This window comes from Aristolochia californica, unplaced genomic scaffold (genome assembly GCF_029961685.1).
Source record: "Aristolochia californica isolate CCGP_79_NKW_82.1479 unplaced genomic scaffold, dmAriCali1.0.hap1 SCAF_14, whole genome shotgun sequence".
NCBI classification, from domain to species: domain Eukaryota; kingdom Viridiplantae; phylum Streptophyta; class Magnoliopsida; order Piperales; family Aristolochiaceae; genus Aristolochia; species Aristolochia californica.
Window position 1 is genome coordinate 12,027,033 of NW_027181815.1, and position 72,089 is coordinate 12,099,121.

Consider the following 72,089-nt stretch of genomic DNA (forward strand, 5'->3'; position numbering starts at 1 on the left):
GAAATGACTATCTCAACCGTCCGATCATGATCAGTAGCTATCTCAGCCGTCCAATCAACGACTATCACAACCGTCTGATCAATAGCTATCTCAGGCGTCCAATCATGATCAGACAACTGAGATACCCATTTCGCACCAAATGACTTTTTGTATTGGATAAGCCGTGAAGGCTTGGTTGTTCTTTTTTATAGTTCTTAACAAACATAAAAATATTTTTGAATGAATCTTATTTTTAAGTCGTTCTATTTCAAAAATAATATTAGCACAAAAATATATTTAAGTACGAGTATAAATAAATAAATATATTTATTATATTTATTTAACCATAATATATTTTAATTATTGTTAATGTGTCAATTATGTTAAAATAATGAGATTATTTTAATGTATATTTTACATAAGACCGAATTTAAACATTTCCCTGGCACGGATGCATGGGATCTTACAGCCTAACAAGGGGTTAGTCCACAATGAACTTGAATTGAAGTGAAAAATTGAATTGAAGTAAAATGAATTGATTCAACTTCAACTCATCTTTGGGAGTTAGTATAGACAAGTTCAAGTGGCTGGAAAATAAATTCCAATGTTAGTGCCTCCAAATGAAAAGTATGATATAAAGAAGAGAATTAGTAATCTTTTATAATATACTAAATAGAACATATACCTAAACATATAATTAACCAAAATAAACGTGGTTACTACACTTATAAGTGATTTAACGTGTAGTCCACAATATATTAATATCCTAATTAATGAAAAATTATATTATATTACTTAATGATTATAGTTTATTATAAATTAAAACAATAATTATGTGTGACTAGAATAAATTATATAAAATTAATAAAAAATTAAAAATAACATAAGAGAATATAATAAATAAACCTAATGGTGTAATTAATTATAGCAATTGGATAATTAAACCAATTAATGATTATAGTTTATTATAAATTAATATACTAATTACATGTGACTAGAATAAATTATTTAAAATAAATAAATTATTTTTTAATCACATAAGATATTTTTTTAACATTAAAACTCACTATTTTAACACAAAATGTAAATCCAGTGGTTTAAAGTTTATTATAATTAAACTAATTCGTGATTAAAGTTTATTATAAATTAATATACTAATTACGTGTTATTAGAATAAAATTTTAAAAAGTGAAAAATAATAATAATAATAATAAGTCGTCGTCGAAGAGCCCTGCCGCGAAAGAGACTTTCGATTTTGGATTTCCCAGGCGGCTCCGAGACCTTCGAAACCGCCACGAAATGTTGTTACGGCGTGAAGATCGACCTCACGGCAACAAATGTCCCTCCGTTGCTTTGCGCCGACGAGGTTCCTGTCCCAATCCGTTCTCCGAAGCATTACAGACTCGGTAAGAACCCTAAAATCCCACGAATCGCTGATGCCGTTGGTAGAAACCCTAGGCATTGCATAGCGAGAGAGACAAGATGAATGAAGTTGGGGCGAATGGAGAAAGCAGAGAACGAAAACGAGAGATGACGAGAGAAAGCAGAGAGAGCGAAGACGAGAGGAAGAAATGGGGCGAAAAAAATCGTTGGGAGACGAAGGCCGAGGGAGAGGGAGAGGAGAATAGCGAATGAGGATAATTTTTTCCTTTTAAGTAGGGAGAAGAAGCAATGCGCAAGGAAAGTGGATGATTCAAAAAAAGGTAGGAATCAACTTTCCTCCATTTTTACCAGGGCAAATGAAATGGTGTAATCTCACTTCAATTTAAGTCTTTTTACACTAACGCCTTATTTGTGATGACCTATGTAATGCGGGGGAATTCATTCCACTTCGTTGCAGCTAACCCCCCTAAGTTTCCCGCTTCCTCGTGACTTTTGACATTGGTTAACAGTTAGCAGTGCTGCCGCTTCGACTCTGGAAGTTGAAACTTCGGAGCCCTCCGTGAGCAGGGGCAAAGAGAAGCCTTAATATTACCCTTCGAGGTGCGTCTTCGTTTCCCCCTTACAAGAAAAACGTTGCTTCTGTCTTTCTAGTTGGTCGCAAATTGCCTTCGATTGCTCATCTCTATTCGGTCTATTTGTCAACATAAAGTAGGGCCATCATACGAATAGCCGTTTTAGTATTGGTTTCCTTGCGCAATGAAAAAAAGTTATTAAAAGTCCTTTTATTGTTTTTTTGAGGTTTCGTTTCTCTTGATCTCTAGACAGGCCAAGTATCGTTTGGTTTTCTACCTTCTCTGCCGCTGAAGTGTTTGATACAGAAGCATTTTCTGTATTTGTAGGAGCGAACCAAACACTTCACTTCCCTTATGTTGTTTTTCTTTTATTTCTATATAGTCTTCACATCAGAGGGAGGAAGATGGGACATAAGTAATTATTGCGAACTCTTTTGTGGTCTGCTAGAAGCTTGTCAAGGATGGCTAAAGTTTCAACTGAGAGGACGCTTTCTGTATATCTTTATATTCCAAATATAATTGGTATGTTTGGTTTATTGCTTGATACTCTTATACTTCTTTGAACTTTGCTAACTGGTATTTATTGATACAGAGGGCCTATTGGTATAGTAGGTTGAGACGGTTTTAGTTTATTTTCATGTATATCGACTTGTTTCACAGGCTGCTATTCCAGTCCTAAATTCTTGGTAACGAATTGATTGCCATGCTGTATTGAATTTAGGTGAAGAATCCATTCCATTTGATATTGATTAAGAACTTTGAATCAAGGAAAGGGATTAACTCTTTGTTGGCCAGTATTTTGTTCTCCTTGATTAATTTGATTTATGTTATCTAAAGAAGATCAATGTGGTCAATATTAGAATGTTGAGATGGATGCAGTAGAAGTAAGAAGGAAACACAAGACTAGAAGACTGTAAATAACACATAATAGACAAAAATAAGAGAGATCTATCTGAAGGTGGTATATACATGCTCAACATCTAACACTGGTGGGGAGCGTTCTATCAGTGTTTCTTGTTAGAGCAGCTAAACATAGAGGAAGCTGAAGCATGGATGCCAGTTGTGCTTAATGGTCTGAAGAAGGCTAACCTAGCAGTGGAGTTAGCATATGATTGTTCAGAATAGAGAAGGATGCATTTAATTTGTAAAATATAGTTCTGACAACTATATTTGGTTTCTAACGAGTTCTCTTTTTTGTTTTTTATTTAATTGTAATAAGGCTTCGATGATGATGGCGAAGTGAATTGATTATTTCCATTTTCTGTGATCTGGTAATCTTGAGTTGAATCATAATTTGTTGTGGTTAATTATCAAAACCTTAATCCTTTAAGTAGTTATTCTTTGTTCACACTAAAGTCTTCATGATTCGTGAAACACTCACTTGTACTTGTTTTTGAAACAAGCCAAGCCCTTTTGTGATACACTGATTGAAATATACTTTCTGCTTTCCTCTAGTTGTGGTTAATTATAAAACCTGCATCCTTTAAGTAGTTATTCTTTGTTCACACATAAAGTCTTCATGATTTGTGAAACACTCACTTGTACTTATTTTTAAAACAAGCCATGCCCTTTTGTGATACACTGATTGAAATATACTTTCTGCTTTCCTCTAAATTTCTCAAGGCAAAAGTTATTCAATCTCGATGTAAATCATTATATAAATCTGCCCCTGAATTTTGTTTAATTAAGTAGAACTGTTATTGATTTGATGGCTCAGGAATTTTTTTTTTCTGCTTTATGTCCTGCTGTGGATGTAATCATGCATTTGCTCATTATTATTCTTTAGAGTCTCTATTTTGATAAATGTGGCCTATGTGTGTACTTTTCAATTGCTCTTTTGTCGTTTCTTTCGATGATCTTGTGTCTAAGTTACTGTTTACCATGATGTTTTATAATTTTATTTTATTTTATTTTCCAACTAAGGGCTTTAAGTTCCAATTGTTTCTGAACGGAAGGTTTGGCTCTCTAAAAGAGCTTTAGGGCAAATACTGGTTTCCTTGGATAAAAGAAAAAAAATGTTTTCTCAGTATTGCAGAAAGAGAGCTGCAAAAGTTTTTAGAGGGCACAAAAGATGATGACGCTGTTCCTACTCAAGTGTCTAAAATTTGAATATACTGTAACTTACAGTGTTTTTATTTCAAATATTTTTTTGGTTTATTAAAACAATTTCTTTGCTGTTCAATGTATATTTCTATGCATAAAACTATCGGCTTTCATAAGATTATGAATTTATGCCTACTTGACTGCTAAGGTAATAGAACCTTGCCACCCATTTGGGTTGTTACTGTAGAAACCCTAATCTGTCTTTTTTTGCAAAGGTCCTAATGTGGGTCCTTTATTGAGTGCCTTCAAACTTAGAGCATTTATTCGGAAAATACCTTACTCTTTAAATGAATGGACAGTTTCATATATATGAATAAGTCTACAAATGTACGCATGCTCTGTTTTATTTTGTTTTGTTTCTTGTGTCTATCGCATAAGCTCATGACTTATAAAGACGGATCCGTGTTACGTATTTTTCTTCTACGGCCATGCAGGATATGTGAGAGTTATCTTGAACTGTATTGCATTTACTGTGTGTTTTTATGATAAAAGGGTATTTGCCATTCTTTACTTCATTAGGTATCAGAATCTGTCTCTCTGTCTCTCTCTCCCCCCTTTGCATTTGAAACATGGTATAAATTCATAGTACTTGTGCTTTCAGTTTTGTGGGTGATGGAGTAGATGGTTGGTTTGCACGCAAGTTCAATCAAGGTAGGTTGGATCTCTTGTAGGGAAAGCTATTGTTTGTAATTTCTTCTCCGTTTTGCATTGGTAGCTCAATTTGCTTTCTAGAGGCATGCATGTGGCTAGTGATGGTAGTGGGTTGGGGACACTGTTTGCTGCATGTTTTTTTCTTTTGGCCTCTAAAAATGGTAGTGGGTAGGCTTAAATAGGGAGCATGCTCTATACATGTGTGCCACCTATGTGCATAATGGGACGGGGAAGACAGGGAAAGTTGGATTTTGCAAAACCCATTGTCAGTAGATTTGTTTTTTTGAAATATTGATTACACATGCACACTACAGCCCGTGCTCACTATGAGACTTTGTACCCAAGAGATCACCCTAGAAACCACCCATGTGACTATTTAGCTGAAAGGTCCAGTCCACTCATTCATTGTTGAATTAGTTGTATATATTTAAATTATCAAAAAGTATATTGTTTTCTTACTTCACAGTACATAGTTTTTATTTTTATTTTTTAGAAAGGAGTGATTCATTCAAAACCTAAAGGCAGCAATTTACATCAAGGAGGGGGATCCCTTGCAGTGAGGGATTGGATGGAAACCCCTTCTTAGCTATAATGAGCTAGCTAACCCATTAGCTGATCTAGGTACATGAGAACCACTGGGTTACAGCATGAGAAGACAGGTCCTGAATTTCATAAAAAAAATGACTAATGGCACCAGGGAGTCTTTTTGGCCTAGCACCAGCTGATAATGCAACTTGAGTTTCCTTCAACATGCAATCACTCTTGGAAGAGACAGTGGAAAATTCACCGCCCATGAACAAGCCCATGTTGGTCGACAGAAGTCGAGTCAGAAATACCTAAGGGGTCAGCATAAGAGTTCAGCACCTTCTCTTTGAAATTCCTAAAAACTCCCTGATATCCCGAGGGTCTTGGATTCCCAATAGAGGAGCGGTCAAAATTCAGTTTCAAAGTGCCCATGGCAGGTGGTTGCTAAGCAGTAGGAGAAACCAAGTGATTGCCCCCCCGGAAAACTAGCAACCAGCTTCCAGCAATGACGAGAGAGACTCTTTTCACTTCCTCAAACTTGTCCAAGGTGCACAACCAAGAAATGACATGGCGAAAGGTGATCTCAGCAATGGTTGGCCAGTTAGATGATGTTTGATTGAAGACCCTCTGGTTCCACTCCTAAATTCCCCATGGAATGAAGGCTAAAGAGGCTTTCATCATGCTGTTGCCAAGCAGAGGCATATGAAAATAAAAACAAGCCCATAGGCATGGAGAGAGGAGCTAAAAGTGGTCGAAGAAGAAATTTCATGTGCCAAGAGAAGGGGCCATGCAAAATCAAATGGTCAATACTCTCATCGACCCTTCCACGTAAGGGACAAGTGGTTCTAGCCAAAATAGATCTCCTTTGAATAAGATTATCTCTGGGTAGAATTTTCTGGTGGAGGGCACTCCAGATGAAGAACTTGACTTAGGAGGGCTAGAGAGGGTCCAGGCAGAGGCAGTCGGGGAAGGAGAAATAGGGGCATCTTTAATGATCTTCTCATAGCAGGAGGCTGCAGTAACAGTACCATCAACTGAAGAGCACCACCCAATCTTTTCAGAATGTGAAGTCTGAAGGTAAACCTGGCCAAGTTTAGCAAGGCATAAAGCTGGAGAAACGGTTCTTTGAGATGGCCATTCAGAACCCACAGGGCAGTTCAGAATCAAATCTTCTCACCATTCTCAACAGAAAACCAAATGCAAGTGGAAAAGAGCTGAAAGTTCTGGTGGATATATCTGCATGCCATAGATAAGCGCCAAGAAGTGCAATCTCTAAGCCACCAGAAAGTACCAGCAGAACCCATTTTCTTGGTGACAAAAAGGCACCATTGAAGATGAGGTGGAGTGTTAAGCTTCCAGCACCTCTTGGTGAGAAGGGCTTTGTTTGTCTGCCTGATGTGCTGAATGCCTCTACTGCCTGCCTTCTTAGGTTTGCAAATGTCAGACCACTTGATTAAATGATGCTTCAGCCCCTCTGTTGAACCTCTCTACTGGAATTTATGGATTAATTTTTCAATGGTATTGACAATGCTGACTGGATAGTGAAGAATGACAGGTAGTGGGACGCAATGCCAACCAAACAAAACTGAATAATTGTCATACACCCTGCTTTAGACATTAACCTCCCTTTCCAAGTGGCTAGGCCCCTCTAAAGCTTCTCTAGAATAAGATCCCATAAAGACTTCTTGACATGTCTAGCAAATAAGGGAAGAGAATTTGGTAGGGAGCCAGTTGTGCATCTGTGCTTGGTAGCATGGTATTAATATTCGAGGGGCGAAACATTAAAACCAAATGAAGCAGTCTTCTTCCAATTAAGTCCTTGCCCTGAGGCGAACTTAAAAATATTCAAGAGTGCTTTTATATGGAGAATTTGATCTAAAGTGCCTTCCCCAAAAAATCACCGTAGCCTCGACAAATTGCACAATGGGGTTGGGTAACCGATCATCCGGGAAAAGAGTGCTAAGCCATCTCATCTTCGCAACAGCCTGAAAAAGATTCGAAAGATTCTCTCCGTTGAAGAGGAGAGGGAAAATGGGATACTCTTCATGCAACCTTCTGTGCCTTCGAAAAATCCACAAGCACTCCAATTGCCAATTGAGTAGTACTGAATACATGCCAGATGAAACACAGGTTTTGATCCAAGACCTCCACCTATCCTCGAAGTCCAGATTAGACAACATAGACTCCAGGTAGTCCCAACTAACTTGACAAAAGCTTTTCCAAAGTCACGTTTTAACATGACCCTTGTCTATCATCCCTTGATAAGCAATCAACCACCTTGTGGACGACCGTAGCAGTATCCATTCTGAACTCTGCTAATGAGATGTGGAAGGACAAGTTTCAGCCTGTTTGCCAAGATAAGGGAGATGATTATATATGTGCTGAAGACTAGACTGATCAGCCTGAAGTCGGTGACCCTCTTAGCATACTTCTTAGGAACTAAAGCAATGTAGGATGCACCGAGGGTCCTATAGCTAATACCCTGCTTATAGACATCCGCCAACATGCTCTATTATTAACAATAAAGTGCCATGAAACTCTAAAACTTTCCACATTGAAGCCATCAGGGCTAGGTGCCTTATCAAGAGGCAGCCGAGTTTTCGCCATCTCCATCTCAGCACATGAAAATGGCTTCTCAAGACTATCCAGTTGGGTGGTAGATAACCACTTGGAGGAGAGATGATCAAGAGTAGGGGTGGCATCGAATCGAGCCGAGCCCTAACATGTCTATGTTCGAGTTGGGTTTGATTTAAATATTTTGAACTCGAGCTCGAGCCTAACATTGTAATCGAACTTGAGCCCAATAATTTTAACCGAGTTCCAGCTCGAGCTTTAGTCGAGTTTGAGCTCCAACCCGTATTTAAAAATTTGCATAAAATACATGTCAAATAAAATGTATATAAAATTATGCATACATTTTGCATAAAATTGGGCATGACCTCTACATAAAATTGGGCATGACCTCTAACTAAAATTGGGCATAACCTCTGTACATTAACCCTGCATAAAATTAATTTATACACTATGCATAAAATTATTCATAAAGCTGCATAATTATGCATAACATTTATTCAAAAATCAAACACAAAAACATCATTGAAATATCAATATCAATTTGCAATCACCCAAATAAAAGCTATACATCCAGTTTAAATTTATAAACTCTAGCTCTTTTTCTTCATGCTAAGGAAACAATATACGAAGTCCCCATTTGTATGGACAAAATCTTCACCTATAACAAAAACAAAAGAATAAAAATTATTATTGTCTGATAAAAAAATTCTTTTCCACTACTAATTACTTAATGTAGTGAAAAATATTAAAATTATCAAGATGAGAAAAAGATGAAAAATCAAGTAACTTGTAGCATTATCTCCACAATCTTTTTTCATGTTGTAATCATAAAACAAAATTTTAATAAATAAAACTAAAAAATATACTAAAAAATATCATAATAAATAATTATTCAAAAACAGTTCACCTTTTGATTTTTCTTGACGCCGTGAAGAGCCCGAACCCAATCATTGTACAAATCAACGCTTGAACTGTATTTGGTACTAAGAAAGAATGATATGGGTCTATTACTCTAACACTAACACTAAAGATAGACTCCAAAGCTACTGTGGATATGGGAATTATAAGGATGTCTGCTGCCATCTTAGATAATACTCGAAATTTTAAATTATTCACTTTCCACCATTCTAAAATACTAAAATCATATTGTGAAGTTTTCTTACAAATATATACACATTATTCAAGATAACTTTCCAATTCTAACCTTGGTGAATTCACTACTTGCACTTGTTTCACATAAGTCATTAACTTTGACCAACCTGAACTTGATGAAGAACCTACAACTTGTGGAAATACCCGTATAGCTAATACTTGAAGTAATCCCTTCATTACTAATCTCCACATTATATATAGATACATATTCATCATAAATCTCATATAAGGTCCGTCGAACTAAGTTTATATTCATCGTAACTTCCTCCTCAGAATATATCTCTGGAAAACACATTTCGAGCTATCTTTTTTTGACCATTGGATCCAAAACTGAAGCAATAACCATCAACAAATTGCATTCACCCCATTACTTCTCAAATTTCTCTTTCATTCTACAAACCATTGTCCTAATGAAAACATTTTCATTTGTATAATGAAAATTCAGAACTTCTTTTACCCTATATATTCCTCACTAAGGTACAAATTAGAAGAAGGGTAGTCACTCCCACAAATTATATTAGTGACTACATTAAAAATTTCTAGAATCCCACACACCATTCTACCTTTTTCCATTTATCAAAACTTGGCAAACAATTATAAGTTGGTTCTTTATCTTGAAATCTAGGAAATGCATCTTTGAATTTTAATGCATAAGACAACATGTCATAAGTGGAGTTCCAACGAGTTGGACAATCAATAACCAACCTGTTTTCATCTAGTTGTAGTTGTTGTACACTTTCAGAAAAAGTGTGAAGTCTAACATCGGACAGATTTATGAATTTTAAACTTTCATGCACATTCTCAATGATATTATTAATCTGAACAAGATCATTTTAGTCTAATAAGTTCAAAATATGAGCACAACAACGCACATGAAATAACTTCCCACCACAAACCAATTTATTTTTTCTTGAAAAATCATCTTTCAAAACTCTTAGACAAACATCATCATTATATGCAAGATTATCAACTGAGATACTAAATACTTTTTTTTCGATTTCCCAATCTTTCAAACATTTTTAAATAGCATATGCTATGTCAACACCACAAAGAGGAGGAATATGCACAAAACTCAAGACTCATTTTTGTAGCTTCCAATTACTGATAAAATGCCCGATAATAACCATGTATTCAATCTTTTGATTTTGGGAATTCTAAAGATCTGTGATAAGACTAATCTTGTTAATCTCTTTTAATAAAATTTTTAATTTCTTTTTTTCTGCATCGTACGCCTCCATACTCTCCTTAATGGCCTTACGAGACATTTTTTCATAATTCATATTTGCCATATTCATTACAAAATTAAATCCTTCATCTTCTACTATCATGAATGGATGTTGTTGCATTAAAATCCAATGAACAATGAGTACTCTCATTTTAGTTTGTTCATATTTGCCTCCAAATTCCATAAAAGAAAATCCATATGGACTTAGATCAACATTAAACCTTACTGGTTAAAAGTTCATGATTTTTTGTTTTCTCATTGCCAGTTTTCTACTAGGACAACGATTCAAATATTAATTCATATGTGTAATCATTCCACTACTAATAATACTCAAATTGGTTTTACAATAAACATATGGAGCCTTTTTTGTACTATCTATAAGTGAGACTTTTTTGAATTCCAGCCACAAATGAGACTTTTTTTGTCTTTTTGAACTACGAATAGAGTCACCTTTTTCCTCATTTAGGGTACCGTCATCTAGGCTCACTTCTGTTATATTAGTAGTTCTAGAGGGATATGACTCTAGTGGAGTTGAGTCATTATCTATGGTCGCACTATAACTAGTGTTAACTACTGATGTCAATTGAGTAGGAGGTGTTGACATTCTTATTTCTACAAAAAAAATTACAAATTAAAAATTTAAAGAAAAAAAATAATTCAAACAACATTAGTAGTTTCATGCAAACTGGGTTGAAGCCTCAATTGAACCAGATAGATACAAAAAATTGATCAGTACTGAAAACTGCTAGTTATTCTTCCTAGTTTAAATTCCTAAGTGCACACTATCCTAAATCTTGATTCTTGATCACTAAAATGAGGATCCTTTTAAAAAGTTAGTCAATACCTTCAAGTGAGTGGTAATTCACTTTCAAAGCTTTAACCAGCAAATTCAAGCAAACTAAAACTTCCTCCTTCCACCACCTTTGCCCCGATATCTCCAAGGCAAAAACACCACCACCAAAACAAAAACTTCGATAAGTTGCTTACCTTTCTTCCATTAAACCAACTTATTGACAAACTGGGTACTTACCCCAAAAAAATAAAATGTAGTTAATAAATCAATGGCCTCAACACCTTCTCTCCATGGGGACAAAGACATTCCATGCAAAGACATTCTTGTACACTGTTTACATAATCAAATTGTGTTAAACAATGTGCATTTAACTCATCATGCACACTGTTTACATATCAGACTATGTTAAATAGTGTGCATTTAACCATCATGCACATTGTTTACATATCGGACTTGTAAAACATTCATGTGCAAAATAGTCAAACCAAACAATTAGTCTTGTATTGAAGAAAAAAAGAATAACAAAAAAGAAAATCAAATATTGGCTAAAATAAATGAAACACTATCTGATCCCACGACCAATATATGCAAGCCCAAGTTCAAACAATTAAAGCTATACGTCACCCTCTTAGTAAGCAGGGTTGGGCATCTCAACGAATTGACTGAATCAAGTTAAGTATTGTGAAACGGGCGAATACACAAACAAAACAATACAATGGAAAAACAGAAAAATCAACAGAATGGTAAGAGCTGAAAAACAGAAAAATCAATAGTACGGTGAGAGCCATTACCTTCGAGAAATGAGTAGGAAGAAGCTCCTGACACATCATGAGGTGTTCGTCCATAGCAGTTTTAATGCGAGATCGAAGAAAAATAATGGAATACAACATATCTAGAGTAGATAAAAATGAAAAAAAATCACAGTTCCGTCAGTGACGAAAAAAGCAAGAAGATAAAGAATAAAATAACTTAATTCTATTTCATCACTTCCGTTGGCGTGGAAGAAGATCCGAGGAAGAAATCGAATAAGATCGGAGAGGAAGAAATCGAAGAGGAAGAATGAAGAATAAGATGATGAAATCGAATAAAAAGCCAAACTTACCTAAAGGAGCAGATTGCACTCCGATTTTTCTCCCCATTTCCGCTCGCTCGCGAACTGCTGTCGAATCCTGACTATCCGGAATTCCCGATTCCAAAGAATGAAACCCAATGGATGAAGTCACTCAGGCCCTCCTTAGGTTAACGAGTTGGCTCTCGTGCTTTTGAACTGAACCATGGTTCGCTTGAGCTTGACTCATTAACTTCAACGAGCCTGATCTGGATCTTGAACTTGGTTCGAGATCTAGATAAACCAAATCGATTCAAGCCAGAACCAAGCTGAGCTCGAGCCGCTCGCAAACCTGCTCGGTTCAATGCCACCCCTAATCAAGAGTGGGTCTCGTGGAGTATTATCAGAAGTCAAAACATCTCCAAGTTAGGGAGAGTTGAATTTGTTAGATCGATGATGGGCCGATGTGATTAATTGAAAAAAGAAAGTGTTGCCCTCTCCTTCTTTGTACTTGAAATATTAAGCCTTTTTCTTCCAAATAATTCAATCATGATTAGTTGACTAGTAGTGGCAACAACTCTATTGCAAAATTCAGATGGAGTCAACGGTCTACCTTTTCCAATGAGGTCAATAGAGTCGATTTGCAGACAAAGCAATTCCTTTTGGGGAACGATGGTGGCTTGTTTAGTCTTGGTCTTCGATTTGAATTTATCTTTAAGAAGCTTCAATTTCACAACAACAAGCTGCCCTTAGGATCCACCACAATAATGTCTCTCCATTGGGTTTCTATTAGACAAACAATTAGGAGTGGCATCGAACCGAGCCGGTTCGCGAGCGGCTCGAGCTCGATTCGATTTCGACTTGGTTCGATTTTGTTTGAGATCCAGATCGTGCTCGTTTTAGTTAACGAGCCAAGCTTGAACGAACCATGGTTCGGTTTAGAAGCTCGTGAGCCGGCTCATTAACTTAACGAGAGCCCGAGTGACTTCATCCATCGGATTTCATTCTTCGGAATCGAGAATTTCAGATAGTCAGGATTTAGCAGCAGTTCGCGAGCGAGCATAAATGGGGATTTGGGGCTCGGGAAAATCGAAAGGAAATCGACTGTTGACAAGAAAAATTGGAGTGCAATCTGCTTCTTTACGTAAGTTGTGGTTTTTTATTCGATTTTGTCTTCTTATTCTTCGTTCCTCCTCTTCGATTTCTTCCTCTCCGATCTTATTCCTCGTCAATTTCTTCCTTAGATTATCTTCCTCGCCAACAGAAGTGACGGAACAGAGGTAAATTCTTTTATTCTTTATCTTATGTTTTTTTTTCGTCGCCGATGGAACAATGATTTTTTTTTTCATTTTTATCTACTCTGGATATGATGTATTCCATTATTTTTCTTCTATCTCGCATTAAAACTGCTATGGACGAACGCTTCATGCTGTGTCAGGAGCTTCTTCCTACTTATTTCTCGGAGGTAATGGCTCTCACCGTATTGTTGATTTTTCTGTTTTTCAGCTCTTACTGTTTTGTTGATTTTTCTGTTTTTCCATTGTATTGTTTTGTTTGTGTATACGCTTGTTTCACAGTACTTAACTTGATTTAGTCAATTCGTCGAGATGCCCAACCCTGCTTACTAAGAGGGCGACATATAACTGTATTTGTTTGAACTTAGGCTTGCATATATTGGTCGTGGGATCAAATAGTGTTTCATTTATTTTAGCCAATACTTGATTTTCTTTTCTGTTGTTAATATTTTTTTCTTCAATACTAGACTAACTGTTTGATATGACTGTTTTGCACATGTAGAATGATCTACATGTCCAATATGTAAAAAGTGTGCATGATGGGTTAAATGCACACTGTTTAACACAATCTGATGTGTAAACAGTGTGCATGATGGGTTAAATGCGCTTTGTTTAACACAGTCTGATATGTAAACAGTGTGCTTGAAAGGTTAAATGCGCTTTGTTTAACACAGTCTGATATGTAAACAGTGTGCATGATGGGTTAAATGCACACTATTTAACACAGTCTGATATGTAAACAGTGTGCATGATTATCTTTGCCCGAAATGTCTTGGTCCCCATGGAGAGGAGGTGTTGAGGCTACTGATTTATTAACTGCATTTTTTTTTTTTTGGGAGAGTACATGGTTTGTCAATAAGTTGGTTTATTGGAAGAAATGCAGGGAACTTATGGGATTTTTTGTTTTGGTGGTGGTGTTTTATCCTTGGAGATATTGGGGTCGAGGTGGCGGAAGGAGGAAGTTTTAGTTTGCTTGAATTTGCCAATTGAAGCTTCGAAGTTGAATTACTACTCGCATTACCACTCACTTGAAGGTATTGACTAACTTTTTAAGAGGATCCTCATTTTAGTGATCAAGAATCAAAATTTAGGATAGTGTGCACTTAGGAATTTAAACTAGGAAGAATAACTAGCAATTTTCAGTATTGATCGTTTTTTTTTGTATCTATTCGGTTCAATTGGGGCTTAATCCTGGTTTGTTTGGATTTATCTTTGTTGTTTGGATTGTTTTTTTTCTTTATGTTTTTAATTTGTAATTTTTTTTTGTAGAAATAAAAATGTCAACACCTCCTGCTCAATTGACATCAGTTGTTAACACTAGTTCTAGTGTGACCATAGATAATGACTCAACTCCACCAGAGTCGTATCCCTCTAGAACTACTAATGTAACAGAAGTGAGCCTAGATGAAGGTACCCTAAATGAGGAAGAAGGTGATTTTATCCGTAGTTCAAAAAGACAAAGAAAAGTCTCATGTGTGGTTGAATTCAAAGAAGTCTCACTTATAGATGGTACAAAAAAGGTTCAATGTGTTCATTATAAAACCAATTTGAGAATTATTCATAGTGGAATAACCACACATATGAGTCGATATTTGAAATGTTGTCCTAGTAGAAAAGGGGTAATGAGAAAATAAAAAATCATAAACTTTCATTGGGGTTTAAATTTGATCAGACTCCAATATGGAATTCCTTTGATGAAATTTGGAGGCTAAAATGAGAATGCTCATTGGATTTTTTTTGCACGAGCTATCTATTCCTAATAGTAGACGAGGAGAGATTTAGTTTTTTAATGATGATGAAAAATGTGAATTATGAAAAATATCCTATAAGACCATTAAGGAGTGTATGGAGGTGTACGAGGCTGAGAAAAAGAAATTGAAATTTTTATTAAAAGAGATTAACAAGATTAGTCTTATCATAGATATTTTGAAGTCCCAAAATCAAAAGATTGAATACATGGTTATTACTGGGATTTTATTGACAGTAATTGGAAGCTAAAAAATCGAGTCTTGAGATTGTGCATGTTCCTCCTCATCGTCGTGATGTTGACATAACAAATATTATTTACAAGTGTTTGAAAGATAGGGAAATTAAAAATATAAAGCATTATCTCAATTGAGAATCCTGCAGATAATGATGTTTATCTTAGAGTTTTGAAAGAGGATTTTTCAAGAAAAACAAATCGGTTTATGGTGGGAAGTCATTTAATGTGCGTTGTTGTGTTCATATTTTGAACTTATTAGTCCAAGCTAGTCTTGTTCAGATTAAGGATATCACTGAGAATGTGCGTGAGAGTTTCAAATTCATAAATCTGTTCGAGGTTAGACTTCACACTTTTTGTGAAATTGTACAACAACTACAACTAGGTGAGAAGAGGTTGGTTATTGATTGTCCAACTTGTTGGAACTCCAGTTATGACATGTTATCTTCTGTATTAAAATTCCAAGATGTATTTTCTAGATTTCAAGATAGAGAACCAACTTATGATTGTTTGCCAAGTCTTGATAAATGAGAAAAGGTTGAAATGGTGTGTGAGATTCTAAAAGTTTTTAATGTAGTCACTAATATAATTTTTGGGAGTGTCTACCCTAATTCTAATTTGTACCTTAGTGAGGTATATAAGGTAAAAGAAGTTCTAAATTTTCATTTTACAAATTAAAATGTTTTCATTATGACAATGGTTCATAGAATGAAAGAGAAATTTTAGAAGTACTGGGGTGAATGCAATTTGTTGATAGTTGTTGCTTCAATTTTGGATCAAATTAAGGTTGATCGAAATGTGTTTTCCAGAGATATATTCTGATAAGGAAGCTACAATGAATATAAACTTAGTGCGATAGACCTTATATGAGATTTATGATGAATAGGTATCCATATATAATGTGGAGATTATTAATGAAGGGATTGTTTCAAGTACTCTAGGGTGTTTCCACAAGTCATAGATTACATTCTTCATCAAGTTCAGGTTGGTCAAAGTTAATGACTTATGTGAAAAAAATGGAAGTAGTAAATTTATTAAGGTCAGAATTGGAAAATTATCTTGAAGAAGATGTGTATATTTGTGAGAAAACTTCACAAAATGATTTTGATGTTTTAGAATGGTGGAAAGTGAATAATTTGAAATTTTGGATATTATCTAAAATGACATTAGACATCCTTATAATTCCCATATCCACCATAGCTTCGGAGTCTACCTTTAGTGTTGGTGCTAGAGTGCTAGAGTAATAGATCCATATCGTTCTTCCTTGGCACCAAATACAGTTCAAGCTTTGATTTGTGAAAGTGATTGGGTTCGGGCTCTTCACGATGTGAAGAAAAATCAGAAGGTGAACTAATTTTAAATAATTATTTTTATGATATTTTTTAGTATATTTTTAGTTTTATTTATTAAAATTTTATTTTATGATTATAGCCTGAGAAGGAGATTGTGGAGATAATGCTACCAGTTACTTGATTTTTCATCTTTTTCTCATCTCGGTAATTTTAATATTTTTCACTAGATTTAAATAATTATTACTGGAAGAGTATTTTTTTTATCAGACAATAATAAGTTTTATTCTTTTGTTTTTGTCATAGATGGAGATTTTGCTCATGCGAATGGGCACTTCTTATATTGTTTCCTTAGCACGAAGAGAAAGAGCTAGAGTTTATAAATTTATACTAGATATATAATTTTTATTTGGGAGATTGCAAATTGATATTAATACTTCAATGATGTTTTTGTGTTTGATTATTAAATAAATTTTATGCATAATTATGAATAATTTTATGCAGAGTGTATAAATAATTTTATGCAAACTTAATGTACAGAGGTCATGCCTAGTTTAAGGTACAATGTGTTAGGAACTAAACGCCCTAATTCCAAACTAACGAAAGCAATAATAATAATCGAGGAAGAAAGGAAAAGCAAACACGATAACAAACAACATTTATACAGGTTCGCCTCAAGGTGAGACTACGTCTTGTCTTTCGTCGTTGCAGTAATTCACTATGAAGGTGAAATAGTTTATGAGAGAGATCACCCGCACTTACATGTGTTGTTTATCTCTAACTTCTCTCGGTTGCAACCCAATGTGTATACATATCCAATGATACTCTTCCTGCCATCAATGTCTCTAGCCATATCAGCATCTATATAACCCTATAATCCCAAATTTGACTTTCTAGAACATAAGGCTGAGTTTGCAATGCCTCTCAAATATCTAAGAATCCACTTCACTGCTTCCCAATGTTGTTTACCCGGATTACTCATATATTTGCTCAACCCTCCCGCTGCATGAGATATATCTGGTTTAGTGCACACCATATCATACATGAGACTGCCAATAGCAAAAGCATAAGGCACATTGGCCATGTATGTTCGCTCATGCTCTATAGAAGGTGACTGCTCCTTAAATAGCCTAAAGTGACTAGTCAAAGGAATACTCCCTAGTTTTGCATCATTTATGTTGAATTTGCTCAGCATCTTCTTCACATATTCTTCTTGTGACAATTTAAAGACATCAATGTCCCTAATAATCCTCATCCCAATGATTTGTTTTGCAGTACCCAAATCATTCATTGCAAACTTCTTGGACAACTCCCTTTCAACTTATCTATTTCCTATTGCAAGCACCTGCTATCAACATGTCATCAACATATAGCAGTAGAATGAAAGTAGTTATGTCATTCATTCAAAAAATTGTGTATAAAAGAAGGAGTTCTGCCATGAAGAGATAGGTAAAATCTGTTTTTTTTTTTTTTTTTTGCATATTCTCTCTTTACGGTTTCAATTTTTTTTCTCTTCTTGAATTCTTCATTCATGTAAAGGCAAGATAATCTTCATAAACATTGTGAAGATCTAACTTGTATGACTAAAAGGATATTGTAGTCTTGATCATCTTGTAGCAAAATTACATGATTGATCAACGGTTGCTTTTTTCGGTTTGTTATTTGGATTTAGTTACCTTTATGTAACAGGAATCACACATTGTTGATATGGGATTCCAACATATGTTGCTGTCAATTCTATAGTCTAACGTTATTCATGGAAGTGTGTTATGTTGTTGGATGGCTGTTATATGTTTGATGAAATTCCAACACTCATTTATCCCTATTAGTTTTTGTGTTTGAACTTCAACAATTGAATCTTTTTTTGTGTTGAAGTATTCCCATGAGTTGGAATTTATTTTGCCAAGAAATTGCTCTCGGTTTGCCAAGAAAGGCCTTGTCTAAAGTTGCTCTCGGTTTTGTGGTTGAGTTTAGATTAAGGATAAGAGTTGCATCTATTCACTTCTCTATATTTTTTTTTTATAAATATAAGAGAAGTTGAGTAGTGGTTGGTTCTTGTTATCACTTGACAAAAACACCAATTTTTTCATGATTTAGTGTTTATTCTCGTGAAAATATTCTCTACATAGTTTTGGTGGCCAATTTGGCCTACGAGTGCTTCAAATTACGTTGTGTAATTTTTATTTGAGCCCCTTTGACAATTGACCTTACTAGTTGATTTGCGTCAACATGGAGAGTGGACATACGAGTAATAAGAGTGACATACTCCGAATTACTACAATTCCACTAAGGGGGGTTAGTCAACTTGAAGGGTAAGATGAAGATCAGCCGCATTATGCCATTCATCATTTTACGTCGTTAGTGGAGCGCCAGACTTCATGTCATCTGGATGCTAGAGATGAAGCGGAACATCATCTCCACATTATAAAAAATGGAATTTGGTTTCCGACCCTTTTTGCCAATCATCCGGATGAAGGAAACACAAGGGTTCAAACCCTCGATGTTTATTTTTTCCCCCTCTCCTTGAAGGCCCCTCTCTTGCTCTCTTCTCATTTTCATTTTTTTCTCCCTCTCTCCCGCATCCCCTCTCTCGTCTCCCTGCGCCCCCGACGTCTCTGCTCCCTCTCTTCTCCGGCCTCCATCTCTCAGTCTTCTCTCGGACTCGCCCTCTCTCGTATCCGTGCCTCCCTCTCTTCTCTCGGACTCGCTCTCCGTTTTTTTCTCACTTCTCCCTCTCGGACTCCCTTTCTTCTCTCTCCTCCCTCTCTTCTCCCTTTCAACCTACCACTCCCTTCTCTTTCTTGCTATTCTCTTTTCTCCCAAAATACCTTCCGATTTCGTTCGATTTTCTTCGATTTTGACATTTGGGCATCGATTGCTTAATTTCTACTTCGATTAGGCATCAATTTCCCCATTTGGCTTCGATTTCACCCTTCAGCTTCGGTTATCCCCAAACATTAAAAGGTATGACTAAACCCTAATTTTTTTAGTTTCAGTGCCTAATTGGGGGGTTATTTGTGCATAATTGTGGGATTTAGGGTTACGGTTTAGGGTCTAAATTCTTGATTCGAGTTAGGGTTTATTTTTAGGGTTTGGTGCTCGGTATTTAAGGGACCTGTAATTAGGGTTTAGGGTTTATGGTTAAGGATTTATGGTATTTTTAGGGATTAGGGTTTTTAAGGTTTAGGGGGTTTAGGGTTTTTAAGGTTTTGGGGGTTTTGTGTTTTTAAGGTCTAGGTTTTTTTGGGTTTAGGGCTTAGGGCTTTGAAGGTTTAGGGGGTCTAGGGTTTAGGGTATTAAGTTTTGGAATTAGTGTTTTGGGTTTAGGGTTTAGTAGGTGATAGGGTTTAGGGTTTAGGGACTTTAGGGTTTGATGGTTTAGGGTTTAGGTTTTATTAGGGGTTTTTTTAGTCCAATTCAAACAAGGCTGAGTCGCCTACACAAGCATCCATTAGCCAACGAAACCCGACCCCCATCACTGACGAGGTACAGTTCGTAGTGACTACGAAGTCATATGGGGCTCTACTAGGGGTGTTCGGTGAATTTGGACTTGATGTATATGTTTTTGCATTGTTTCGTGCATATGCAGTAGTGAAAATAGTTTGATTAATTTTGAAATGTTTTAGAATGTTGTTGAGAATTTTTTAAGTGCTCTGGAATATTTTTACCATGTGGTGAGGAGATTCGGGTGTTATACATATCCACCACATGGTATTCTATTTTTTATGGTTTGGGTTTCCGTGACGGGTAAAGGTTGTCTGATAAAGTTTTTTCCATGAGGACCATCTCGGATTTAGATTATACATGATTGTAAGAAGACAACCAACTGCTCGACCATATGACATTTGGACCTTCGAAGATGACAGCAAAATGCTCGATCTCTTGGTCAAGCAGGTCAAAATTCTCTTTTTGTTTATAGCCGTTGGCAAAGTGTTGGTGATAATCACATATCTTTAGTTATAACTCAAGCACATATCTTTAAAATTTGTAGTTATAACTGTTTAGTCTTTTGTTTATAGCCGCCGGCAAAGTGTTAGTGAGAATCACATATCTTTAGTTGGTTCCTTATTAAAAGTACAGTTGTTTCAGTTGGCTCTTGGCCTAGCAAAATATCAGTTTCATGTTTACCATTCCCAACTTGCTAGGAAAGAAGTTGTTTGCACATTTTTTGTGGTGATTCTGGTGTTAAATTTTGTTGTACTAAATTCTTGCATTTTTAATCATTTATTATTTATTTATCTGTTGTATGTGTTTTGACAACAGGTCTGCACTGCTAAAATGAACTTGGGTGATGAAGTTGATTTAGAAGACTACGTTTCTCGACCTGAAAAAATCAGTGTTGCGGAGGTAAGTGTATTTATTATTACTTTTGAACTTTGGTAGCTCTTCAGATTTCTTGATGGTTTAACATATATTTTGTTGCTCTTGTAAAATGTCTGCAAATTGCAGCAATCTGTCAAGAAGCGGGAATGCATGCAGTCCGGAAGAACCGTTACGTAATTCTTCCCTAGGATTTTGAGAAAGGCTACAGAACAAACGTGAAGAAGCCCGACACAGATTTCGATTTTTACAAGTAAAACAGTATATTTGGATTCAAGGGAGCTATCACAGTACATTTGTTTGTTCACAGGAACTGTTTGTAATTTGTCTTTGTCTTAGTCTTTTGGGCTTTCATGTAGGCTACCAATATTGACAAAAAATTATTTCTGTAGCTATGTGTTAAGAACTTAGCTAATACATCTCAAAAGACAGGCTTGTTAGGAGCGGAAGGCATAGGTACTAAACCCAGGACCATAACAGTACACCCCGCCCGCCTGAGCTGACGACCACGGCGGCACTAACAAAACGAGAGCCAGGTCAGGATCCCATAATCCCTTACGGCCCAATGCCATGGGTGTACGGTCCTCTTGCGCGCGCGGGGACTCGAACGCGGGACGTAGCGCCTGCTCTGATTCCAAATGTTAACAACCTAGCCAATACATCCCAAAAGACCGGGCTGTTAGGAGTAGAAGGCATAAGTACTTAACCTAGAACCATAACACTATGACTGGTTGTTCTAGAATTAATGGCATCATTACTCTTGTATAATCTGAATTCCATCAGCTGGATTTTCTTGTGTTTGCTACTGACTGTAATTGGCTCAACTTGTTCAATCTCACTTGATACAGTGAGGAAATGAAGCTTAAGGAATCAGGAAGTTTTTTACTTTTCTTAAGTTATAATATCTAGGGACATTCCTATTGAAAAGTGCTGGTAATAATCACATAACTTTAGTTATAACTACAAATATGGTTAACTCAAGCACTTGGATTAATTAACTCATTTTTATAATTAATAAAATCAATGGTTTTAAATTTAATGGAAAAATATTTTTAATTAATAATATGTAAAAATATATAGTGTGTTAAAGTTAGTATTTGATAGATTTTTCCTGTTTAATCATGACTTTTTTATGTTAAAGAACACCATATATTATCAATAAATTAATAACTAAATGTATTATATTCGTTTATGTTATTTTTAATGTTATTTATTTATTTTTTATGATTAATCATGTGCACAGTTAATTGACTCATGAAATTACTGTATTAATGCACAATAAATAGTAATCTTTAACTAATATAATATATAATTAAATTAATTAGTACATTAATATATTTTAGTTATACATTAAATTAGTTATTCGTGTAGTAATAATGTTTATTTTACCTAATTTAATGTTTAAGTATTATATTTTAATTAAGTATACTTTACAAGTTACTAGTTCTCTTATTTTCTGCGTTTTCCTCATTTGGGGGCACTAACACTAGAAATTGTTTTCCAGTGGACATGAACTTGTCCACACTAACACCCATTTCGAATATGAAGTTCATGTAGATGCATGAAATGAAGATGAAGATGAAGATCAAATTTTATGTTTGTTGACTAACCCCCTAAGAGGTTTTTCCAATTACCTCAGCTGGTCACAATCGATACGGAGGGTTCTCATTACTCGTGACCTTCTCAGTCATGTTATCAAAATCCCTCTTCTGATTGATGAAGAAGATGAAGTCTACCATAAAAGGGTAAAAAATGACAACATGGTTATCAGTTGGCTTATCAATAGCATGGAAGAGCATGTTGCTAACAATGTGGTCCACTTGGAAACTTCCAAGGATATTTGAGACACATGTGCTAAGCTCTATTCTAGTACCGCCTCCTTGCAAAGAGTATATGATGTTTTCAAAAGTATGTTGGCTACTGAACAAGGAGATAATATTCATGAGTTTCTGGCCCGGTTTCGTGGCCTTCTCCAAGAATGGAAAATTGCTCAACCATACTCTACTGACATTGATGTCCAAGAAAAAAATTATGACGCCCTGGCAGCGGCTATTTGCCTTACCAATATTAAGTCGTATCTAGAGATGGCTAAGACTTAACTTCTTAGTTCCTCTGCCCTTCCCTCTTTTGATGACATCAGTGCTACATTGTTACGGATTTCTGATCCATCTCCTCCTTCTCTGATTGATGCTCCATCAGCTATGTTCTCTGGTAATCGGGGTACCTCATCCCCATTTTGAGAACGTGGTAGAAATACAAGAGGAGGCCTTAATAGAGGTGGTCGAACGGGTACGACCCATTCCCGCAGTGAGCCTCGATTGTGCACTTACTGTGGTGGTCAGAACCACCTTGTGGATTCATGCTGGAAACTCCATGGTAAGCCTGATTGAGTGACAACCAATCCAACCTCAGCTAATGTTGAGAAAAAGGAGGATAGGACTGATTCTGACTTCGGGAATGTGACTATCTTTGCGGAAGACTATGCTGTAATTCAGAAGCTCAAATCCTTATTGGATCAGTCCTCTACTCCACTAGGCCCTACTGTTGCCATTACCATTGCCTTAGCTATGCTTTCTTCCGCTTCAACCCCTTCCTCTTGGATCATTGACTCCGGGGCTTCCGAACACTTGTCAGGTAATAAACATATACTTCATTCATTGTCTTCATGTCTTCTTCATAAATTGGTCACTATTTCTAATGGTTCCCAAACCAAGGTGCTTGGCAAGTTCCTCCTCTCTTACTGCGTCTATTCCACTCCAAGATGTGTTATTTGTTCCTCAATTTTCGTTAAATTTTCTCTCCATTAGTCAATTAACCAAACAATTGAATTGTTATGTCACCTTCTCACCATCTTTGTGTATATTTTAGGATCTAACAAATAATAGGTTATTGGTGGCGGTCATGAAAAAGGGGGTTTATACTATTTTACTCTTCCACTAGTAGCTGCTATTTCATCCACTACATCCGAGACTCAACTGTAGCACAACCGACTTGGTCATCCATCTACCTCCTCACTTCGTTCTTTAGTTCCATCTCTTAAATTTTTGTCTAATTTTAATTGTGAAGCATATCAATTAAGTAAGCATGTTAGGAGTACATATTCTCCTCGTCTTACAACTACTAGTACTGCTCTGTTTGCATTAATACATTCTGATATATGGGGCCCTTTAAAGGTCTCTAACATTTCTCGGGATCAATATTTTGTTACTTTTGTGGACGATTTTACCCGAGTGACTTGGTTGTTTTTGTTTAAAGAACAGTAAAAAATTCTTTCTATTTTTATAAACTTTCATGCAATGGTTCTAACGCAATTTGGAAAAAAAATCAAATCCTTAGATCCAATAATGCTAAGGAATATTTGTCTAATGAGTTTAAATAGTTTTGTGAGGGTAATGGGTTTCTTCATCAAACATTATGTGCCTATACCCTTCAACAAAATGGTGTTGCTGAAAGAAATAATCGTCACCTCCTTGAAGTTGCTCAGGGCCTCCTCTACTCCATGAAGGTACCCTACTTTATTGGCCTCATGATATTCTTACAGCATGTTTTCTCATCAATAGGTTACCTTCATCAGTACTTCGAAATCAAACTTCGTATTCTATTTTGTTTCATGGTGAAGATCCATTTTTTCTTCCTCTCAAAGTATTTGGTTGCACATGTTTTGTCCATGATACTTCACCACATAAAAGTAAACTTGATCCTCAGTCTTTGAGGTGAATTTTTTTGGGGTATTCTTGAAGTCAGAAATGATATATTTGTTATAATCCTACACTTCGGAGGTTGATAGCATCTCGGGATGTGACTTTCTTTGAAGACACTTCCTTCTACTCCTTACATGAGGCTCCTCCAGGATTTACATTTCCTCCTACCACTCCATGCCCGCTTGTGCCATTTCATGAAGATATTACTCAACCCCTTGAAGCATCGGCCGTCCCCTCATCTGTGGAGTTGTCCGATCCACATGAGGTAAGTCTTTCTCCTCCTCCTAGGTGTGGGTCTGAATTTGATACTCGACCTATTGCATTACGAAAGGAAACCCATTCTTGCACTACGTCTCATCCAATTGCCAATTTTATGTCTTCTCATCGCTTATCTTCTCACAGTGTTCAATTTCTTGCTTCTCTTTCGTCTATTTCCATACCAGAATCCTATCAGGAGGCCCTGAGGCATCCAGGATGGAAGGCAGCTATGGAGGAAGAAATGCATGCATTATATGAAAATCAAACATGAACATTGGCATCGCTCCCAAAAGGGAAAAGATTGGTTGGTTGTAGATGTTTTTTTTGGTGAAACACAACCCAGATGGGTCGGTTGCTCGCCTTAAAGTATGCCTGGTTGCAAAAGGTTATACTCAGTGTTATGAGATAGATTATGAAGAGACTTTCTCTTCAGTTGAAAAATTGAACTCGGTATGTATCATCCTCTCTATTGCTGCTAACTCATCTTGGCCATTATATCAGCTCGATGTAAAAAATACATTTTTAAATGGTGATATGCACGAAAAAATTTATATGGTCCAACCACCAGGATATGTGGTTGAGGGGGAGTCCATATGCCGGTTAAAGAAATCTTTATATGGGCTTAAACAGTCCCTCGAGCTTGGTTTGATAAATTCAGTCAAACACTTCTATGACTTGGCTTACATAGGTGCTCAGTTGATCACTCAATATATGTTAAAGATACTATCAAAGGGAAGATATTATTGGCCGTGTATGTTGATGATATTATCTTGACTAGAAATGATGCTCATAGTATACAAGAAGTGAAGAATATGATATGTAAAGAGTTCAAGACTAAAGATTTGGGTAAGCTCAAATATTTTCTGGGTATAGAAGTCCTTCAGTCAAATCATGGAATAGTATTGTCTCAAAGAAAATACGTCTTGGATCTTCTTGAAGAAACAGGAATGAAGGGTTGTAGACCAGTTGATACACCTATGGATGTGAATGAAAAATTGTGTGCCACAACTGGAGAAGATGTTGACACTAGCAAATATCAAAGACTTGTAGGAAAATTGATCTATCTCACGGTAACCAGGCCAGATGTATCATATGTTGTGAGCGTGGTAAGCCAATTCATGCACAAACCACAAATTACTCATTGGCAAGCGTTGGAGTGAATACTACGATACTTAAAAAGTGCTCCAGGAAGAGGATTGTTATATAAACAACATGGTCACCTCAATATAGAAGGCTTCTCAGATGCAGATTGGGCAGGATCACCCGATGATAAAAAATCTACATCTAGGTATTGTACCCTTGTTGGGGGAACTTTGTTAGGATCCTCATGAGCCATGGATCTTGTCACCCTCCTCTCTTCTCTTCCTTCCATTACCTTGCTTGACATTGAGATGGAATGAGGGGTTGAAGGGAATTGAATTTCGGAAAGGAGAATTGGGGGAAAACGGAAGAGAGCTTGAAGGAGCTCTTGACCTGTTTATCTAAATTACGTTAACTAAAGTGAACTCAATTGATAATTCTCATTACTCTAGCCGTCCCCTTAAATAGGGTGGAGGACGTCCAAAACCCTAAAGACCTCTTGGGTCAATGGTTCAAACCAATAAATGCTAAACCAACCCAAACCAAAGACAAAACCAAACCAAGAAACAATTACATGGAAATTGAAAAACACATTCATTAATTCCTACGCCTGTTGGTAACTCGTGATGCTATAGAGTCCATAACATCACCCCCCTCCTGGAGAAAGAGCTTGTCCTCAAGCTCGAAGGAAAGATATAAAAGTCGAAATGCTGATAACAGCTCCCATGTGGTGTCACTGGGATCGGCATCTGCCCACTGGACTAGAATTTCCCAATCCCTTTGAATGTGGCGTGCTTATATTACCTGAACCGGAATATAGTGGTGGCAGTGGAGTGTGCAGTAGGGGCGAGTCACCCTGGAAGGGCTTCAATTGGGAGACGTGAAATACATTGTGGATCTTTGCTTCCGGTGGTAGCTGCAAGCGGTATGCCACGGGCCCAATTTGGTCCAATATCGAAAATGGACCATAATATTTTGGAGACAGCTTATGGCGCTTGGCTGTAGTCAGGGACAGCTGGCGGTAGTGTTGAAGCTTTAACCACACATAGTCTCCAGGGCAATAAGATGCCTCCCGGTGCTTCTTATCATAAAAGCGTTTCATAGAGTGTTGGGTCTCTTGCAGATGTGTACGTACCTCAGTGAGCATAGCGTCTCGTTCAGCTAATGCTTGGTCCAAAGTGACGACTTTGGATGCCCCCGGTTCATATGGTAACAAACGAGGTGGATCTTTGCCATAAACTACCCTGAAAGGAGTAGTACCTAGTGTTGTGTGGTAAGATGTGTTATAGCAAAATTCTGCCCATGAAAGCCATTTCACCCATCTTCTAGGTGCGTCCCCCACAAAACAACGAAGATACATTTCAATCGTGCGATTGACAGCCTCTGTTTGGCCGTCCGTTTGTGGATGATAGGCAGACGAAAATGCCAATTGGGTGCCCTGTAATTAGAATAATTCCTTCCAAAAGAGACTGGTAAAAATGGCATCCCTGTCACTGATAATGGATGAGGGAATTTCATGTAATCGGACAATGTTGTTCATAAATAATTGAGCGACCTGAGCAACAGTATATGGATGCGCCAAAGCAAGGAAGTGCCCATATTTTGAAAACTGATCAACGACGACGAATATCACCGATTTACCTGATGAAATGGGAAGTCCAGCAATGAAGTCCATGGAAATATCAGACCAGATTTGAGATGGTAGTTGTAGAGGTTGCAGTAGGCTGGCCGGACTTAAAGATCCGGCCTTGTTTCTTTGACAAATCTGACAAGTAGCTACATAATCAGCAATTGTGCTCTTCATGCCCTTCTAGTAATAGTCCCGACTGATTCGGAAATATGTTTTTTGTCGACCCTCATGTGTGCTATCATGGATAGAGGACAGGATGGTGTGAAGAAGTGGGGATGTATTATGCAAAAAGATCCTGTTTTTGTAGAGAATGAGACGAACCTGAATCGTCCAATGAGGAGCAGCTGTCCCCTGTTGAATATCATGATATAATGACATGAGATCCGGATATTGATGTACTTCCTCACGAATAGAATCTAATATCAGTGCACGTGGGTGATTGATAGCATAAATTTGTGTGGCGGAAATATCCCGACGTGATAAGGCATCAGCCGCCAAATTCGAACTACCTGGCTTATAATGAACCGTAAAATCGAAGCCCATCAGTTTAGTTAACCAATGCTGCTGTGGGGATGTGGTGAGGCACTGTTCAAGAAGATACTTGAGGCTGCAATGATCTGTACGAATGAGGAACGATCATCCCCAAAGATAAGGTCACCAATGTTGGACAACCTTGGCCTCTCATATGCAGCTAACTTATGGTGGTGTTGTCCCAACTGACGGCTGAAATAAGCAATGGGGTGTCCCAATTGTTGTAACACTGCCCCTATACCTCCCCCGGAGGCATCACATTCCACCACAAATTCTGCCTCAAAATCTGGTAATTGTAGGACTGGCGCTGAGGCTAAGGCCTCCTTTAACAGGTTAAAGGCCTGTTCTGCTGAAGAAGACTAGTGGAAGGCATTTTTTTAAAGCAGGTTGTTGAGTGGTGCTTCTATCTGGCCATAAGATTGGATAAATTTTCTATAATATCCCGCTAAGCCCAAAAATCCCTTTAATGCTGTGGTGGAGGTGGGAACCGGCCAATCTATGACTGCCTGTATCTTGCTCTGGTCAACTTTCACACCCACAGCAGATATGACGTGGCCGAAATATGCCACCTCAGATGTACCCATAGAACATTTCGATTTATTTAAAACCAAATGATGAGAACGTAGAATGGTAAATACCTGATGGAGGTGGTGGAGATGTTCTTCCCAATTTTTGCTGTAGACCAAAATGTCATAAAAAAAGACTAACACATAGTGGCGCATAAGTGATGAAAAGACCTCATTCATGAGGGCCTGAAAGGTGGATGGTGCATTGGAGAGACCGAAGGGCATGACGAGGAACTCGAAATGACCGTGATGTGTGCGGAAGGCAGTCTTCTCCACATCCGCCTGGTGAACTCGTATTTGATGATAGCCCGATTTCAAATCTAATTTGGTAAAAATTGTAGCACCATGTAACTCACCCAGCAACTCGTCCATGACTGGAATGGGGAACTTGTCCTTAACTGTGTGCAAGTTGAGTTGCCTATAGTCGACACAAAATCTCCAAGATTTATCTTTTTTACGTACAAGTAACACTGGTGAGGAGAAAGGAGATCGACTGGGTTGGATCACACCCTGAGCGAGCATATGCATGCACTGTCGTTCTATTTCATTTTTCTGGATATGCGGGTAACGATAAGGCTGCACCACTACTGGATCAGTTCCCAACTTTAAACGAATGCGGTGATCGCAATGACGCACTGGTGGTAGACCTGTAGGGTTATTAAATAAATCCGCAAATGTTGTAAGTAAAGGAGCTAACTAATCATCACCCGTGTGTTGAATATGCAAAGTGTGAAGTGCGTTAGGGACCTGTGCCACAATGCCTTGTAATGTAATCTGGCCCTGTGGTGCTGAAAATGTCATAGTCCGAGCCTGAAAGTCCCATAATATCGGTCCTAATAACTGGAGCCATTTGACCCCGAGCACCAAATCAAATCCAGCCAATGGAATGACTAGTAAATCTACCTGAAAGGAATGCCTCTCAATGGTGAAAGGGGTGTTAGCACATAACCCCACACTAGCAATTTTGGCCCCATTGGCCACTGAAACTGAGAGTCCCCTTTGTTGTTGAATTTCCAATCCCAATTGTTGCGCGGCTGGTTCACTGATAAAATTATGTGTGCTGCCCGAATCAACTAAAGCAAGTAGCATGAGATGATGTAACCTGGCCTTTACCTGCATGGTATTAGAACTACGTAGGCCATGCATGGCATGGAGGGAGAGCTCTGCTTCCTGTTGTACCTCTTCAACAATTTCATTTTCAAGAAGCTCTTTTGAATCTTCTTCCAACAATTCAATACTGAATAAATGTTTACAGGTATGTCTGGGCAGGAATTGTTGGTGGGGAACTGGTTGTGGTTGAAAATTGGTTGCTGGTGGTGGCGTTGGTGCTTGAAGTGCAGCAAGTTGTTGGAGGATGGTTTGTAGAGATGATTCCAGTGTTTGTAAGGTAATATTGATGTGAGAAATTTCAGTACCTTGAAGAGTGGATCGTTGTTGAAGTTCTGAAAGGACTTGACGTATGTCCTCTGGAGAAGAGGAATCACCAAGGGTGGACTTGTCTGATACCACGTTGTTAGGATCCTCACGAGCCATGGATCTTGTCACCCTCCTCTCTTCTCTTCCTTCTATTACCTTGCTTGACGTTGAGATGGAATGAGGGGTTGAAGGGAATTGAATTTCGGAAAGGAGAATTGGGGGAAAAACGGAAGAGAGCTTGAAGGAGATCTTGACCTGTTTATCTAAATTACGTTAACTAAAGTGAACTCAATTGATAATTCTCATTACCCTAGCCGTCCCCTTAAATAGGGTGGAGGACGTCCAAAACCCTAAAGACCTCTTGGGTCAATGGTTCAAACCAATAAACGCTAAACCAACCCAAACCAAAGACAAAACCAAACCAAGAAACAATTACATGGAAATTGAAAAACACATTCATTAATTCCTACGCCTGTTGGTAACTCGTGATGCTATAGAGTCCATAACAAACTTGGTCACATGAAAAAGTAAAAAACAAAACGTGGTTGCAAGATCTAGTGCTGAAGCAGAATACCAAGCTATGACCCACACTATAAGTGAACTTTTATGTATAAAGACTCTTCTTACCGAATTGGGATTTTATAAAGGAGGCTCTATGGGCCTACATTGTGATAATCAAGAAGCTATTCACATTACGTCAAATCCAGTCTTCCATGAAAGAATTTAAGAGGATTGTCATTTTATACGGAAAAAGTTTCAAGCATGAATAATTTCTCTTAAGTATGTTTCATCTCAAGAGCAATTAGTTGATATCCTCACCAAACCGGTAACATCCATCATTTTATCTTATATAGGTGGCAAGTGTAAGACAGCTAGCCAATGCGACCCGAAAAAGGTTAAATGATTAAGTGGGACCAAGGACCCACACTTACACCCACCCCGCCAAATGCAAAGTCCCCGCGCCAAACAAAATGCAAACAAACCAAACCAAATGCAAACGAACTCACGGGGATTCAAATGCGGGATGGTGTGCCATAACCGTTTAAGGTGCGGAAGACCAGATCATAACACAAAACACCAACATATTCCAACACTCCCTCGCAAACCAAACCCCCGAGTTAAACCCAAGACAAATTCCAAATACAAATGCAAATGCAAAGTCCCCGAGCCAAAAATGCGAACGCGCAGAGATTCGAAAGTGGGACGAGCGAAACCTACTCTGATACCATGTAAGACAGCTAGCCAATGCAACCATAAAAGGTTAACCGATTAAGTGGGACCAAGGACCCACACTTACATCAAGTTGGGTATTTATGATGTATTTTCTCCTCCAGCTTGAGGGGGAGTGTTGGAAGATGACCTCAAGCCCACAAGCTCAAGGCTAGAAGCCCACATGTCAAAGGAGTGGCAAAGTGGTTATTTATGGTATGTTCCATAAGGATGGGATGAAGATGTAAATACATTGTCTTAGTATGTCTTTTAATCTATTCAGTTGTAACCCTAAGGGTTTTGTAACACTATAAATAAGAGCATTGGCTAAGAGGTAAGGCATTCAAGCCTTTTCCTCTCTTTGGAAAAACGTCAAGCCACTCTCTTCTCCTTTGATGCATTTTCTCCTTCCCTTAACCCAAACTCTCCTCTCTAACGTCCTTCTCCTTTCTCCCTCTTCTCTCTCTTCTCTCCTTCTTCTTCCACATTAACCTCGAGTCATTCTCATGGGGTCCTAACTTCTATAAAAATATTTCTTTGGATATATAATTCTCCCTCTAAAGTCTCGTTCTTGATGGCATAAGATGGCTCAAAATTTGAAGCTTTCTGCTACTGCTTGAACCTTTGCTACTTCAAATATCGATATCTCTTTGTAGAAAGCTTCGATTGCCAAATTTTTGTTTTGCATTGGAAAGTAAACTTGAATATATTTTCATAAATAAATAATTTTAAATTTGAAAATTTCGGTATGGAGGTTCAAACGCCAAGAAAACAATGGGTATTGGAACTAAAAAGAGAAAAAAAAAAGATAGAATACAAACCTAAACTACTAGAGTGACCGATACTATGTTGAATTTATGGAAAAGAGAAAACTTCATTGATTTTATGTAATCTAAGTACATGAACCCCTATTTATTATAGAAGAAAGTAGTAGAATCCAATTACAATTAAACTACCCTTGTCTTAATTACACCCAAAGTCTAACACTTAAAGATCAGTCCTAACATAAGTAAATAATTGAACATAAATAGAAGACTAACATTACTGAAAAATCTTTAAAATAAAACTCTTCTGTGAGATCTCCTTTTGTGAGACTCTTATAAGACTCCACTATATTAATTTTGGCTCTGTGAGACTTCTTATTGTGAAATTCATGTAAGAGCCTTCCATATCTATAAGCTGCATCATGACAAATAATACGGGGAGACTCCATAAATTGACTTAGCATACCAACTACAAATGAAATATCAACTAAGTCACAATGACATATAACAATGTCAGGTCCAGTGAGAAACAAACTTAACGTAAGGAAGTGAATTGGTTTGTTAACTTTGCTACTAATTGCTAGTTTCTTTTTGTTTTTTTAACTTATGTGTGTTCACCTTTTTGAATAACCATAATGTGAAATATTTTATTCAAGGTGAATGATCGCAGACAAACAATAATACATAAAGAGTACACAAGGGTTTATTGTGCTTCAATCCTCTCTGTGAATTGGTAATCCACTCCCAAGGTGCTTCCACCCCGAAGTTCTCTATATGTTCAGATTATAAAATGACTCTTATCAATTGTCTCTAGAACCAATTACAATACTACTTACATAGAGACTTACATCACTCAATTGACCACCAGAATGAATTTATAATGCACACTCATACATAAATTTACAAATACATACTAGGTTATCCACAATGAAACTTTCTAGTAGCTAATCGGGGAATCCTACCTAAACGTACACAAGGATTTATATGAGCAAAACCAACCCATATAAGGTCTTATGGTCAATAGCAGCAAACAAGGTTCAACAACTTTTACTCCTCAACCACAAAGGCTACTCCTGATCAAATTGAGATGAGGTTGGTCTTGTTTACATAAGGCTTAAGACAACTTAAAAAGGGATACTTACTTTACAATTCAGCTCTTCATAATACCCTATTTTTTAGGAAGCTTTCACAGTTCAAGCACAAATGAATAGATACACCTATCCTAAGTGCCTATATTATCTAACATCAATTCAATAGGTCCTTATTGACCATAATTCCAAATCCAAAGTTTGAGATAGAATTGTATTGGTTTTTCAAATTTGGGGGAATACAAAATGCAACTCAAATTAAATAAAGATTTTACACTCTAGGCTCCCAAGTAATATTCTAAACAACTTTGATGATTTCAAAGAATGAGAGCTCTCGCAAAGATATACTTGACCAAATGTGATGAACGATTGTAAGTTAAAAACAAACAATCACTTGGATTTTTGAGAATCAACCCCAACAAGTAATGGTCTCAACATGCAACTTGATTTCAAAGTAAGAGCCCTCTATTTCAAATATGTTCAACCAAGTATAGTCAATATATTTTAAAATACATTCCCACAGATACTTGGATTTAAAAATTTTAGTCCAAAATTTCATTATTATATGAAAGCCCCTACAAATTTGATTGCTAGAATGGAAAGTATGATTTATAAGTATAAAAGCAAAAATTCTAAAAAAACTATGCTAAGTTAAAAAATATTTCAAAATAAAAGGTAAAAAATACTTGGCTCATAGGAGGATAGTTTTTTCAAAAGCCTGGATTTGATTTCAAAGTATAAGAACACTTTGGAGTGGTTGTGGAGCCTAAGGAGTCAATAGAGAAATCATTTTGAAAAAATTAACTGAAATAAAGAATTTCTCAACATTAAAAATTGAACATAGAGTTTGAAAAAGAACCTTTGTCCTTCAAAAAAACTTGGTAAGATAAGGATAAAAAATCATGATAAAATACTTAAAGTTCTTGTGTTGAACTATTGGTTACATAGGAAGATCACAAATTTGCAGACATATGTTTCCCAAATCAAAGCCTTCAATCTTGTCATGCCCAATATCCAACTTGCACGATATTGAGAATAAAAATTTTTCTTCCTCAATTGCAATTTTTTTTATATCAGACTAACTATTGCAAACATCATAGGAATCCATACCCTTATCCACTCTTCCAAATCCAACTAACATGTTGAAATTAAACTCATAGGGAAAACCAAAACACGGTTTTTTTCCCCATATAGTTTACATGCATATATAATACTCTAGATGTCCATACTTATAATTTTCACATGTCATATTAACAACATGATAAAATAAAATATAAGTTGCTACACATAACCTACCCAATTCTCCTATGGGTAAGTCCCCTTATACTTCACGTCAGAGTGAGCAACAACTATGTAGCTTCTTTATTCCTCTGAAAAGAATATCCACATAGATAGGTGAGATTTTGCCTGGTAGGTCGTACTCCTGGTCACTAAGGAATTAAAACAAAATAAACATACAAAAAATCAAGGGGACTAAGGTTTGCGAGGTTCCCTACTCAATTTTAAATTGTTTGGATATTGAATAGTGGTTGCTCAAGGCACATGACCGGTGATAAGAAGAAGTTCGTTCAACTTATTCCCAAAGATGGAGGTCATGTAACTTTTGGAGACAATAGAAAAGGTACCATAAAAGGAATTGATAAATTAGTACCTCAACCTCTTTCATATCCGATGTATATTATGCAGAAGGGTTGATACATATCTTACTTAGCATTCGTCAATTTTTCTATAAAGAAAACAAACCTTTATTTGAAAAGGACAAAGGCTTAGTAAAGAATGAAAATGATGGACTAGTTCTAGAGCGACATAGAAATAGAAATAGAAATTTCTATGTAGCAAAAAATAGTCAATTTACCTGCAACTAGTGCCATCTGTTTGGGTGCGAAAATTGATGAATCTTAGTTATGGCATAAAATATTAGGACATATAGGAATAGATTCCTTGATCAAACTAGTGAGGAAGAACCTAGTGAGATGACTACCAAATCAAAAAATTGTAAGAGAGAGACCTTGTGATGCTTGCCAACTTGGAAAACAACACAAAATTTCTTTCAAATCCAAGAATATAATTTTGACCTCTCGTCTTCTTAAACTAATCCACATGGACTTAGTTGGACCTATCTGAACCTTAAGCCTAAATAGGTAGCGCTTCACCTTAGTGGTGGTAGACAATTATTCAAGGTTAATTTCCTAGCTCATAAGGATGATGTTTTTTCAGTCTTCATTAAACTATATGAAAAAGTTCAAAAAGAGAAAGGCTATAGAATTGTCAAAAGTACTTCTCAACAAAAATTGTGTTGTTGAGAGAAGAAATTGAACCTTAATAGAAATGGCTAAAACTATGCTTCAGGCAAAAACTATGCTTCGGTTAAAGTAAGTAATGTAGGGAAGGGTGTTTATAGCTAAAACTATCCACATGGGTTTTGGATCGAAGCTATAAACACCACTTGTTACATCATTAACCGAGTTAGCATAAGGCCACTTCTCAAAAAAACTCTGTATGAGTTGTATACAAGCACCCTTCCCTACATTACTTACTTTAGAACCTTCGGATGCAAAATATTCATATAGAAAGAACTAAAGGAAAAACTGGAGAAATTTGACTCTAGAGCTAATGTAGGAATTTTCTTGGGTTATTCTAATCATAGAAAAGTATATAGAGTTTATAACTAAATATCTATGAGAATAGAGGAGTTAGTTCATATTGAGTTTGACAAAATCCGATTAGCCAAATCCAACCCAATTTCAATTTCCAATGACGAAGAGGGAAACCCTTTCAATTCATCCTCGGGATCTTAACCTCAAGACCAAAAATGTTGAAGAGAATCCAATGACCCGAATAACCAAGAAGAATCACCTATGGAGCCAAGTAACTACAAGCTTATGGCTAGTCAACCTCTAGAAAAAATTATTGGTGACCCTCCAGAAAACAATTGCATCTAGAAGAGCAACTCATGACACTATGGCAAATAGTATCTTTGTTTTTCAAATAGAGCCCAAATGCTTTGTCGAGGCCGAAAAAGATGATTTTTGGATTATGGCAATGCATGAAGAATTGAATCAATTTGAAAGAAACAAAGTTTGGACTCTTGTACCTAGACCCGAAAATCAACAAGTCATAGGAACAAAGTGGGTCTTTAGAAATAAAGCTAATGAAGAAAATTAAGTAGTGATTGAAACTAAGTTTGGTTAGTTTCCAAAGTATAAACCAAGAAGAAGATATTGATTTCAAAGAAACCTATGCACCCTTGGAAAAACTAGAGGCAATACAAATTCTCCTAACCTATGCTTGTCACATGAAATTCAAATTGTACCAAATGGATGTAAAAAGCGCATTTTTAAATGGGTACATTCAAAAAGAAGTATATGTTGAACAACCCGAAGGTTTTAAAGATATGAGAGAACTTGACCATGTATACAAATTGCATAAAGCTTTATTTTGGTTAAAGCAAGCTCCTAGAGCATGTATGAAAAATTAAGCGAATTCTTAGAAAAGAATGGTTATAAGAGAGGAAGTGTATTATCTACATGGTTCTTAGAAAGGCCTAACTTGAGCTAGAATCTAGCAGTAATCTCTAGGGGAGATTGGTTTTGTACAAACCTCGTATTGAGGTACATGCGGCCAAAGAGAGCCAAAATCTCTTTTGTAATTCCATCTATTAGAGATTTTGACAAAATTAGAATTTTCCCAAGGGTTCTTGAGCGGTGACTATCACTAGGTGAGCATCGATAACAAAAAATATATTTGTCCCTTTGGTGTGTGTATGTTATATTTTATCATGAATTGCTTTTATGTAGGATTTTTAGTTACATGCACAACTTGTGTTTAATTTGATAATCTCAATTCACCCCCCTCTCAAGAAGCAGCCCAAACCAACATGAAGAAGAAGAGGAGGTGGAAAAAGAAGAAGAACTGAAAGAATAGATAAGTTTTCTATTTTTCGTTTCTTTTCCTTTCACCTCCATGTTATCATTCTCTATGTTATTTAGTTTTTTTCCCTCCCATGTTGTTGGTGAGTTTGTTTAGCAAGTTAAAACTCGTTAATCTCAAAGTCTAGTTAAGCCACATGACTTGAGTTTCTTTTTATGTAATTTTTCTTTCCTTGCATGAGACGGAGTTATTTTCCGTGGGAATCTTCAGCTACAAGTTTCTTATTTGAAGTAACTTTCTAATTTATGATTCTATATAATTTTCTTTTTGTGGATCTTTAGAGTTGAAACTTTCCAATTGTTGAATTTGTACAACATCCCCACGCGCGCACACACACACACATTTCATTTCTATATGTAATTCTCGCAAGAATTTTTGGACAAAACTCATAGAAGCTTTCTTAGCAAGAGGATGTCATACATGTTGCTTTTTTTTAGTAGGTAGTATGGAGGTTTTATGTAATTTGTGTAAAACTATTTGAGTTTGTCTTTTGAGTGGGCAACGAGTGATTTGTTGAATACCTTATCATGGGATCTAAATCTAACAAAATCGCATTCAAAATTCACTAATTTCTTTTTATTCTCAATGCAGTACACAAGTTGTACAATTTATTTGGCTCATACTATAATTGACTTTAGATTAGTAGCTAAGTTAAAAAAAAAATTAATTTTAGATTTCTCCATTTAAATTTTAATATCCATAATTAAATATTTAATTTTATGCTAAAATAATTTTTTTATTCAATAATAATATATTTTTTAACCCTTAGAATAATGAAATAGGAAAAAAAATTAAAACGTTATAGAATTATTAACAAAAAGTTAGATGAATAATACAATACTCAACTAAATAATACATAATGTGAAACTAGTAGCTGTAATATACAATATATTTTAGGAAATCACTTAAGTAATTATATGCTTAAGCTTATTTAAATATTTAATTTAATAAAACACATTGGAGTTTTGAGTTCTTGATACACATTATATTAACCAATATGGATTGATATATGGGAAAGTATCAATCAATACATCTGATATGTGCCACATTTGAGGTTTTGCTACATTAATATCCTATATAAAAAATTTTAATCCACATAAAATATTAAAATATGAAAAAACAGGAGATTAGTTGAAATTGATACAAATGGTTAAAAGGGCAATTATCCAATAAGCTTTCAAAGGACATTTAGCAACATCGAACAACCTGTTTATTATTAGATACACATCATTTGGGCCTTAAGGGTGACATCGAACTGAACCAGTTCGTGAATAACTCGAATTCAGTTTGATTTTGGTTCGGTTCGACTCGATTCATCCCGAGTTCGAACCGAATTCGAGTTCGATGTCTGGGTTGCGCTCGTTTGGTTACAGAAGCCGAGCTCGACCAAACTTCACGGTAACAACTTCAAAACGTTTTCGGGCGTCTTCACTCTTCCTTCGCTCTTCAACTTCGGGAAGGATGACTGAAAAATCGCTAACAAATTGGGAGAGTCAGAAAACTCTAGGACTCTGCCCGCAAGGATACCTATTTCAACAGTGCGATCACCTTCTTCACCGCCTAACATTGACAGTGCCATATTTTTTCAAGAGCCTCTTCAATCAACTGGTTTTCGCTCACGTTTGCTGTTGCCGACGAAAAAAGGGAAATTCCTCGTCAAGGTTCAATTTTCTTATTTTCTGTTTATTTTGTTCTACTTATGAATCTATCGTTTTGTGAAAGATTCGGTTTCTGTTTATTTTCTTCTACTTATGAATCTAGGATTCGATTTTGAGAGTAATTATTCGGTTTTGGTTTTTCCTTTTCTGTTTCTTTTCTTCTTTACTGTTTTGCTTTACGGAAACGTGAAATGTAGCACTGTTCTGAGAATAATATTGAACCGTTTTGCTTTCCTAGTCACCTCTTCGCTCCTAATTGAATTTCCTTTCAAAGATGATGGGCGAATGGTCTGAAGTTGGTCTCGGCAGTATTCTTCTAGCTCCTAGAGGAAAGTGATATGACCAAGAATCTATTAATTTTTGTTCATGTGGGTTTTACCTTTGATTAGTCCATGTAAAGGAGGTTCCTGGAACTGGTATGTCAGGAAAACCTGTGTAGTAGGATACTTCAATTGAAGAACAGGTGAGCTAGGGCTTCAGGAAAACCCAATTTAAAGAATGAGTCTTTTTTTTTTTTCGTCCTATTTTACCATGCTGTTGCTAGAAGAATTAGCTCCCATTACAGTGAATCGTTTACACGAAGTACACACTTCTCTCTCTCTCTCTCTCTCTCTCTCTCTCTCTGCTCTTTGTACAAAATTTTTGATTGCTGAAACCTGATTTTGCATCGGTAAAGGGGTTCTGTTTTGCAAAATAAAAAAGAGGGAAAAGAGATCGCAGCAGCAGTTGCTGAAATATAGTTGACATGAAATTAATTACTCCAGAGACCAAAATCCAAGCAATTACCAATCTTTGCTGAAATAGGTAATGAGAATCACTCAAGTACCATCAGGCTATGGTATTTCTTAACGATCTCATGGATATTAGTCTTGTCTCTTACTGCAAGTTTCTCGTATCTAATTGTACTCTTTATTCAAGACTGCCCAAATTGGCCAATCTCTAGGAGTTCCAGTACAACACATTGGAAGGATTATGCAGTTCAGTCTTACTAACAGTTTTACAACTGATTTTCTGTCTTTTGATAATTTTCTTTTTTAGCCATTGTTTCTCATGATCTCCTATCCTTTATTTGCAGGTGATGAGAACAACTTAGAGAAAGGCTACAGTTAGAACTTGGTCAGGAAAATGGCCAGTGTTGCAACACATGCATGCCCAACTCCAATGAAGCCCACTTCTAATGGGGTTTTTCAAGGAGACAATCCTCTAGACTTTGCTCTGCCTTTGGCCATCTTACAAATATTATTGGTGCTAATTGTCACACGAGGCATTGCTTTCCTTTTTAAGCCACTCAGGCAGCCTCGAGTTATAGCAGAAATCATTGTGAGTTCACTTTCTCTAAGCTTGGGTTTCTGTGGTTTTGCATTTTTCAGTACTCTTGGGATTGGCATATTTAATATCTAAGACCTTGACGTATTCTAAGGTATTGAGAACAACTTAAACATGATTTGTTACTTATATCATCTACGTTTGGGTATAGGGAGGAATTTTGTTGGGTCCATCAGCTTTGGGTCGCAGTTCACACTTTATGCATGCAGTATTCCCTCCTAGGAGTCTTCCAGTGCTTGACACACTCGCCAACATTGGGCTTCTCTTCTTCTTATTCCTTGTGGGCCTGGAGCTGGATCTCCAAGCTCTTCGCCATACTGGGAAGAAGGCCTTGGCAATTGCTGCTGCAGGAATCACTCTTCCTTTTGTAGCAGGAATTGGCACATCGTTTGCTCTTCAAAAAACTATCTCCAAAGGTGTGGATGGACCAGCCTTTCTTGTATTTATGGGTGTGGCTCTATCAATCACCGCCTTCCCTGTCTTGGCACGTATTCTTGCCGAGCTCAAGTTATTAACCACGGACGTGGGCCGTATGGCAATGTCAGCTGCTGCAGTTAATGATTTGACTGCATGGGTTCTACTCGCTCTTGCTATTTCACTTTCCGGCTCAAACAACTCTGCCATCAGTACTCTTTGGGTCTTATTATCTGGTCTTGCATTTATCCTTGTGGCCATACTGCTCCTTCGTCCCATTTTTTCTTGGATGGCACAACGTTCACCAGCTGCAGAGCCTGTCAGAGAAATTTATATATGTTCCACCTTAGCTGTTGTTTTAGCTGCTGCTTTTGTTACTGATGCTATCGGGATCCATGCCTTATTTGGTGCTTTTGTGGTTGGCATCCTCATTCCAAAGGATGGACAATATGCTGCTGCCTTGGTAGAAAAGGTGGAGGATCTTGTTTCAGGGTTGTTTCTCCCATTGTATTTCGTTTCCAGCGGGTTGAAGACCAATGTGGCTACCATTCAAGGTGCTCAATCTTGGGGCCTACTTGTTTTGGTCATAGCTACTTCTTGTTTTGGCAAGATTTTTGGAACTGTTGGCATCTCCTTGGCCTGCAAGTTACCTTTGCGTGAGTCTTTTACAATTGGATTTCTGATGAACACCAAGGGACTAGTGGAACTCATTGTCCTCAACATTGGCAAGGACCGAAAGGTAGCACAATTTTCTTGGGTCCTTTTGCTTAACTTTATGCTTCATTTTAAGATAACTGCATGGCCTTCCAAAATTACATTTGCTTGTTGTAGAATCCTGTAGTGATTATCAACACTTTTTTTTATTGCAGGTATTGAATGATCAAACGTTTGCCGTTATGGTTCTAATGGCTCTCTTTACAACCATCATAACTACACCTATTGTCATGGCAATATATAAACCTGCTAGAAGACCAAGTGGCATCTACAAGCATCGAACTATAGAGAGAAAAGACCAGGGCACTGAGCTAAGGATGCTGGCATGCTTCCACAGCAGCAGGAATATCCCAGCAATCATCAACCTCATTGAAGCTTCAAGAGGTACTAACACTGGCATGAGGCTGTGTGTCTATGCATTGCATCTCATGGAGCTTTCTGAGCGATCTTCAGCTATAGTAATGGCAAATAAAGCAAGGAAGAATGGGCTTCCATTTTGGAACAAGATAAGGTGGTCAAATTCTGACCACATTGAGGTTGTCTTTGAAACATTTCAACAGTTAAGTAATGTCTCTGTCAGGCCAACCACTGCTATTTCTGCCTTAACCAGCCTACATGAGGATATATGTGCCAGTGCTGAAACCAAACGAGCAGCAATGATCATAATTCCATTTCACAAGCACCAGCGTCTGGATGGGGCCTTGGAGACTACAAGAGCTGAATTCAGGAATATTAATAAGAAAGTTCTTGGACATGCACCATGTTCAGTAGGCATTCTTGTAGACCGTGGTCTTGGTGGCACTATCCATGTTTCTGCAAGCAACTTTTCGTCATCTATTACTGTGTTATTCTTTGGCGGTCATGATGATCGAGAAGCACTTGCATATGGAACTCGAATGGCTGAACATCCTGGTGTCCAACTTACTGTTATTTGCTTCTCTTGGGACCCCAGTGTTCTTCCTACTGCAAGCAATGTTGAAACTGACATAAAGGTGGAACTAGATTCCGATAAACAACTTGATGGTGAATTTGTTGCCAAGTTCAGGAAGAAAGCTTCAAAGGATGATATGGTCAACTTTGAAGAGAGAGTGGTGAGATGCAAAGACGAGGTGGTTGGTGCTATTCAGGCTTTTAGCAGGTGCAGTTTGTTCTTGGTTGGTCGTAATCCTAACGGAATGGCAGCAGCAGTTCTCATGGAGACAAGGAGTGAATGTCGTGAATTGGGCCCGGTTGGAAGTCTGTTGACTTCTTCTGTTTTCTCTACTACTGCATCGGTCCTCATAGTTCAGCAGTACACTGGACACGGACAAGTGGGAGATTTATTCAGTTCTGTTGAAAGCCCAAGGCAGAATGATGATGAATCAGATAAAAACTAATTGTATCCACCTTGGTTTATGCTCTGTTGAGAATTGGCAGATGATGTTTGTCATACCCCTGGGAAAAAGAAATCGACTCGACTTGACGTTAAATTGAACAATCCATGTACTGCCTTGTAGTTTCCTTGGCTGAAAGCTTCTTTTCAGTGATCTGAACCGTTGTGCTTCTCTTTCCTCAATAATACAAAATTGGAAAGGTCAGGAAGACTAAATAATTTTAGCATTCTTAGGTTGATTTTGGTTGAGACTTTCAATAGATGATATGTTATAAGAAGAACAAGACCTGTTAAAGTACTACGACCTATTACTCCAAATAATTGATGTAAAGCTCCTCCTTCCAGTATGTACGTGAGTTTTGCCTTCAGCATAAGTGGTACATGCTACTGAAATTACTTCACCAAACTCTTGAGTACAATTCATGCTCTGTTTACTGTTCGATAAAAAGCAGACTACCTGAACGTGCAGTCTTTGTTAGGGGGTAATTTCTTGTGTAATTTATAAATACACACACATAAATTATAAATATGCCCCCCACATTCCACTAACACTAACACCCTTGTAACTTGATTATATCAATACTCCCCTTAAGAGATCAATACTTCTCTACGTCATTAAATTTCCTCCAACGGTTACTTAGAATCCACTAGTAAACCTTTTATCTACCTTTGATTGACCACTACAATGAATTTATAATGCACACTGGTACATATATTTACTACTACAAACTAGGTTATCCAACCTAGAACCACGAAGGAACTTTCTAGTAGCTAATTGTGGAATCTTACCTAAACGTCCACAAGGATTTATAGGAGCAAAACCAACCTACAAAAAGTCTTATGGTCAATAGCAGCAAACAAGGTTCACCAACTTTTACTCTTGAATCACAAAGGCTTCTCCCGATCAAATTGAGATGTGGATGGTCTTGCTTACACAAGGCCTAAGCCAACTTAACAAGGGATACTTACTTTTCAATTCTGCTCTTCATAATAGCCTCTTTTTTAGGAAGCTTTCATAGTTCAAACATAAATGGATAGATACACCAATCCTAAGTACCTATATCATATAACAACAACTCAATAGATCCTTACTGACCTTAACTCAAAATCTAAAGTTAGAGATAAAATTGTATTGGTTTTTCAAATTTGGAAGAATACCTAATGCAACTCAAATTTGTTGGAAGATGGGCTCAAGCCGATATGACCAAAGAAGGCCCACACACCCAAGAGAGGTGGAAGATGGGCTCAAACCCACAGACCAAAGAAAGCCCATACGTTCAAGAGTGGTGGCATGATAGTAAATAAAGAGTCATCTCATAAAGATGACACTCATATAATTAGTTTAAGTTTCAAGGGCATAATTATAATATTATAGTTTTATTCATCTATAAATAGATCTTCATGGGGGAGGGTTAGGACACAAGTCTATAACCTCTTTTTTCCTCCTGTCTTCTCCCCGACATTGTTTCTCTTCTTTTCTTCATGAACTAATCCATCCAGTCTTCAAAATCAACATGATATCAGAGCCTTGATTTTCAAGACTCGTAACTATGGTGTTTTTCTTTGCTCATATTGATGTTTCAATTTTCAACTTTGTTAGATCTTCATTTTTTATTTTGCTGCTCGTTTTCTCCTGCTGCTCAACAATTACTCTGCCATTACATATCCCCTTTGTTTGGCATAGACGGTGTTGTTGTTTTTTTTTCCGTTGGAGAGATGGAATTCTTCTACGATGTGGTCCTTTCCCACAACTTGTTCCACTTCCTGTTGGTTTTTTTTTTTTTTTTTATCATGGTCTGAGGGTATTGCCGCAGTCTGGTCATAACCCACTGCATCGTGTTCATGCTTGAGCCGAGTTAACTCGAAAGAACAACAAACATTGAAGGGCTTGTCAATCCATTGGCATGGCATTAGACAAATAGGAATGTCATGTACGAAAGGAACAACATCCATTTCTCAATGCCCCATCAACCCAGAAGAGACTTTCGTTTCCAGGTTCAAAGTTGACAGGCCTGGAACTTATTTCTACCATGGGCACTACAGAATGTAAAGATTCAACAGTGAAATCAATTTTCCAATGCCCCATCTAATAGTCAACGTCGCCTCCAAAGAGGAGCCATTCCATTACGACAGTGAAATCAATTTTCTTCTAAGTGATCGATGGCACAAAAACATCTATGATCAGATGGTTTGACCTCTCCTCAAATCCATTCCATTAGATCAGCGAACCTCAGTCTCTGCTGATAAACGGGAGAGGATAGTACAATTGCTCGCTGGCGGCGAAGTTTACGAGCGGAGCGGTGGCATGTCCGATAGGGAATAGGACTCGCCGAGGGAATGCCTTCCCTATGCTTCCATTAAATGAGTTCCACTAAACAAGTACTGATGTAAAGGAACTTCTTCCGCTATCATAAAATGAGGCAAATCTGTCTGTTGGCATCTTCCTGGGATCTCACTGCTCTCTAGGATTTTTTGCTGCGATCGATTTCCAGCTAGCATCCAGGAATATTTTCACTACCATTACTTTGTTTGTTGTCATTGCTGTGTGATTGTCTATTCCAACCTGTCCGTTTTTTGATCAATCAAGGAAGTTGTTGTGCTCGAAAATTCCTCTAGCTGTCTCTTTAACTGGCATTTCCATACCAAGATACATATCTTGTGAGCTTCATCCAGCCAGATCATGTTAGACGGTTGACGAACCGTCGCCACACTATGACCCGTCATCGTTTGGTGTTTCCCCTTCCTGGGTGGTCACCGGCCAGTTACAACCTCTCACCTTCCTGAAGGTTGGTAGTCTCATTTGACGAAAAAGAGAACTATAAGAATGGGTCTGGTCTAGTAGAGGCGAGTTGCATCATCTCACCTTCCTGAAGGTTGGTGGTCTCCTTTGATGGAAAGGAGAACTATAAGAATGGGTCTGATCTAGTAGAGGAGAGTCTAAACATTGCCATCGACGAGCCTCTGCGATAGACGAGATGCTCTGTTCGTCGAAAATTGACGTCATGTCCGGAGGTATGTTTTCATTTCATATATGTTTTTAGAAGTTCATGTATATGGTTAAGTTTCATCATTTTGTATCAGAGCAGTCCTCTCTTATATGGCTTCATTTCTGTGGAAAGCGATGTTCTGTGACGACTGATGTCCTATGGAGGGCTGACAGTGGAAGTCATCAAGCTACCCACACCCCCCTCTCACTGCACGTGGTTGGAGGTTGAAGACGACCTTCAAAACACATAAATAAATAAAAAATTGAAACTTAGGTTAACTTTCATTTAAATAACGAGTCGACTCGAATGGGTTGAGACGAGTCAGACGGGTTGAAGCAACTCAGATATTTAGGGTCAACTAGGACGAGTTGAGTCGACTCCCCCGTTCCAATTCGCTATGTCAACTTGCCTGAGAGAGGACCGAGCTGACTCGGTTCTCACAATCATTTTTTTGTGCCAGCGGGGATTTGAACGTGCACAGTGGAAATGACTCTTGTGCCAGTGACCATTAGGCCATCTACCATTAAGTGTTATCGTTGGATATTGATACATATTTAAAATTTCAATATCTATTTTTTAAAATTTTAATTCATATGAACGAAATAATTGTGCATGCATATATAGTTGTATCCTATTCATATTATGTTAAGTTTTCAATTGTAAAAATTTTATTTAAGTTTTATGCATAATTCATTTTTTATGCATATTTCAGTTGACTAAATATAAGGAATTAATAATTGACCTTAATTTTAGTCAATTTTTATGTCATATTTTTGGTATACATTTGAATAATTGAGTAATTACTACATCATTCTGTTGTGGTCCCTAACCATAGATCGAGTGATTCGACGAAGGGAGAGGTCGTGTGTGTGATCTTCGTCCAAACCCTGATGTCTTGATCTACCTGGTCGCCATATGGTGACAGATTGAGACCTGATGGAATGGAAGGAAGATGGAGTGAAGGACGAAGATAACCAAGCTCGTCAAAGGGAGACCTGAACCTGGGTTCCTCAAGGGGAACGCTGACCCTAGGTTCCTTGAAGGAGAACGCTGATCCTTGATTGAGGTAAAATTCTGCTTAATTCATTCCCTTTCGTGAGCTCTTTTAAAGCTAATCACGCCAAGGTCGAGATAAGAGTTTCTTTTTACCATAATGCCATTGTTGGTTTACATGCTATCAATTAATGAAATAAAGAAAACATATAATGCCTAAGCTACTTGACTACCCCACTGAGTCACCAACTCATCCGCGTCGCCTCTAGATGACTCGTCCTGCTATTGAGTCCATAACATCACTCCCCTCGTGGAGAAAAAGTTTGTCTGCAAGCTCAAATATAGGGTAGATGTGCTTAAAGACGTCTAGATCTTCCCAAGTGGCATCTGTGTGCGTCCATTGCACTAGGACTTCTGTCCGTTCTCCATTCTGGCGAGCACCCAAAATGGTAGTGGGTGTGAGAGCAACTTTACCTTCTTCAATATGTGGCAATGAAGGAACAGCCAATGGTGGGGACCCTTTGAATGGCTTGAGCAAAGAGACATGAAAAACGTTGTGAAGTTTGGACTTTGGAGGAAGTTGTAGTTTATATGCTACTGGTCCCACACACTGTAAAATTTGGAATGGTCCAAAATATTTGGGAGAAAGCTTGTACCGCGTTCCCACAATTGAATGTTGACGGTAAGGCTGGAGATGCAGCCATACGAATTCACTTGGATTGTAGTGGACATCACAGTGACGCTGATCATAATATTCTTTCATTCGTGCTTGGGCTTTGGTAAGATGTTGGACAACATATTTTAGTAACTGATCTCTACTGAGAAGGGCTTGGTCAACGGCCTCCACTTTGGCTGACCCTTGAGTATACGAAAGCAATCGAGGTGGATCCTTGTCATATAATATTTTGAAATGTGTTGCCTGTAATGCGGTGTGGAAAGAGGTATTGTAGCAGTACTCTGCCGAAGGAAAGCATTCCACCCACCGTTTAGGGCTGTGCCCCACAAAACATCTCAAATACATCTCTATGGTGCGGTTCACTACCTCAGTCTGGCCATCTGTTTGTGGGTGATATGCTAAAGAATATTTGAGTTTGGCACCAGATAAGTGGAATAGATCTCTCCAAAAGTGACTTGTAAATACCACATCTCGATCGCTTACAATGGATTCCGGAATTCCATGTAGCCGAACAATATTTGCAAAGAATACTTGAGCTACGCTTGTGGCTGTATAAGGATGCTCCAAACGAATGAAGTGTGCATATTTGAAAAATCAATCAACTACCACAAATAGAATAGACTTTCCCGAAGCCTTAGGAAGTCCCTCAATGAAATCCATTGAGATGTCCGACCAAACCTGTGTGGGCAAATGTAGTGGTTGTAGAACCCCGGCTGGGCTTAAATGATTTGCCTTGTTCCTATGACACACCTGACACTAAGCCACATATTTTGCAATGGTTGTTTTCATACCTTCCCAATGAAATTCCCCCCTTAGCCTTTGTAATGTTTTGTGTAGGCCTTTGTGAGTGTTGTCATGATAAGATGAGACTGCTAAGGCTACCAAAGGGGAATTGTGAGATAAATATATACATTTCTTGAATGGACCAGTGTGATGACATTGTTCTCGGTGTAATCTTTTGTGTCAACTCTTGCATTTCTAGGGTGCGCCGGTGTTCATCTTTGATTGAATCCAGCAAGAGAGGAGTTGGTTGACTAATGGCCAAAGGTGCATGTGGTCCTTTGAACGTCGTGATAGTGCATCCGCCGCTTTGTTCAATGTGTCTGCCTTATGTTTCACTATAAAATCAAACCCCATAAGTTTGTTAATCCAATGCTGTTGGGGAGAAGTGGATATACGTTGAGCCAACAGAAATTTCAAACTATAGTGATCGGTGCGGATGACAAAAATTCTGCCCCATAAATAAGGTCTCTAATGGCGGACTGCCTTTGCTAGCCCAATCATTTCCCGTTCATAGGCCGATAACTTATGATGGTGAGCTGCAAGTTGACGGTTGAAGTAGGCAATTGGATGCAGAGATTGTTGTAGGACCGCCCCAATCGCTCCTCCAGATGCATCACATTCTATCACGAATACATCATCAAAATCTGGTAATTGCAGTACCGGTGTTGTGGCCAAAGCTTGTTTGAGTTTCTGGAATGAATGTTCAGTTTCGTCATTCCATGTGAAGGCATTGTGTCTTAGAAGATTGGATAGTGGCGCCTCTAGAGGTGCATAATTGTGGATGAGTTTGGAATAGTAACCTGCTAGTCCCAAAAATCCTCTTAAGGCCGAAATAGTTCTCGGTTGGGGCCAATGTATAATAACAACAATTTTTTCCGGATCCACTGTGACCCCTACTGATGTAATAACGTGTCCAAGATAGGCCACTTTAGTTTGACCAAACGAACACTTGGCACGTTTTAAATATAGATGATGAGATCTAATAAGAGTAAAAACCAGCCGCAGATGTTGTAAATATTGATACCATGTCTTGCTATAGAATAAGATATCATAATAAAATACTAAATTTTTTTTTCTAAGATAGGCACTAAATACCTCATTCATTAATACCTGGAACGCTAAGGGAGCATTGGAGAGACTTAAGGGCATGACGACGAATGCAAAATGGCCATGATGAGTACGAAAGGTTGTCTTCTCTATATTTGGAGGATACATGTGGACCTGGTGATACCCTGAACGTAAGTCCAACTTGGTATAAAATTGAGCCCCATATTATTCATCTAATAATTCATCCATTACTGGTATAGGGAACTTGTCCTTGTTCGTGTTGGCATTTAATTCTCTGTAGTCCACACAAAACCTCCATGTATTGTCATGTTTCTTGACCAATAACACTAGAGAGGAGAAAAGGGCACTTACTCCGTCTAATGAGACCTTCTTCTAGCATCAGTTGGCATTGGCATTCAATTTCATCTTTTTGAAGGTGTGGGTACCGATATGGGCGCACAACTACCACTTCTGATCCAGCCTTCAAACAAATTCTGTGGTCACAGTGTCTCAATGGGGGTAGAGATGTCGGTTCCTGGAATATTTTGTTAAAGTCATCCAGAAAATTCTCTAAAGTGGTAGTTGGATGATGTACGGGCTGAAGTACATGTAAATGTGCTGGTACTTGAGCCTTACGACCCTGTAATGTCACCTGGTGCCCTTCCAACTCAAAGGTCATGGTCAATGTAACAAAATCCCACAAGATTGGTCCCAATGTCTGGAGCCATTTAATGCCCAAAACCATATCAAAGCCAGCTAATGGAATGATGAGAAATTTCACTGAAAATTGTTTACCTTCAATGGAGAATAGAATGGCCTTGCTGATCCTATAACTAGGAACCTTTTCTCCATTAGTCACCGAGACTGAAGCTATGGAACGAGGTTGAATGGGAAACTGTAAATGCTTGGCAGCATTGGAACTCAAAAAATTATGAGTGCTACCTGAGTCCACGAGACTTAATAGGGGTTGGTCACTGACTAAGGCACACACCTGCATGGTGGTGGTGGACTGGAGTCCTGTGATGGTGTGGAGTGAAATAAGGTATGTTGAAGCTCGAACTCGAGACATGTAATTTTTGAAAAGTTTTAAATGAATGTTGAAGTCTCGAGCTTGGTTCGAACTCGGTTAAAATTATTGGGTTCTAACTCGGTTAAAATTATTGGGCTTGAGCTCAATAACAATTGTAGGCTCGAGGCTAGGCTCGGCTCGAGCTCGAGTTTGAAATATTTAAATCAAGCTCGGCTCGAACATAGGCAGGTTCAGGCTTGGCTCTACTTATGCCACCTCTAATGACAGTCTTCTTCAGCCTCTTCTCCTCTCTTAAGATATATTTCTTGATGTTTTTTTTTAACTTCATGCACTTTATCCTCATCATCATCATTACTTTCTTGAGTGGGCCACAATTTCCTAGGGTCTCTTTTATGAATTTTCTCATGCAAGGACTCTTATATTGCCTGAGTTTTTTCATTGAATATTCTATAAGCCTTACTCTTTGTTGAGTAGCAAAATTATCAAAATTTTAATGGCAATACAATAAAACCAACTAGGCGATAGAATTATGATTTGAACATGCACGGGAAGAGAAAGACATTACTTGGCATAAAAATAGCTTATTATTTCAGACATACAATTCAAAACTTATGTCACTAGATGAAGATGTCAGCACTTTGATTTCTTATAGCAAACATAACTTGGGTTTTTCATTTTGTTGTAGCTATCATGTAATGTGTTCCCATGTAGCCAAATTGGAATTAGAGTAGTAGAAATTCAGTCATAGAACTCTGTTTTGATACTATGTTAAATTCAAGTGCCTTAAGATATAGAGAATTTGGTAAGGTGAAAAGACAGAAAAATAAAAAGAAGAGAAGAAGGAAGAAAAGATTATAGCAAGGCTAAGGAGGAAGAAGAGAACCAAGAGAGAAGGACCTCTCCCTTAGGACTTGGGTCAATCTCTCCCTTGTTTTATTTGTAGAATATTTACATAATAAAAATTCTACCATTAGGCCTACTATTAAAACAACAAGTGAAGGGAATAAGTAACTAGGGCTTATTACATGACTACTTTTAACAAGATTTGAATTATAAGCAAGTAACATTTTACTATATATTCAATGAAGCCTTGTTTAGGCAAGACCAAACCTCTTATGCTACTTCCTCGAAAAGCTTTTGTGGTTGTAGTTGAGTTGATGAAAGCAATTTGTGGGTCTAACTAATGCTTACTAAAACTCCCAAGTGTGGACAAATGTTGTTGAAATCCCTTTGTCGGGTCTAGGTAGGAGTACTTAGTTGTAACTAATTGTAACTCCCAAGGATGGATAAGTGTTGTTGAAAGTCCCTTTGTGGGTCTAAGTAAGAGTACCTATCTTCTGGTAACACGTAACTCCCAAGTGTGGACAAATGTTGATGAAAATCCATTTATGGGTCTAGGTAAAAGTACCCAGCTGTTGTTACTTATAGTCCATGTGTGGGTAAGTGTTGTTTAAATTCCTTTATGTCTTAGGTTATTGAGCCTACTTGGCCATTGAAAATCCCATATGTAGGTCTAGACTTTGAGTATAATTTGTTGTTAAAAACTAGTAGTAACTTTATTTGATTTTACTATGCACCCCACGAATTTTTTTTTGCATGTGCCCTTAGTCCAGTAGATTTGGTTTAGTTCAGACCTAGTTTGGCTCCGATCGGGTTTCAATTAGTTGGGTCAATGTTGAGTTTTTGGTTCATTCCTGTAGTTTGGGCCTTTCTAGGTCATTTCTCTTCTTTTGTCCAAAATAATCAAATTACCCTTATGATCAAAATTGTATAAAAGAGCTTTAAAGTTGTTGTAATCAAACCCTTTTGGTGTCTCATGTGAATCAGTGTAATTGATTTCTTTCATTTAAATTATTTGAACAATATCAGAGAAGGATGTTTGTTTAAACTTAACATCATTCACAAGATAGCTGTAGGCATGATATACTTCAGCGTCAGTAACTACGATTCTTCGTCCCAGTGGTTTAGGGCCGTTACCGTCAGTGTCATGCTCTGAAATTTTCAACTGCCCATTTCTCCCTGCGTTGCATTCAAGCCGAGCCATGTTCAGGGAAGTTGCTTACATGTCTTCGCTGCTAAGACAATGCGTCCCACTCTGCGCGATTAAGCCGGGTAGGCAAATACATGCCCAGATTATCGTCCACCGATTGCTTCCGCACACTACCCTTGGAACAGATATCTTGCTTCTCTACTGTAGATGCGGGGATCTGAAAACCGCGCGCCAAGTCTTTGATGGAATGCCCGGGAGAAACATGCATTCTTGGAACATTCTGATTTCCTCTTTTGTGAACCATTCTGCTTACAAGGAGGCTTATTGCCTTTTTAATGCATTTTTAGATGCGGGTCTTTGCCCTGATGGTTACACCTTTCCTGCTCTTTTTAAAGGCAGTGGTGGAATGGTTAGTATCACTCAAGGAAAAATGTTTCACGTTTTAGCTATCAGACTTGGTTTTGAAGATCATGTTGTTGTAGCAAGTTCGATTCTGGACATGTATGCCAAGTGTGGGAGTTTGAACGAAGCAAGTCAACTGTTTTCTAATATGTCCCGTAGAGATGTGGTTGTTTGGAATTCCATGATTTCTGGGTTTGTAAAGGGTGGGCTGTCACCTGAAGCATTGGAATTGTTCAGGAAAATGCAGTTGGAGAAGGTTAAAATGGATCCCATGACAGTGTCGAGTCTTTTGAGTGCCTGTGGTAAGGAAGGGGATTTGACCAAAGGGAAGGAGATTCATGGGCAAGCAGTGAAGAGTAGAGTTTTCTGTTCTGATATCATTGTTAACAATTCTTTGATCGACATGTACTCAAAATGTGGCATCTTGGATGGTTCAATCAAAGTCTTTGACTACATGGAAGAGTGCAATGTAGTCACTTGGACTACAATGATATCATGCTATGGGTTCCATGGTAGGGGGGTCGATTCTTTAGTTCTTTTTGACAAAATGCAGGCACAAGGTTTCTCACCAAATTGTGTGACATTGACCGCAATATTAGCTAGTTGCAGTCACTCAGCCCTCGCCAAGGAAGGCCAAAAAATCTTCCACTCCATGAGATCAGATTATGGGATTCAACCAAGTGGAGAGCACTATGCTTGTATGGTTGATCTGCTGGGTCGTTTGGGGAGGTTAGAAGAAGCACTGAAGTTGATAGAGGACATGCCACAGCAGCCTCCATCAAGTGTTTGGGGAGCCTTGCTTGGGGCTTGTGTGGTCCACAAAAATGTGGAGATTGGAGAGATTTCAGCTTACCAACTCTTTGAGTTGGAGCCAAGAAATGGTAGCAATTACATTGCATTGTCTAGCATCTATGAAGCAGTAGGGAGAGGGGCTGGTGTTTTAGGAATCAGATCAAGGATGAGGGAACTGGGTCTTTTTAAAAGTCCAGGATGTAGTTGGATAATATTGGAAGGTGGGATTCACAAATTCTACCATGGGCCTGTCTCCACTAAGAAAATGAAGCATATATACGAGATTTTAGATAGATTGTCACAACTACTGATGGATTCAGATTATGGATAGTTATTACTCCTATACATAAGAAATTTCAAATATCTTTTCTTAGAAACGCGGATTATTCAAGGAAAAAGCTAAAGAACAAAATACAACAAGCTAAACAAGAGAGGGTAGTGTTTGGTTTGAATACATAGTCTATTTCTCTCAAGCCAAATACCCCATTCATAATGCAAGAGGAGAGGAGCTTCCCCGACGATTGCAACCTAGTCCCCTTCCCTGTGTAGCAGAGCGCGGCAAGGCTACTGAGGATACTGAGAAAGAGGCCAATTTTATTGAGGAATTGCACTTGGACATGCCAGGCGAATGAGCTGTTAATTAGAATCTGATCAATGCTTTCACATGACCATTGGTTGAGTGGGATGGTGTCACCCTTTCATCTTAGATAATTAGCCATAAGGATCTTGTTGAGAGTGGTAGTCTAGATGACAAAAAGAATCTTGGGGGGTCCCAATAATTTCCATGAAATAGCAACTTCTTGGTTCTAAGGGGGCTGCTAGCCTTTAGGTGCATATATGCATATGAGGCGTTGAATTCTCAACTATCATCATTCATCCAAATGAGTTTGTCATCAGTGTGAATGCAGATTCACATGCTTTCAAGGGTGGCGAGAAGATTATTGACGTCTTCCCTTTCATCTTTAGTTAATTATCTTATGAAGTGGAGATTCCAACAACTATTGTGGCCACCGCCCTCCAAGAGTTAGCGATTGAAATTTTATGATAAGGGGCAAGGTTTAACAACAACCATTTGAGATTTGTAGTGTAGAATCCCCTATCCCCCAATCACCCTAAAATTTAGTTCAAATCAAGTTTCCCACATAGAATTTGATTGCCTTTGCAAAAACTGAATGAAGAGGATGCAAAGCGCACCACAAAAGGGATAATTTGCAAAGTTGGCCTCCTTCAATCCACCGTCGAGCCTTCCAATTCAGTTTTCTCATGAAATCCATCTCTAGAGAACCCTAAGATAAGTATTGAACCGCCAAAACCATCTAAGTAGGAAACTAGCTCTCCTTTTTTTGGTAAACACAAATGCCAATCCCCCAATGATTTCAGACATCTTTCCTCCCACAAAATGGCATTTGAAACCTCTTCCGTTCCTCTCCTAAGGAAACTTTTCTTTAGACTTACATTTTTATTGCATAAGCTGGCTAAGCACAAGATGAAAGACATATAGCAATTTGGGACTCCAAAAATGCAGGATTTTAGCAAGGAGAGTCTGCCATCCTTGGGAAGGAGTTTTCCTTTTCAACTAGATAATGTTGACTTAGGTTAACGTAAATCCCTAATTTTGATAATAACAAAAGTTAAGCTAGTGTGATAATATTATAAATCAAACATTTCAGGAAGAAGAAATACCTCAAGTCATAGGAAAAACAATTCATCTTGAAGTACTTATAAAGAATGAAATATGAAACTTGAATAACTAGAGCCCAAACATCTTAAAAATTCTCGAAAACTCTGGGCACGAAAGAGGATAGGTAGCCAATTTCTAAATCAAGGGTAAAAGTGTGAATAGGAGTACTAGAGCCTCGAAATTTTTCTAAAACCATTTTAAAAATATCATATAAATGTTTAATCCCTCATATTTAGCCTTTCTTATGCTTAAACTTAATTGAATACTCAGCCAATACATATGATTGACCATTATTTTAAATGTATGGTCGATCATGTAGAAAGTAACAAATCTTCCAACACAATGCTTGATTGATCATCCAGTATGATCAATGTAGGATTATAAAGCAGGATTGATCATTTATAGTGCATCATCTATCATTTTAATTTTGCGAGACAAGTTTATAAAACATGATCGATCATTGTCTGTAAAGCATACATAATCATTGAAAATTTCCAAACTTTGTTAAATACATGATCCATGACCATCAATCATAAGGCCATGGGATTCAAAAAAAAAAAGTATAGTCGTTGGAACACAATTATTGATCATTGGAAGGGTATGATCAATCATCAACTTAGAGCAATCTTCTATCTAACAGTCTAAAACAGCTAGTTTTGCTACAAAACCTATATATTAAGGACATAAGAACAACTCAATGTATTCAATGAGATATTATTGCAAATGTACGTCTTCTTCATAGATTTTCGTACCACAAAGTTTTTAATTTTGCCATAGCGTGAGAATAAACTCAATTTCTCCATATTTTTTGAAATATCTGCATTCAATCTTGGGATTCTTAATTTCCTCAAACTCCACACACATGATTGTTCAAGCTAAAATGTTTTGGAGCTTGGTTCTATGTAGGAGTTAGCTATCTCTCTAAAGAAATGTGTAAAATTTTCATTTTTTTTTATTATCTCTTTATTTGAAAAGGAATTTCTAGAAGCTTGAAAATCTAGGACTCACATTCTAAAGCCTTGAAGTTAGAAAGAACGGTATCCACTAGAGTTGAAATCTAGTTGTAAAAACTCTCTTGGGGAGATATTGAGAGTAGTGTGATTGAGTATTAAACTTGGTTTAAAAGGAGCTAAAATTTCTTTATATCTTTCTAGTTGGAATTAGATAGTGAATTTTACCAAGTAATAGTTCTTAGGCAGTGACTACCATAGGGGAATATTGAGAACAGAAAATCTTGACTTTCTTTGTGGTTGTGTGTATTTACTTTTAATTTTGTCCATTTTCTCTTTAATTGAACATTAAATACTTAAATTTTACTTTTACACTCAACTTACGCCCTTCTTGAGATGCCACCTGAGCCAATAGATAATCTCTAGTCCATTTTTTCAATGATCGAGATTCATAATATCTTGTTTGATCTCTTATCGAATAGTGGGAGTCCAAGGTATTTAGGTAGGAGATTGTCCTGTGAACATCCTTTGTAGTGTTACAATGTGGGACCCAGAGCTGGAGGGACCCACCATGAGGACGTGAGAAGCCAAGAGGAGTCATCACACAAGCTGGCATGAGTTGGAAGATAAGAAGCACGAGTTGGAATGAGTTGGAATATTTGAAGATCAAGTGGGACGTACAAAGATACCACGAGTTGGTATCCTTATCACATGAGCTGGAAGATCAAGTGGGACCCACAAAGATAAAGCACAAGCTGACATCTTCAGCCTTTGGTCACGTCCTTATAGAAGAGTTAGAGTTTGAGTTATGTTAGACTTCTAAATTATGTTATCTTATCATGGTAGACTTATCTTTAAGAGTTAGAGTTGGAATGTAATTAGGAGAATGAAGTTAATTGTACATGGACTCTATCTCTCCTCTACTATAAACAGAGGAGTTTGTACTTGGAATTAAATCATCAAAGGAAGTTGTTCTCCCTTCTCTCTCTCTCTCTCTCGTGTAGAGTTCCCTTCTTGCCTAAACTCTTTCTTCTTTTTTTCTTCTTCTCTCTTCTCTACCTGAGAGCTCTCTCTCTCCTTCTTTGTTCTTTTTCCCTCTCTCACTTTGCTCAAGATATCAGTAATGGGGTCCTAAATTTAACATGGTATCAGAGCATCAAATTTAGGATCCCCACGTCGAAGAAATGCTCTAAGAAGGTATGATCAAAGCTACTCATAGAAGGCTCTTTATGAAGCAAGATATAAGCTCATGAGATAAGTTTTTCTTGTTTCTGATATTATTGATTTATGCTACTAATTTTTGGATATTAGAAGATGGTTTAGAGATGTTTTTATGAATGTCTTCATCTTATGAGATTATGAAAATATATGCATCTTGGATTAGAAGAAGTTACCAATGCAGTTTTGTATGTTTGAATTTTTTTTTTACAAACCAGTTTATGTTAAGATTTTTGCCTAAAGAGTTATAATTCTATGGGAACAAGATTCCCTGATAAAGAATATTGGTATTGAGCCTATTATGAGTGATTATTCATTAAATTTCAGAAATATGATCACTTAGCTTTTATGCTAAGCCTGTCCATTTACCGAGTTGGTTAAAGACCTCAACTTGGTTTTTTTATTAGTATTTGATTGGAGATTTTTTTAAATTGAATTGCCTATTATGGCTGAAGAAAACATGAGTCACGAGAGTAATATACTCAAAATTACTACTATACCCTTGCAAGGGGTATCAAATTTAATGAGTTGGTCCACATCGGTTCGTAGGTTTCCTATAACAAAAGACCTCCTTGGTCACCTCACCAACCATGAACCACCTATTGATGAAGAGGATATTTTTTTATAACAAGTGGTTAATAAATGATACATTGGTTATTAGTTGACTGATCAACATGTTACGGTCCCGGGTCATGGATTGAGTAACACGGCGTGGGATTTGTGAATCCAGCACTCAGAATTTACTCACTTCATGTCAAGGGTCTGTGTATGAGTATTTCTCCTTAACCAGTGCTTGGCCAGGAGGAAAGATCCTCTTTTGAGGGTCCTACCAAGTTGTTGTGCTAGGTAGAAGACCCCACAACAATGCTGTCCTTGCTAGAGCAAGGTGCTCTTTTTTTTTGGTCACGACAAAGAGGGTTTGGCCCTCTTTGTTGCTGCTCTAGCTAAGAATGCAATCCTTCTTTCTTAAATAAATCGAAACACGAGTTTGGGATAGATTAATACCTCTTCTTTGATGCTATGATCAGCTCCCACATTGCGCCAGGATTTGCTCAAGATTTGAGGATAAATATCCTCACTTTGCTGCTTGGTAAGGGAGGAATTCGGCCTCTCTTGCTACTATTGCCAAGAGGGAGGATAGACCTCCCCTTTGGGCTTGGAAAAGGGGCAGGAAGCTCCTTTTCTTAGTAGGGATGATGGTGGATGAATTTGGGTGAAGATGGATGACAATGGAGGGTGAAGGATAGGTTGGATTTTTGGAGTAAACCCTAAACTCGAGATCAAGAGGTGATCTCAACCTATTTAGACTAGGTTATTCTAAAATCTCAAAGCTTACCTATTTCATTCATACCTATCCCTTAAATAGGGAGTTTTAGGGTTAGGGTTACAATAATTCCCCATAATGCCCTTACATATAAAGTAATTAGAAATAACTCCTACTTAAAACAATATAAGAAATAAATCCTACTTAAAACAATATAAGAAATAAATCCTACTCAAAGAAATATAAGAATTAAATCCTATTCAGTGAGTTGTTGTTGTCTTCTTCGTTGTGTGACTCGGTGTGCTATTGAGTCCACAACATCTGCCTCCCCATGGAGAAAGAGCTTGTCCTCAAGCTCAAAAGTTGGGTAGAATTGTTTGAAGATGTCCACACGTTCCCATGTTGCAGCATCGGGGTCAATGTCCGTCCACTGAACGAGAATCTCCTAATGATCATTGGTCAGTCGTGCACGTAACACCGCAGCTGGGTTAAGAATAACCTCGTCATGATCAACCGGTGGTAGGAATGGAGTGGATGTAGGCTGTGCTCCGGAATGCGGCTTCAAAAGAGAGACATGAAACACATCATGAATTCTAGCTGTGTCCGGTAATTTGAGTTGATAGGCGACTGGTCCCACGCGTCGAAGAATGGGAAACAGCCCTAAAAATCTGGGTGAGAGCTTATGACATGGAGGTCCCGCTAGAGACTGCTGACGGTAGGGCTGGAGCCGTAGCCACACATACTTTCCAACCTCAAAAGAGACCTCAGGTGGCCTCTATCGTATACATCCTTCATCCGAGCTTGGGCACGTCTTAGCCGTTCTGTGATATTCTATAGCAGTAGATCCCTGTCTATGAGTGCCTGATCAATCGTGTCCACGCGGGTGGACCTTGGATTGTACGAGAGGATGCGAGGTGGATCCCGGCCATATATAACCCGAAAAGGAGTGGATTGCAATGCAGAGTGGAACGAAGTGTTGTAACAGTATTCGGCCCACGGAAGCCATTGAATCCATTGCCACGGACGATCCCCCACCAAGCACCGTAGATACATATCGATGGTACGATTCACCACCTCAGTCTGCCCGTCTGTCTGTGGATGATAGGCGGAGGAGAACTTCAATTTCGTCCCACTCAAGCGAAACAATTCCCGCCAAAAGGTGCTCGTGAAAACTGCATCTTTGTCACTCACAATGGATTCTGGAATGCCATGTAAGCGGACTATCTGCTCCAGGAAAGTCTGAGCAACCTGTGTTGTTGTATACGGATGAGCCATCGGTATAAAATGCCCATACTTGGAGAATCGATCAACCACTACGAAAAGTACGGATTTGCCGGTTGACAGGGGTAGGCCTTCCACAAAATCCATTGAAATGTCGGCCCAAACCTGCGTAGGAAGGGCCAGAGGCTGGAGAAGACCAGCTGGACTCAAGTTCTCGGCTTTGTTGCGCTGGCATACCTGACAGTCGCCCACATAAGTCGCAATAGAGGGTTTCATGGCTTGCCAGTAAAAATCAGCTCGAATTCTGTGCAAGGTCTTCTGGATCCCCTCGTGTGTACTGTCATGGTAGGCCGAGAGAATAGCTGGAATCAACTCGGACTCAGGTGGAAGGAAAATCCGATGCTTGTAATAAATAAGTGAATCCTGGATGGACCAATTCACATTCATTGTCCCTTTTGAGATCTGCTGATGCAGTTCCTGCAGTGCAGGGTTAGTAGCATGTGCTTCTCGCACCAAGTCCATAATGAGAAATCTCGGCTGGCTGATAGAATAGACCTTCTACTGATCTTCAAAACACCGTGACAAGGCATCTGCCACCTTATTTAATCTCCCCGCACGATACTCCACCGAGAAGTCAAACCCCAACAACTTACTGATCCAGTGCTGCTGTGGCGACGTCGTCAAACGCTGTTCTAGTAAGAATTTAAGGCTGTAGTGATCCGTGCATATGAGAAAAGCCTGGCCCCAGAGATAAGGCCTCCAATGTTGGACCGCTTTGGCCAACCCAATCAATTCGCGCTCATAGGCTGCCAGTTTGTGATGGCTGACTGCCAACTGTCTGCTAAAATAAGCAATAGGATGGCCCAGCTACTGTAAAATGGCCCCCATGCCCACGCCCGAAGTGTCACACTCTACCATGAACAATTCGTCGAAGTTGGGAAGTTGTAATACTGGTGAGGATGCGAGGGCAGCTTTGAGTGCCACAAATGACGTGGTGGCCCCCTCATTCCAAATAAAGGAATTTTTCTTGAGTAAACTCGTCAATGGTGCTACTACTGGCCCATAGATCTGAATAAATTTGCGGTAGTAGCCCGCAAGACCCAGAAAACCCCGTAATACAGAACACGACTGTGGTTGCGGCCACTCGTGAATATCTCGGATCTTCTCGGGATCCACCGTAACCCCCTCATGTGAGATAATGTGTCCCAGATATCCCACATGTGAAGCCGCAAAAGAACACTTGGAGTGTTTCAAATAGAGCTGATGTGCTCTTAACAAGTCGAAAACAATCCTCAAGTGTGCCAAGTGCTCCTCAACCGACTTGCTATATATCAAAATATCATCGAAAAATACAAGAACAAATTTTCGCAGATAGGGGCTAAATACCTCGTTCATCAAAGCTTGAAAAGTGGAGGGTGCATTGGATAACCCGAACGGCATGACGACGAACTCAAAGTGGCCATGGTGCGTGCAGAACGCCGTCTTCTTTATATCAAAGGGGTGCATCCGAACCTGATGGTATCCCTAACGGAGGTCGAGTTTAGCGAATAACTACGACCCATGTAACTCATCCAGAAGCTCATCCACTACCAGAATCAGGAACTTGTCTTTTACTGTCTGCACGTTCAACTCCCGATAATCCACGCAGAACCTACATGTCCCATCATGTTTCTTCACAAGTAAGACGGGTGAAGAGAACGGGGAGCGGCTGGGACGAATAAGACCCTGTTTCAACATCTCATGACACTGACGCTCTATCTCGTCCTTCTAAAGGTGTGGGTAATGGTATGGTCGCACGACCACTACCTCAGAACCTGGTTTTAGACAGATCCTGTGGTCACAGTGCCTCATGGGAGGCAACCCCGAAGGCTTCTGGAAGAGGTCATAGAACTTCTCAACCAGACCATCACTAGTACTGGCAGGCTGATCCTGTGTCTGCAAAGTGTGTATGCGGTGGGTCCTGTCCACCTGACAGCCCTGTAAGAGCACCCGACTTCCGACCAAATCAAAGCTCATGGTTAAAGCCGAAAAGTCCCACAGAATGGGCCCCAATGTTTGTAACCATTTAATGCCTAAAACCATATCAAATCCCGCTAAGGGAATAACAAAAAATTCCGCATTAAATGAAGTAAATCCAATGGAAAAAGTTACCGCCTTACTAATCCCATAGCTAGGGACCTTCTCGCCATTGGCCACTGAGACGGTGGCTGTCGGATGAGTGTGTATCTGGAGCTGGAGATGCTGTTCGGCTGTCAAACTCAGAAAATTGTGTGTACTCCCTGAGTCGACTAGTCCCACCAGTTATCAATCGATGACATGAGCTCGGACTTGCATTGTAGTAGGCGATTTCTGCCCAGTAATAGCATGCAAGGATATCTCTGGTGGTTCCTCCTCGATAATATCCTCTAGTTCCTCTGGATCCTCTGAATCCTCCATCTCGAGCCAAAATAATCGTTTACATTGGTGTCCGACCCGATACTGCTCATCGCAGTTATAACAGAGATTTTTGGACCGCCTTTTTGCCATCTCCGCACTCGTCAATTTTTTTATAAAGCTCGGTAGGGAATTACCAGGGCGGGGATTGGCTACCCGAGTCGTAGTCAGAGTGTGTCTGGATGGTGCTGCTGTAGATGCTCCCTGAGATGAATTATAGCGGCGCCCTTGCCACGTGGAGGAAGTGTTCCTCTCACTCGACCAACCCGGCTTACGTTGCTACAACTGTTGTCGTTGTTCCATTGCTCGGGCCATATTCATGGCATGAGCTAGATCCGTGGGCATAAGGAGTTCTACCTCTAGCCGTAAATACTCATTGAGACCTGCTGTGAATAAGGAGACCTGCTGGTCAACCAATACCCTCTCTCCAGCACGAGCCAACTTTTCCTGGAAGAGTTTTTGATAGTGTTCCACCGAACCCGTTTGTCTCAATAGGACTAACTCTCCCAAGGGGTTGCTGTTGGCGGGAGGCCCAAATCTAACTGTGCATAGATTTTTAAATTCGCCCCAAGTCATTCCCGGTCTCTCTTTCTCTACTTGAGTCACCCATAACATGGCTTCATCTATCATATGGAAAGAGGCTAGTTGCACCTTATCCCTTTCAGTAGTCCCTTGGTTCAAAAAACAATTTTCACATCTATGCAACCAAATTACGGGATCCACAAAACCATTGAAAGAGGGAAACTCTAACTTGGTGTACCTTGGGATTGTGCCTCCATGCTGAGGTGCTTGGACAGTAGTGCGCCCAGGCCACTGCTCCCCTCTTTTGTGATATGGTTGAGCAACCTCTCGCACCTCTGGACTATGATGTCTCTCCGTCCTCAACTCCTGTAGCATGCTAATGATTCGGCTCATCTCTTCTTCTAAACCACAAACCTTTTCCAACACTGGTTGTGCCGTTTCAAGGCTATCTTCTATCTTTTGTATCCTGATTTGGATTTCTTCATTGCTGATATGATCCCCCATGTTACCCTCCTTTGATACCAAGTTGTTACGGTCCCGGGTCATGGATCGAGTAGCATGGCGTGGGATTTGTGAATCCAGCACTCAGAATTTACTCACTTCACGTCAAGGGTCTGTGTATGAGTATTTCTCCTTAACCAGTGCTTGGCCAAGAGTAAAGATCCTCTTTTGAGGGTCCTACCGAGTTGTTGTGCTAGGTAGAAGACCCCACAGCAATGCTGTCCTTGCTAGAGCAAGGTGCTCTCTTTTTTTGGTCACGGCAAAGAGGGTTTGGCCCTCTTTGTTGCTGCTCTAGCTAAGATTGCAATCCTTCTTTCTTAAATAACTTGAAACACGAGTTTGGGATAGATTAATACCTCTTCTTTGATGCTATGATCAGCTCCCACGTTGCGCCAGGATTTGCTCAAGATTTGAGGATAAAAATCCTCACTTTGCTGCTTGGTAAGGGAGGAATTCGGCCTCTCTTGCTGCTGCTGCCAAGAGGGAGGATAGACCTCCTCTTTGGGCTTGGAAAAGGGGCAGGAAGCTCCTTTTCTTAGTAGGGATGATGGTGGATGAATTTGGGTGAAGATGGATGACAATGGAGGGTGAAGGATAGGTTGAATTTTTGGAGTAAACCCTAAACTCGAGATCAAGAGGTGATCTCAACCTATTTAGACTAGGTTATTGTAAAATCTCAAAGCTTACCTATTTCATTCATACCTATCCCTTAAATAGGGAGTTTTAGGGTTAGGGTTACAATAATTCCCCATAATGCCCTTACATATAAAGTAATTAGAAATAACTCCTACTTAAAACAATATAAGAAATAAATCCTACTTAAAACAATATAAGAAATAAATCCTACTCAAAGAAATACAAGAATTAAATCCTATTGAGTGAGTTATTGTTGTCTTCTTCGTTGTGTGACTCGGTGTGCTATTGAGTCCACAACACAACAACATGGAAGAACATGTCTCCAACAATGTTATTCATCTTCATACGACTAAAAAAATTTGGGAGATGTGTGCTAAGTTGTATTTTAGCTCCGACAACTTACACAAGCCATATGATATTTTTTGGAAGATGGGTAAGCCCACAAGCTCAAGGCTAGAAGCCCACACCTCAAAGGAGTGGCAAAGTGGTAATTTATTATAAGTTCCATAAGGATGGCATAGAGATGTAAATACTTTGTCTAATTATGTCTTTTAATCTATTGAGTTGTAGCCCTAAGGGTATTGTAACACTATAAATAAGAGCTTTGGCTAAGAGGCAAGACACTCAAGCCTTCTCCTCTCTTTCAGAAATCGTCCAACCACCCTCTCTTCTCCCTTGACGCATTCTCTCCTTCCCTTAATCCAAAATCTCCTCTCTCACGTCCTTCTCCTTCCTCTATCCTCTCTCTCTTCCCTTCTTCTTCTTCCACGTTAACCTAGAGTCCTTCTCATGGGATCCTAAATTCTACAATATTCTCCAAATAATGCTTACCACTAAACAAGGAGAAAATATCCATGAATATTTGGCTTGCTTCAAAGGTCTTCTTCAAGAATGGAAAATAGCTTAGCCTACTTCCACGGATGTCTCTGTCCAAGACGAACAGAAAGAAGATTTAGTCACTGCCATATGCCTTGCAAACATTGAACTATATCTTGAAGTTGCTAAAAGTCAACTTCTTAGTGCTTCTGCCATTCCCACTTTTAATGATGTATGTGCCACATAACTCTGTATTTCAGGCACTTCTTCTTCTACTACTGAAGTATCATCCGCTATGTACTTCGAGAAGAAAGGATCATCATCCAACCACGTCCGAGGCTGTGGCAGAAATTATCGAGGAGGACGAGGAAGAGGTGGAAGGAATGGGTATCTTAGAACAAATGGGAAGGAATGCACTAGGTGTGGGAGATATGGCCACATTATAGATACGTGCTATACCAAGGAAGGCACCTATTGTGGAAGATATGGCCACACTATAGAGACATGTTATAAAGTCCATGGCAAACCAGAATGGACAAAGGAGAATCAAGCCTTAGTAAGTGATACAAAGGAGGATCAGGCTCCTATATCATCATAAAATAAAACTCTTATCGATGATGTGTATGATTTATTCTAGAAAATGAAAACACTGATGGGTTTTGCTCCAAGTTCCTCCTCAACTACTGCTCCCACCACCGGTTCAGGTATACTATATGCTTCCACTTCATCCTGGATAATTGACTTAGGGGCCTCCGAACATCTCACAAGTAACAAAAATCTACTACATTTAGTTTCTTCTTGTCTTTCACATAAATTTGTTACCATAGCTGACGGTTCTCAAACTAAAGTTCTAGGAAAAGGATCCACTTTTGTTACACCATCACTTCCACTCATAGACATTTTTTTTTCCTACTTTTTTCTTGAATCTTTTATCAGTTATTCAAGTCACAAAATATTTTAATTGCTCCATCACCTTCTCACCCACTTCTTGTGTGTTTTAGGATCTTATAACGAAGCAAGTGATTGGTGGAGTGTGTGAACAAGGGGGGCTCTACTACCTGGATGTGCCTAAAATAAATACTGTTTTAACCAGTGAAACTGAGACAAGCCTATGGCACAACCGGTTGGGACATCTATCCGCACAATCTCTTTATCATTTTTTCCTACTCTTAAAGAAAGGTCAGAGTTAAATTATGAAGTCTGTCAACTGAGCAAACACCAAAGGACTACACACTCCCCTCGTCCAAAACTTAAAAATATTACTCATTTTTCATTGATTCATACAGATGTATGGGGACCTTTGAGTGTCTTAAATATTTTCCGAGTCAAGTCCTTTATTACATTTATTGATGATTGTACTCATACCACTTGGTTATTTCTTTTTAAGGAACATTCTAAAATACCACCCATTTCTAAATCATTTCATGCTATGGTACTCACTCAGTTTGGTTAAAAAATTAAAGTACTTCGATCTGATAATGCAAAAAGAATACTTCCAGAGACCTTGACTCCTTTTGTCAAGAAAATGGCATTATCCATCAAACATCGTGTGCCTATGTTATGGTCCTAGGTTAAGTACCTATACCTTCTGCTCCTAATAGGCCGGTCTTTTGGGTAGTATTGGCCAGGTGTATAACATTTGGTATCAAAGCAGGCGCTACGTCCCGAGTTCGATTCCCATGCGGGGCATCTATGTGTGTTAATCCCAGACGTCCCGATAGTTGTGTGGTTAATCCCGACATGCAGCTGTGTGTGTTAATCCTGACTACCGTGGTCGTCGTCTCGTAAAGGTGGGTGTATTGTTATGGTCCTGGGTTAAGTACCTATGCCTTCCAGTCCTAACAGGTTGATCTTTTGGGTAGTATTGGCTAGGTGCTTAATAGCCTACACTCCTCAACAAAATGGTGTAGCTGAACGGAAGAACCGTCATCTTCTTGAGGTAGCTCACAGTTTACTATATACCATGAAAGTTTCATACTTTTATTGGTTGCATGTCATCCTTACTCCATGTTTTCTTATAATAGGTTACCCTCTTTCGTTCTAGGTAATAAATCCCCATACTCGTTATTGTTGCCACATGATGATCCTTTTTCACTTCCATTGAAAGTCTTCGGGTGTCAATGTTTTGTTCATATTAACTCCCCACAACACACTAAACTTGATCCCAAATCTATCAAGTGTATCTTTTTAGGATACTCTCACACACAAAAGGGCTATGTTTTCTACAATCCCACTCTTCAACGTTTACTTGTGTCCAGGGATGTCACTTTTTTTTTAAGACTCTCCATACTATTCTGACAATGCTCCTCCAGGTTTATCTTTAGTGCCAAATTTTCCTCAACCGATTGTGCCCAGTGCTACGAAAACTGCTCAACCCCCAGACACACTGGCTAACACCACACCTGCTGAGTTTACGGATCCCATCGAGGTAAGTCCATCTGATCCTATTGTTTTTGGCCCACAATATGATACTCGTCCCATTGCCTGGTGAAAAGAACCCAAAACTTGCGTTAGGCCCTCTACTTCTCACCCCATATCTAATTTTGAATCTCATCATAGTTTATTCCCTTTTTGTTGTCAATTTATTTCATTTATCTCCTCCATATAAGTCCCACAGTCCTATCAGGATGCTCTCAAAAATCCAGGGTGGAAGGCGGCAATGGACGAAGAAATGCAAGCAGTACATGAAAATCAGACATGGGCTCTAGTTCCTCTTCCATCAGGTAAGAAACATGTCGGTTGCAAGTGGGTTTTTATAGTGCAACACAATCCAAATGGGTCCATTGCTCGGCTTAAGGCTCACCTCATTGCTAAAGGCTATACAAAGTGTTATGGAATTGATTATGCCGAAACATTTTCTCCGATGGCAAAAATGAATTTTGTACATATCTTATTATCTTTTGCGGCTAATTCTTCTTGGCAAGTCTATCAGCTTGATGTGAAAAATGATTTTACTAATGAGGATATCAAGGAAGAAATTTATATGCATCAACCACCTAGTTATGTGGCTGAGGGGGAGTCGGTATGTTGATTGAAGAAATTTCTTTATGGTCTGAAACAGTCTCCTCGATCATGGTTTGAAAATTTTAGTCAAGCTCTCATACGGGCTAGATTTCACAGATGTTCGGTAGATCATTCCATATTTATTAAAGACACACCTAAATGCAAGGTAATTTTGGCAATATAAGTTGATGATATTGTTTTAACCGGAAGTGATCCCAAGGGCATCCAGGAAACCAAAGAAAAAATATGTGCAGAATTCAAGACAAAAGATTTTAGACTAAAATATTTTTTGGGTATTGAAGTACTACAGTCAAGACATGGGATTGTACTATTCCAAATGAAGTATGCCCTTGATTTACTAGAGGAGACAAGAATGATGGGGTGCAAACCAACAGAAACCCTTATGGACTCAAATACAAAATTATGTGCAAGTACTGGAGAAGATCTAGATATCGAAAAATATCAAAGACAAGTGGGAAAACTCATTTTTCTCTGCACAAACATGAAGTAAGTGTGATGAGTTAATACATGCACAAACCACAACTTAGTCACTGGCAAGCACTAGAAAGGATATTGTGATATTTGAAAGGAGCTCAAGGAAGAGGGTTTCTCTATAAGAATCATGGTCACTTCAACATCGAAGGATTCTCAGTTGCAGACTGGGCCGGATCCCTTGTTGACAAAAAATCTACTTCAGGATATTGAACGATGGTTGGAGGAAACTTAGTTACATAGAGAAGCAAGAAGCAGAATGTGGTTGCACGGTCGAGTGTAGAAGTAGAATACAGAGCCATGACACACACAATTAGTGAGCTTCTATGGATCAGATCTCTTCTCACTGAACTGAGATCTATAAAGAAGCTCCTATGGATCTATATTGCACTAATCCGACAACCATACAAATTACATCAAATCCAGTCTTCCATGAGAGAACATAGCACATTGAAGTATGTTGGAAGATAAGCTCAAGCATACATGACCAAGGACGGCCCACATAGCTAAGATTATTATAAGATGAGCCACACGACCAAGGAAAGCCCACAAGATGGGCCCAAACCCATAAGAAGTAGGACCCACAATGATTACCATGAGCTGGCATCCTTATCACATCATTTGGAAGATAAAAAAAGGACTCACAAAAGTATATTTATCTTAGGGTCAATACCAAGAAGATTTTTAGTTTGAGTTATGTTTGTCTTTTATCAATATTGAGTTATTTAATTATGCTAGGACTTATCTTTAAGTGTTAGAGTTTGGGTGTAATTGGGACAAGGGTAGTTTTATTGTAATTGGACTCTACTACCTTCCTCTATTATAAATAGAGGTTCATGTACTCTGCTTACAACAAGTTATTGATGTCAATGAAGTATTTCACTTTTCCATAAATTCAACATGGTATCAAAGCAGGTTCTGTGAGTTGACTTGGTCAACTCATGGAGGTAATGTGATCCTTTTCTCTAAACCCTAAACCTTAAGTCTAGGTTCATAGTTATTTGTTTTAGTCCCTATACCCATAGTTTTCTTTGCATTTTTTACCTATATACAGAGTTTTTCATATTGAAAATTATATATTTATGGAAATATATTTGAGTCTAATTTCCAAATAAAAATAATTTGTTCCAATCGGAGTTATCAACAGAGAGATATTGATATTTAAATGATCAAAGGTCAGATTGAAAAAGTTGTTTGAGACACATCAGAAAGCTTCAACATCCGAGGTATTTTTTTATGATCAAGATTTGGTCTTTATATGGAGAGATTTATATCAAAATAAATATATGTAAGTTTAGTATTTTACCTATTCAACCAATTTTTTATATGAGTTATCTACAAAGGTAAATCGATATTTGAAGCAGCAAAGGTCAAATTTAAAAAGACGTTGAGCAGCAGCAAAAAGCCTCAACTTTCGAGGAATTGTATGTTATCAATAAAGAGACTTTATATAGATAATTATATATCAAAAGAAAGATATGTAAGTCTATTTTCTTAAATATTTAACCAATTCTCGGTATAATTTTTTTATATGGAGATATTGATCTTGGAAGAGTCAATGGTCATTCAGGAAAAATAGGAGAAACTATACTTAGTTTGGCCAAATGATAGAGACTGAAACCTATCAGATTATATATCTTTTGATAATTATATTTTATGAAGATATGTTATACTTGGCTGAAATTTATTTAAATTTAGTTTCAGACGAAGAAAATTTCATGTCAATCTGATGTATATTTAAAGATATATTCTAATTGGAAGAATCAAAGGTCATGCTGGTATTTTGTTACATTGAGAATCGGAATTTAAGCCGATTGTTTTGTGTCACTTTTTGAGTTGATATATCAGGAAAATATCTAACTTCTCCCTGGTTTGATGGCTTATTTATACTTCTCTGTTATTTGGGCCTATTGCTACATCTATGATATTTGGTTTAAAATGGGATCACTGCCATTACCTCCCAACTTGATGGGGAGAAGTAGAATAAGTACAAGAAAGAGGTATTTTATTTTATATGTTGTGAATAAGTTTATGTGACCAAAATATTCAAGAAAGGGGGAGCACAAAAGATGAAGCTTGTGCATCTAAGAAGAAATTTTTATATCAGATTATTTCATGGGTTCTTTTACAAAGTTTAATATTTGGTTCATGTTATATGTGTTGGAAGATGGTCGTATTATATACAGTTGCTGCTATTATGTTTCTTTGGAGACATTATTTTTTGGGTTCTCTTTCGTGTTATATCTCACATTGGGAAACCATGATGGAGAAAGTTATTATTACATCTATGTTATCCCCCCCCTATAATGGCTTTTATGTTTCCTACCACATGAGAGTCGTTGTCCTGTGGAGGGACACGGTGGTGGACACATTACCGATAGAAGAGGGAGTGTGCCCTACATCCAGCATTAGGATTGGAGTATGAAGCAATGGCTTACCCGCTAGGAGTGATTTTTACTCTCACTTATATAATGCCGCAGGGCCGCATGGAAGGATGCAACAGCGTGAGGGGAAATGTTGGAAGATGAAGGCATATTGGAAGATGTGCCATTTTATACAAAAATATTCTATAAATCATTTGTAGCAAACTAGGAGTTCATGTTGTTCTCTCACCCCCAGCTTGAGGGGGAGTGTTGGAAGATAAACTCAAGCCCATACGACCAAGGAAGGCCCATATATCTAAGATAATGATAAGATGGGCCACACGACCAAAGAAGGCCCACAAGATGGGCCCAAGCCCATAAAAAGTAGGATCCACAATGATTACCATGAGTTGGCACCTTTATCACATCAGTTGGAAGATCAAGAAGGACTCACAAAAGTATCTTTATCTTAGGGTCATGACCAAGAGTGAGTTATGTTTGTCTTTTATCAATATTGAGTTATTTAATTATGTTAGGACTTATCTTTAAGTGTTAGAGTTTGTGTGTAATTGGGACAAGGGTAATTTTATTGTAATTGGACTCTACTATCTTCCTCTATTATAAAGAGGTTCATGTACTTTGATTACAACAAGTTATTGATGTCAATAAAGTATTTCACTTTTCCATAAATTCAACAGTAAACTGTCACTTCATACTAGAAAAATTCCAAACCAGCATATTATCTGTCAAGCATCTACACAGAGCCAAGTTGGACACATTCTCACCAAACTAGTCACTCAAAAATTTTTGTCCACCATCTATAGCAAGTTGGGCATTTACGATGTTTTCTCACCCCCAGCTTGAGGAGGAGTGTTACAATGTGGGACTCACCATGGTTGCACAAGCTAGAGGGACCCACCGTGAGGACATGAGAAGCCAAGAGGAGTCATCACACAAGCTGGCATGAGTTGGAAGAGAAGAAGCCCGAGCTGGTATCCTTATCATATGAGTTGGAAGATCAAGTGGGACCCACAAAGATAAAGCACGAGCTGGCATCTTCAGCCTTTGGTCACGTCCTTATAGAAGAGTAAGAGTTTGAGTTATGTTAGACTTCTAAATTATGTTGAGTTATCTTATCATGGTAGGCCTATCTTTAAGAGTTAGAGTTGGAATGTAATTAGGAGAATGAAGTTAATTGTACATGGACTCTATCACTCCTCTACTATAAACAGAGGAGTTTGTACTCGGAATTAAATCATCAAAGGAAGTTATTCTCCCTTCTCTGTCTCTCGTGTAGAGTTCCCTTCTTGCCTAAACTCTTTCTTCTTTTTTTCTTCTTTTCTCTTCTCTACCTGAGAGCTCTCTCTCTCCTTCTTTTTTCTTTTTCCCTCTCTCACTTGGCTCGAGATATCAGTAATGGGGTCCTAAATTCAACTTGTAGCTAGCAAGCTTTCTAGATAGGTCATCATCAGTATTAAATCCTTTGAGGGAGGTCTTTACCCAATTGATTTTATGTCCCAAGAGAATTTCAAAGTGGCTAAGGAAGGCTTTGACTTTTCAAAATTTGATCAAGTGATCCCTCACAGAAGTAGTTTATGTCATCCAAAAATTGGAGACATGGAACATCCTACTCATGATTGTTGGTCACTATTAGAAGTCATCCCCTTTCCTTTGCTATATAGATGGATGAGAGGCACTCCAAAAATATATTAAACAAAAGACTGGAGAGAGGGTCACCTAGC

General features: G+C 38.2%; 2 protein-coding genes across 4 annotated transcripts; both read left to right on the top strand.

Moving 5' to 3' along the window:
- Positions 1-38,513: 38,513 nt before the first annotated feature.
- Positions 38,514-42,836, top strand: LOC137949729 (cation/H(+) antiporter 18-like). 3 transcript variants are annotated; one of them, XM_068795887.1, is made up of 4 exons: positions 38,514-38,724; positions 39,797-40,041; positions 40,199-41,200; positions 41,331-42,836. In XM_068795887.1, the coding sequence occupies exons 2-4, from the start codon at positions 39,847-39,849 to the stop codon at positions 42,549-42,551; spliced, it is 2,418 nt and encodes an 805-aa protein (XP_068651988.1). In that variant the 5' UTR covers positions 38,514-38,724; positions 39,797-39,846; the 3' UTR covers positions 42,552-42,836. The 3 variants fall into 3 exon arrangements, with proteins under 3 accessions (XP_068651988.1, XP_068651989.1, XP_068651990.1); XM_068795888.1 differs by lacking the exon at positions 38,514-38,724 and adding an exon at positions 38,980-39,184; XM_068795889.1 differs by lacking the exon at positions 38,514-38,724 and adding an exon at positions 39,453-39,525.
- Positions 42,837-52,011: 9,175 nt separating this feature from the next.
- LOC137949394 (putative pentatricopeptide repeat-containing protein At3g49142) lies at positions 52,012-53,578 on the top strand. Its single transcript, XM_068795459.1, has one exon. The coding sequence runs from the start codon at positions 52,106-52,108 to the stop codon at positions 53,576-53,578; it is 1,473 nt and encodes a 490-aa protein (XP_068651560.1). The 5' UTR covers positions 52,012-52,105.
- The last annotated feature ends 18,511 nt before the right edge of the window (positions 53,579-72,089 follow it).

What these genes read in the sequence shown, in the direction of transcription:
- LOC137949729 (XM_068795887.1), top strand. Translation starts at nt 39,847, where the DNA reads ATGGCCAGTGTTGCAACACATGCATGCCCAACTCCAATGAAGCCCACT. An exon ending in GAGTTATAGCAGAAATCATT is followed by an intron (nt 40,042 to 40,198) that starts GTGAGTTCACTT and finishes GTTTGGGTATAG; the next exon opens with GGAGGAATTTTGTTGGGTCC. An exon ending in ACATTGGCAAGGACCGAAAG is followed by an intron (nt 41,201 to 41,330) that starts GTAGCACAATTT and finishes TTTTTATTGCAG; the next exon opens with GTATTGAATGATCAAACGTT.
- LOC137949394 (XM_068795459.1), top strand. Translation starts at nt 52,106, where the DNA reads ATGTTCAGGGAAGTTGCTTACATGTCTTCGCTGCTAAGACAATGCGTC.